Raw genomic sequence first — 72,089 nt, forward strand, 5'->3', positions numbered from 1 at the left:
AAAATAAAATCAGCTTATATACATATTGTGATCCCTCGTTTCTACGTATTATAACAATCAAATGTTTTTTTTTTTTTTACTATTTTACGAACTGCGTGTTCCAAAACTTGTCCTAAACATCTTAAATAATATTGTGAAAGAAACTTGACTAAGTTTCCCCATTTCTATGTAATTGTTGTTGAGCAAAATCAATTCTAATATATGTGGCTTCGTGTATTCTGTGGTATGGCTGCTGCTTAAGCGACTCTCCAAACGACCATAACGCCCCTTCTAAGTCTCCCACAAGATGCTGGCATATGCCAAGAATCTGCCAGGAGATGTCTCTAGTGTCAAGAGGAATATATCTCCCATTATCATAGATCAGAAGTGTCCTAAGGTCCGTCATTGACTGTAGATACTGAGATCTATTACCTAATCTATGGTAAGATAACACAGACAACATTTCTACAATAACAAAAGGTGATAATTCCATGACTAGCTTTCCATTCTGTTGACACACACGTCGTTCTAATTCCAGTTCTTCAATGTAAGGAAAACCGTTCTCAAGAGAAAAACGTACGAGGTCTATCCATGCTAATTTCATCTTTCTCGATAAAGAAAAGTTGCAGACAATCTCATTAAATATTTTTCTATTAACAATGTCCGAAAACAAGACATACGGCTGCGATAGTCTTTGCTTAGTAAGATAAATGATATGCAGTGTCTTCTCATATCTCCCTGTTCTACAGTAATATAAGGCCAGGTATACTAAATGAGACACATGACCCAACCTTCCTGCCAGTTTCAGCACGTTACAAATCATTCTATCTAAGACGTACACATTTTTATGTGAGTAGCATGAACTATCGCTTGCCGATGCGAAGACTAGCCTGACGAGACATTCAGCCATACAGTACTGTAATACTAATAACTGGTATGGCGAAAACGATTTTTGAGATATTATACATGTATCAATGGATTTCAAGTATATACAATAAATCAAAATATGTGGTGCAGGAAGCGATATATTAAATATTTCTTTTACACAACACATATCTATATTTGCAATGGCTTCTTCCTCAACAGAGGATAATAAAAAGGACAGGCTACGAAGAGCTGGTTCGAGGATTAATCTGAGAGTTGGACTGAGCAGTAGACAGGATACCCCCATTCTGTAATAACGGTAGAGTTGTTGCAAAAGAGATCCACGAGCATTCCCAACTACTTTGTTTATGAACATGTTATTCAATGTAATAAAAAAATTCGGAAACACTCCTTGATATACACAATGAATAAGATATTTCAAACACTTCCAGAAGCAATCGAGTAAATTGTTCGGACACCATCTAATGTATCCCAATTGCATTTTTCCAGAATATGGTGGTCTTTATAAAATATGAACACAGTAATGGTTCCCTCCTGTGGTTGATAACTTCCTTCAAAAATATTTTAAGAAGTGCGTAACATAGAAATTGTGTACGATTCATTGTATACACCAATTGTTGTTCAGCTAGAGAAAAGGATATCCTCCATTCTAATTCGTTAGAAGTCGATTCAATTTTACTTCCAGTAGGCATACAATGAAAACCATTTCTTAGAATTTTTTCTAACACAGATACAAGCGGCCAGGTGTATTCTTGACATCTGTCAATCCAGCTTCTTGATGATATAGGCCAACTTGTAGTGGCAAAACAGAAAACATAATCAAATTCAATCGGACCGAGGAAACCGCTTGCACAAGGACCGTGGATGGAGAGATTTTCATATCGGAAAAATTTGTACATGCCATTTGAAAAATGATGATAATTTCTTTCTCTCCACAAAGAACTAGATATATAGAGACCGTCATTAAAGGGTAAAAGACATTGTTCTGTGAAATTTTGTGAGGATACCGAAAGGTGCAAAAGGCGTAATCTTACAAATCCTGGAGGCGTGTCAGAATCTTCCATGAGTATAATATCATGTTTTGATGTATTGTAAAACTGAGCTTGAGAGATGCCAACTATTAGTTTATCATGACAAAACCAAAACATTAGATCCAAATCAGATGATCGTAGCCTAAATCCCTCGCCATAACTTCCACTTTTCATCTGTACATATCCTATCTGCCTATAATATGGTTTCATCACCATTTCTACCATGTCCTGCACGTCCCTTCTAATTGCCACCTCTGATGGTGACCCTATCCTTTGACACAGGCCGGCATATAGGATCTCTGATACACGAGGGAGATGGTCCATTCTGTACAAAAAATTATGGTAAATCGATGTCCTTTAATCTTTCAAAATATTTATCATTATACATAATTAAATTATTAGCTTGAGAAGCGTATCATTAAGAATGCTTACCAAACAGTAATGCTGATCTGTTATTCATATTATATATAATAGCGAGCGCAACGAGCTCAATAGACTAACTAGTAAGAACAGAGGAATTTTCGAATGAAATCTGAGCATACCTTCGCATACGTCTGTCAAATTTCATGTGCAACATTCCCAGAATTCTTTTGCTCCCATGGTTCAATGCGAATTTATTTCAAAACATACAAAAGACCGGGAATTATTGTTCTTTACCAAGAACCGTTTACTTTACTGTATTTGCACCAACCTTAAAAGTAACAAAAATATTTTCATCTACTCTACAACGTATTTCATTAAATATTGCACAAGACCTCTAGTTTCGTTTAACTAGACGCTCGATTATCTCTGTAAATGTCGATGTCATATGACGTCACAGTCTAGACTTTGTCTCGTGCGGTTTGACGTTTGAAGAGGCGGATCAACGATTCAACTGTAAGATGTGAATAGGACTGCCCTCGCCCCAAAGGTAACATCGTGAAACATATTATTATTTAGAGTGCTGTAATGTTTTGATTATATTGTCAGATTGCAGTGATATCTTTAAAATGATTTTTAAGAAATATAATGCAGAAAATTTCATATATGTGTATGGATATATGTACGTGTATATACAGTAATATTTCAAGTAAAAATGTAAAAAAAAATCTATATCTAGTTAACTAGTAATAACTTACCTGATAAATGCCGCAATGTTAATGGCGGTCTTTACAACAGGAACATTTTCTGTTTCTATTAACGTTCATAAAACACGTGCTATGCAGGTCAAATTCCAATTCTTCCTGTCTTACTAATATTAGAAACATAAGAATCACGGGAAAAAGCAACCAAGAGTCCATCAGCACTTCTGATAAATGTTCATTTCCTCATTCTGGTTTATTTCCTCATTCATTTTGATTAATCTTAAGCATCTTAAATTCGTTAGCGATTTCAGGGACTTGCCAAAATCGAATGTTTTAAGCGCCATAACTACTAGTATATGACTAGTATATGATTGATATGATCAGTAAAAAATTGAGAGAAACTGTTGTTGCCAAGTAAAATTAAACCTTCAACATAGCAAAATTGATAACTATTATGGTAAATAAGCTTCCTCTCTAAAATTATTGTTGTAGTATACCCTTATGCTTTGGCACAGAAAAATGTGTTTTGTAGTAATAACTTAGGCGTAGAATTTTTTTTTTGAAATACGTGAAAGTGTCACAAAAACATTTTCTGTCTAAAGTATATGCATAAACTCTATATTGTTTAAGGTTGTTACCATCTACCATTATATACTACATTTGTTTATATTACCATGTCACATAACCTATTATTTGATGTTTGTTACATTTACTTATAATGCTATAAGATGTATGTCTTGGGCAATAAAGATATTATTATTATATTATTATTAATCTCTTCTTTGCTAGGGAACAGTTTAACAAAAGATTCTCTCAGTTCTCTCATAACATTTACAAAAAATTTTGACATATATTTTCGAAACAAAATGTAACAGTCTGTATTCGACTCTCTCGAGTAGAATAAAAATATAAAGATGTAACACGTGATTTTACATAAGAAAAAAAAGTGACGATCAAAGTCTATAATATAAAGATTTGTTACATCCTAACAGTCAGCCTACAAGTTTTGAAGGATGTATAGAATGTGTTTAAGTCGTTTACATTACTTTAAAATGAAGCGTTAATCACAAGAAAAAAATAATGATAGTACTATTGATTATAATTCCCTTTTTAACTTAATTTCTGCAAAACAATTTTCAAGAGCCAAAAGAGATTTTAAGAGATTTTATGACATGATGAACCGAATTATGAAATGAAATAAAAGAAAGTGTTAAAGATATTTATTTGAAACAAAGATAATATTATTTACCGTTTCATGTAGACTCATACACAAAGTGTACGAATGAAGTGTAAAAAAGATTTGTTTACCGTATCCGCAAATTTATTTTAAACAATATTCCAAAAGCCTATAATATATATATATATATATATATATATATATATATATATATATATATATATATATATATATATATATATATATATATATATATATATATATATATATTGGCATTTCTTAGGGTACATTTAAAGTACCTGCCTTAGAATCATTCTAAGAACTTAATGAATACACTTTCTACACAATATAAAGAAAAAACATACAAACACGGCACAACTTCGCTAAAAAAAAATCCCACGTGACTCAAGGTTAAATGCAAAACTACTAGTAAGTTGATTTTCAAATATGTGACTCATAATATTATATTTAAATTTCGTATATTTTTCCTTATTAAATTCATAAGAAATCCACGACATTTAAATTTCTATAACACACGCGAAACCTTGTCACCGCGCGTTAGAATACTAAGTAGGAACTACATGCATTTTCTATAACTAGGAACAACAAAATGTACAATGTTTTGACTCAATTTAATTAAAAACTATAACCCTGTTAAATTAACGTAAAAATACTACAAATGTGCGTTTAAAATCAATTTGTCACTTTTTTCCTCGCAATGTTTATTTGCGTTATTTAACTTTGCAACGTCATCTGACGTCACAAGCGGCTCTTACGTCTATTAACCACGTCAGCTTTGAAGGGCGCTAAATTCACAATAAAGATTAACCGTTACGAAATAAGCAATTATGAAGAAGGAAAATTAGAGAATGTAAATATAAGCATTAAATTCATATTTTTGGCTGTCTTCGGTTCTATAACACATCTGGCTGTGCGGACAAATTTATCATACCGCGCTAACGCGCGGTATTCGATTTGTCGGGACGGCCAGGTGTGTTATAGGACCTAAGACAGCCAAAAATATGAACCCAATGCTTAAAAGGTGACACAGAAAAAAAGGACAAACATTGTGACGTATATAAGGTTTAGGCTTGGCATAAACTAATTTTTCGATAAGTGATAGAAAATCCGTTGGCACTTAAAACTCACCTTATTTTCTTACGTACAAAAGTAAAGAATTCTAAAAATATAAATCAAAATGCGTGACATTCAAGGTACCCTTTTTTCACTGATGAAAATTGCAATTAGGCGGGACAAGGATTTTTTAAATTTTAAAATTTATCCCCCCCCCAAAAAAATGAAAATCTAAATGCTATACTACAAATTTGTCCAATTCCATGTCACTATTTAAACATATACAATGATTCCAACGGACAAGTGTTATTCAATATCGTCCCTGTTTGCAAGGAACTCATTATTAAACTAGTAACTGTATTTTAGAAAAAATTAATCCTTACAAAAAAGGAAAAAATGAAGGGTAAACCATATGCTCTACTAAATCCACATCATTACTTCTTAAAAATATATTAACTGTTGTTAAAGAGAGACTTCAGCCATGATGTTCTACAACATATTCTTAAAGAAGCGTAAGTCAGATGTGAATACTCAATCAAACTCCAGAGAACCTTTGGATTTTTTTTTTAAATCGCCGAATTTGTCCACTCCAAAGCATCGAAACGTGCGACTTTTCAAAAAGATCTTAAACGAACATTGCTCAAATTTAATTGTTCGACAGTTTAATGATCAAATAATGATCTAACAATTAGTATGAAAAATGTCAGTTAGCATTTGCCTCAATAATTCATATCAACGAATAATACTGTACAGGTTTATACATGATTATATAACGTTTCATTATCTCGATTAACTTCATGCAGCAAATTGTACTCCCCATCTGGATCGACATCCAGCACATGCGCATGGTCATATGTTTCATTATCATCGTGACAAGTCATTTTTGGCGCACCATATTCATTCTCTATTTCGACGGTATGGGCGTAGGTGTCATCGTTGATCACCTTTTGGGACTCATATTGGCTTCCTGTCGCGTGACTGTAAAGGTCATCCGTTTTTGACGTCATACTATTGTTAACCTGATGGAGGTGATCGTAATCTTCCTCGGGTTCTTTTCGAAAGTAATCATTTCCTACGGATAAGTCATACATTCCGTTCGCAGTATCTTCTTCATTCTGCTCAGAATAATTGTTTTCTTTTCCTTGATGTTTCTTCTGCTTAATTTCTTCTATTGCTTTTGAATTGTTCTCTGTCCCGTGTTTGCTTTGGATAAAAACCTTTTCGCTGTCGTTCAGATAAGTTGCGTTACCTGTAGTGATTGATGGAGTATCACGCTGATTTTGATGTTTGTTCGACTTCTTCCTAAACGCATCAAAATAGGTAGATATGAAAAAATATGATTTTTCATATTTTTCTTTCAATAATATTACAAATATATTCAAAATGTAATTCTTTATTAAAACTGATGATTTTGTCTTCTGTTACCGTTTTTATAGATGCATGGTTAGTTTTAAATGTACAGATATTTAAACAATAAAATGCTTTCTTTGTTTGTTGTTACTGGAATAAACGGAAGCAGCTGTTGCAGAAAAAATACATAACCCGCGAAAGCGGGTTATGTAAATTTTGTCTGCAATAGCTGCGACCGTTCATTCCAGTAATAACAAACAAAGAAAGACATTTTATTGCTTATATTTATATCTGTTTAAATTATCATTTTAAGTAGGATTAAAAATATTAATTATTGTGTTAATGATGCGAACGTCTTTGTAAGTTTCATTGATGGAACGGCCACTGATCAAGAAATCTGTACAGGTGATATGCCTAATGTAGTTCATGCAGTGATGAACGCAATGGGTTTTCTTAAGAAATAAAGAAGAAATATTCAGTGGATGTAAATATACATGTATATGTATACCATTTATAGCAAAACAGGAAAATAAGGATGCCAAGAAAAATAAGTAAAGCACAGGCGACAAGAACTCCAACAAGTGTATCTACAAATAAAATAAATTAATGAGCATGTATATGAGCAAATAATTTGCATTCAACATTTGTTGATACTTACACTTGTTGATGGACTGCCAAATCTTTTTTTTTTATAATTATCTAGGATAATAGCTCTGTTTCAGTATTGAATCACCCGCTTCCTCCGAATTATTTTTGCCGCCCCGCTTTTTCGAAAGCGATGGTACATCAAATATTATTCGTTTGTCAGTCTGTAGCTCTGTCAGTCTGTCACAAAAACTTTAACCTTGGTCATATGTATTGAATGAGAAAAGATAGGACTTTTAGATTACGTCTGTTTATTACCTTTGACAAGACATTTTTAATGCATCATGATTTTTTACCCCCTTGACATTGACCTTGGAATTTTAACTACTTTTTCGAAATTCAAACATTACTTGAAATTGACCAAAACTTTTGAATGAAAAGAGATACATACACTAAACATGTGTATTTCCTATGACAAGACCTTTCTAAATACACTTGGATTTTGACCCCGTAACTATGAAGTTTTATACACTTTTCAAAATCTTTAAACTTTTGGTTGAGGAGATTAAGGGTTTGACCTTTTACATGTACATATATATTACCTGTTAAAAGACCTTTCTAAATACATAATGAATTTTGACCATTAAACTTGACATTGACCTTTGACCTACGTATCAAAATTGTTTTTCCTTATAACTTTTCATAAAGAAGAGATAGGACTTTTTTTTATTTCAGATATGCATTACCTGTGAAAAGATATTTAAGAGCAAGCTATTATTTCTTACCCCTTTATCTCCATATTTGACTTAATTTAAAAAAAATCAACATTGGTAATAACCTTTGAATGACATGTGATAAAGCGTTCATATTTGTCACAATATACATAAATAGTACCATCTTACCTTTTTTGCGTCAGAAAGTGTAACTTATAGAAAGAGAGAATAAGTGAGTCAGACTGGAATTGGTCAATACAATCAAGATATTTTATCATAGTTTCGAAAAAAATCATAATAAGACATCTTTCAAATTTGATAAGGAAATTTCATAAAATTACTGTGAAATCTTAGCATAAGAAATGTGTCTGTTTTTGTGTATGGGCTTGATTCTTGTACTAAAAACTTGTTATAATTCTTGCATAAGAGATCTCATCGTCAGTCATCACCTCAAACACACTTGAAAATAGACACATTCCCTAAAAAAAGATTTTAACTTGCCACTGGTGGAATCTATGTGTACAGGATTAGGCTTAGACACCGAATTATGCTCGTTCATTACCACACAAAAAACCTTCGGTCTACTAATATCTGGAATAAATAGAAATCTATATTTAAGTAGGCTTATCATTAATATGTTGTACATTTTTTTTAAAACTTGTGATTATAATTCAATCTGTGTATTTTAATATTTATTACAAAATGGCCTTTCTCTAATTCTATAAGGATGATGTAAGAAAATATATTAAGGTTTCGTCAAAGGTCAACATGACTAAAATTTATTTTTACAATAGCTCCAAAACTGTGTGTGGTATAAAGTCAAAACGTTTACAGTTTATAAATATATCATTGATTAATAGATAGAAAGTATCGCTTGCGTGATAACAAATATTTCTAAAAAGATATTTAAAAAAAAAAACTGTATCAGAAAATGTGCATATTTAAAGAAAAATGCACCTGCTTGATTATGTCTTTTTTGTGAAAACCATCATTGCAGAAATGAAATAATATATGGTTATCATTGAAGGGCAAGTTGGACGTGAATGGTCTCTAAAAGGCTGTTTTTAAACGCATGGCATGTGTAAGACAAGGCCCCTATAAAATATGCCATTTGCGACAAAATAAACAGGGAAAACAACTTTCCAGAGGTTATCCAAGTCCAACTTACACTTCATTGATAAACATATTTTGTTTCTGCAATAAAGGTTTTCACCAAGAGCGCGGAATTAATTAGGTGTATTATTTGAAAATATATGCATTTTTAAGAATAACTTTAACAATATTTTTTCCAAGTATTTTTTTATCAAGTGATACTTTCTATCTATTAATCAATTATATATTTATAAACTGTAAAAATTTGAACTTTATACTGTACCCAACATAGTTTTGGGGCTATTGTAAAAATAAATTTTTGGACATGTTGACCTTTGACGAAACCTTAAGATTTATCTTTAACTATTAAGATCTTTCAGATACTTACTAGTTTTCCTTTCACAAACAAAGGGTCTAGTTGAATTTGGTTTAAAGGACACCCAAACAAATGCATAATTTACACTGAGATTCTTGTAAACCTTCACTTTGGTTGGATGTTTCTTCAACACTTAAATGAAGATAAAAATTAAAACATCTTTTAAATATATTCGATCAGTGCATACTATTAGTTCAAGATATATTACTGTAGTCAGCGGCGACTCACACAAATTGTTCCGACGAAAATAGTTCCATCATGATAAGTAGATACAACATAATTGTTCATGATAAGAATAATGCTGTGTATGTCATACGTAAAAGAAACCAAAATTAATGTTAATTTTTCCTCCAAAGATCACTTTTCCCCCTAAATGTAAATAAAAAATGTTAATATTCCTACGCTCGCTCCCTCCTCAGCTTTTTTAAAAATATATTCGATCAGTGCTTAATATCAGTTCAAGATATATTACTGTAGTCAGCGGCGACTCACACAAATCGTTCCGACGAAAATAGTTCCATTATGATAAGTAGATACAACATCATTGTTATGATAAGAATAATGCTGTGTATATCATACGTAAAAAAACCATCATTAATATAATTTTTTTCTTCAAAGATCACTTTTCCCCCAAAATGCAAATAAAAAATATTAATATTCCTACGCTTGCTCCTACCTCAGCTTTTTAGACGGTGGCGATATATAGCTACAGGCTATTGCTGCTGGTCTGGGCTATGAGTGTAAACACACGGGGACCCTAGCGGCGATTTTTGCAGAGTCAAAATAATTAAAGTAGACTTATTTCGATGTTTGAAAATAAAATGTACATAGTTAACAAATACTACGTATGAGAAATACCATCATCGCAAACCACGGCCAAAATGTACGATCTTCTCCCATTCTGGAGAGAGCTCCATACGCATATATACAGACTCCAACCGTGACTTGAGACGACGGAAAATAGAGACAGAAAAATATTTTGTATTCTGTTTTTCTCTTTATACGAGGGTTGTCATGTACAAAGCGTTTTTCTCGAAAAATAGTGGGCGCTGCAAGATTAAATTTTTAGCAAGTATTTATTTATTCTATTTAATTGTATCTTTGATAAAATATAGACAAAATTTTAATACTTTATTAACATGGTTTAATGTACTTACGTGCGATAAAAAAAACCGGTTTAAAAATAATACACGAGTATTGTTTCGAAATAAAAGTATTAGAAAGACTTTGGTAAACATTATCCTATTTTTTATTCACTATCTACTGTGTCGTCTTTTGGAAAATTTAAGGACATTTGCTTAATTATCGGCAGTTTATCAAGCATCCGAAATGGGAAATTGGTAAACCCAACACACACAAAAAAAAAAACCGGCGACGTTGGATGACGATACTACGCACTGGAAAGCAATTAAGTTTTTTCCTCTTTAGTGTACTAGAGAAATGGGATTTTCTAGGCGAAATCGTTTTAATCAAATCCATGGTTAGAACAAACAGCTACAGGAGCAGCGGAAGGCGCTGTCAATGTTGAAAGCTAATATATATAAAATTATTTAGTTGAAAGAGAGTAAAAATATTGTCCATAACTTTATACAATGTAGTACTAATAAATCTTCACAAGGTCCCTTTTGTGCGCAACATTGGTTTCTGGTTGTTATTTGAAGGATTAAGGGAAACTCAACTATGTGCATTGATGAAATTCCTCAATTTTAATGGGAATTATCCGACTTGTTTTTAGCAAAGAGGAAACTTGACGCTGCTTTAGACACTTTGATTTTGTAACATGTTTGATAACAGAGAATATCTGGGTCATTCTTCGATTGATATCTTTTCATCGATGAATTGATTATACTATATCAACAATATTAATTGTATTAATTTCATGTTAATTGTTCGTTAATTATCATATAGTTTCCTCTTAGAGAGAGAAAAAAAAAATCATTCTGTGTGTGTACTCGTAATATCAAATGATTTTCAATCCCTGGCCTGATTCTGCTCGTGTGTAGACTGTGTAGGAAGCGTAGTTATAAAATGTGTAGCAAACACCGAACCGGGTCGGAGATTTCTAAACTGAAACCGGGATTGTATTGAAGTTCAGCATATTATGTTATATAGAATTTGAATTATGTAAGTAAGTTCCGTGACGAATACATTAGTATATTTAATTTTAAAAAAAAACGGTTTCAGTTTAGAATTCCCTTTCATGCAGCTGTTGTGAAGAAAAAGGTACTTCAAAACAAAGCAGCATACCGGAATTCCTTCCATAAAATACATGTCAAGATTGGATTTACCGCCTCAATCAGTCAATGATATGAAGAATACAATCGGGTTCGGCGTTCAAGAAAATTATAGATTTGAAAACCAATCCGGAAATAATTTTCCCGGAATCCAAGACTGGGTTATGTTATAGACTCTACCCTTTGTGTTGCAGATGCAAATGTTAAATCAAAATTTACTGAGTAGTTCAGCAGGGATTGTATAATTTTTATTAATCAGAATTCGTATTCATATGATCTAAAAAAAAAGTTTTGTCTGCCATCGTAACTTCTCGGAAAAAAAACAAAACGTGTTTCTACGAGGTCGCTAGATGCGTTTGACACTTCCATCGCACGTATGTAGACCAAGGCTAACTGGTCTTGCGGACACAGGTATATGTGTACTGTTTGTTATGAGACTGGGTGACCGTAATGCTACGGACCGGACTCACGAAAGGAGTATATATGATAAGAGCCAATTTTGGCCCGCTAAAAATCAACATTTCAGAATGACATTCAGATATGTTTAATTGATATTTATTTTGTAGAAGAGATTATATTAGAAATATTTCCAATATATTTGTCACATTTATATGCACTCACTAGCTGTAAATGACATTATAAATAATGCTATTTTTGTTATCTAGCAAAGAAGCCAAAAATATGCCTTTTCCTTGATGTTTTTTCTTATGGGAAACATAGAGCGCAGTGTAGAACATACATAATTTTTCTGTCACTAATAAGTTTTGGATAGATACATTTTTGGTAAAAAATATAAAGCTTGTTCTAGGCTGCGCTCTATATTTTCTGGAAGAACAAAATATGCTAAAATGGCGGGAAAAACGTGGTTTTTATGATGTCATATTTATAAAAAAAAAAAAAAAAAAAACCGGCATTTTGATCAAAATGAAAATGACCATTAAAGGTCGCATATAAAGCTGTACAAATTAAAGCTATATATAAAGTAAAATTAAAATATTCATTTTAAGGGGGGACCTATGTCCGAAAAGTCTTTGTGTGAAATTTTCAAAACTTTGACATTTCCTTCCTGGCCACTTGCTATTAATTTTTAGGTATTAAAAACAATACCTCTATATGCTCATTTTTACACAGGATCACGTGCAAAAACAGTGTGAAATGCTAAAAATAGATTATTTTCAGACATTATTGTTCTACTCCAAATATGCGCTAAAAAGAACCAAAAATGTCAAATCACATTCGAAATCAACAGGTATTTAATTTATATGACTTAAATCTTTAAAATGAAGGCAATTTCATTGCAATTCATTGCGCATGAAAAATTATAAATGAGCACAATGTAAGTATCACCCCGTTTTTCTTGTCGTATTTTTTACAATTCCGACATGCATAACAGGTAATATTTTAAAAAAAGTCTTTGTGTGAAAATGTTGTAATTCATATTTTTTAAAAGAAATGACCCCTCTCTTTATTTTAACAAAGAAAAAATATACCTTTATGATAAAATAAACGAGAAATATGACGTTTTCTTTTATTTTCGTACTCTTTTGTCATTAATATTGACCTTTCTGCACTAAAAAAAAGGTAAGTAAGCACTGACAAACATCTGAATATAAAACTATTTTGCAAAAAACGAGTATTTTGTTTTGATTAGAAATAATTTAAACAAATAAACTCTTTTCTTCTTCATTCTAATCATCCCCCCCCCCCCAATTTCCCCGTCAACAACCAACACCTAATAGAACCTAGGAATGACTTTATACAATAAAATCTACATATACTATAAATCAATAAGTAAATACAGGTACAAGTACATTTCTGATTTTTTTGTTAGTTTTATCAAGGAAATACAATAAATGGTAAACATGAAATTAAACAAATTTCCCTGATTTTAGGCGCTTTCTTTGCTGAATTTTATCTTATATTTTTTGGCGCTTTTATGTCAGTATATCATGGAGATATTTCTTTACCACTGAAATTGCTATGAATTATCAACCAAAAGAGAATTCTAATATTAACAAACTCCATAAATCAAATAAAACTGTTATAAACATAAATGATAAAAAAAATTCTTGTTGTAAACTGTGTACGTTTTTGATTTTATAACAATGTTATGCCTATAATCACAGTTGCAAAAGTCTGCGGAAAAAAAAACAAACGTCGCTATTGTGACGTCACATAACGCTGCTTTGACGTAGAACGACATAGGTCCCCCCTTACGGGGCCAATTAATTGAGACACTTACCATATATTGCTCTTTACACCAGTTCCATAACTCGACACTAAGATAGTGCAGTTTATTTTATTTTTGTTATAAAAGTCATTAAACACTGTTAAACATATTTAAATCTAAAAGTCGAATATCTTTGGATATGGGGTAACCCATATCCATTCTTATTTAAACATGTTTGATAACAGAGAATATCTAGGTCATTCTTCGGTTGATATTTTTTCACTGATGTATTGATTATACTATATCAACAACTGTAATAAATATAAAATCATGTTAATTGTTCGTTAATTATCATATAGTTTCCTCTTAGAGAAAAAAAATCATTCTGTGTGTGCAGTATATTAAATGACGGAATTTTCAATCCCTGAGCAGATTCCTACACGTGTGTAGACAAACTTACACATAGGGCGAGTACCTATAAAATGTGTAACAAAACCCGAACTGGCCGGGGATTTCTAAACTGACAATCGTTTAATTTTTATTAATCAGAATTTGTATTCATGTGATCTAATTATGAAAAAAAGTTCTGTCTGCCATCGTAAATTCTCTGTTCGCGGGAGTCCGTTTGACAACTCCATCGCACGTGTGTATAGACCAAGGCCAACTGGTCTTGCGGACATAGGTATGTGTACTGTTTGTTAGCATGGTTAGGAGAGTGGGTGACCGTAACGTTATGGACTCACGAAATTTACACAAGTTCTATAACAAGAATAGATATGGGTTACCCCATATCCAAAGATATTCGACTGTTAGATTTAATATGTTTAACAGTGTTTATAATGACGTTAATAAAAAAAAACTGCACTGTCTAATTATGGAACTGTTGTAAATATCGTGATTCCATAGCATTACGGTCACCCAGTCTCCTAACAAACAGTACACATAGGCCTACATGTACCTGTAGCCTTGGTCTACACACGTGCAATGGAGCTGTCACACGCATCCAGCGAGCTCGGAGAAACACGTTTTGTTTTGCCGAGAAGTTACGGTGTCAGACAAAACTTTTCTTTTCTTAATTAGATCATATAAATACGAATTCTGATTAATAAAAATTATACAATCCCTGTTGAACTTTATATAGTTTGTTCTAACATTTGCATCTGCAACAACTTGTGTTTAAAATGGCCGGGTTGGGAAAATCAGGACCGGGTCGGAAAATTCTAAACTGAAAACATGGAAAACCTTTTTTGTTTTGAAAATAACTGAAATATACTAATATATTTGTCGCAGAAATTACTTACATTATTCAAGTTCTATATATAATGGTATGCTGAACTTCAACACGAACCCGAATCTCCAACCCATGCAGTTCTCGTTTTGCCACACATACCCTACAGTTTACAAAGGGCTTGGTGTAAAATGCGGAGGATGGAGTCTCCACAAAACTCCAAAATGGAGGGTCAGAGAGTGCAAGGGGTGGAGCCTCTTGTGTCAATTTTTATACATTTGCCCGTTTTATCTTTCAATCATTTTAGAAGCTGGATACAACTGGGTTCCTTGTAGAGCTCTCCATCAGTGATAAAAAGTGTCTGTCAGAATTAATTACTGAGTCTAGATACTGGTATGTCCCAAAAATTTTATTGCAGATAATTATGTCATGCATAACATATCGCAGATCACTTTGTCTGCAAATTACCAACAATTAAAAAGTATATTTCATAATTGCTGTAAAAACTACAAAAGCTTTTGTATGTGTAAACCACAAAAAGAAGATACAATTAAATTACAACTGAAAATGAAATTTAGCACAAAAAAAGGTAACATGACTTTCAATTATATCAACAACAAATGAGGGGACAATTTTTTGTCATCTTTCCCTAGAAGTTTAGGTAATCTAGCCCTTAGCAATTTTATCATTTGGCCCTTCAGATATTTGATACCTATACTAATAAAATCTGTCAAGACCTCATGGGTTACTGCGAGATAGCAGTGTGAATCAGACAGTTTCCAGTGCACTTGGCATCTGTGATATCGCAAAACAAAATTTAAATCACAAGCACGGGCTGCATGCCCCTCATTTGTTTCTCATATCTGTAGGTCATTTCGATTCTCATTTTGTTGTCTCTTAATCATGATGCTTGTTTCTCATTCTTTTTAGAGCAAAAAAATAAAATAAAATAAAAACAGTTAATGGCCAGAGTTCTCTAATAAAACAATCAGTTCATTTACTGAATCTATTATTTAATTATTTTTAATTTTTCTAAAATGGTATAATATTTCTGAGTGAATAATGACATCACGGCACATTTCCAATTTCGGACAGTGTCTTCAAAAACAATATCCGATTTCAGATGGTAATAGGTGTTTTGTAATGAGGCCGATATTCCTTGACACCTTTATATACATATCAGTCAATTTATATATATCTGTATATAATATCACCAAAAGATAATAATTTTGATGCCATTCTGTTTCAGTCAGTCTCTGTTATCGTTAAAAATTAAATGATAAGCAAAGCTGTTCCCCTCGATGAAATGTGGTGTTCATTATTTTTTTTTATTACCGTTTCCTGTTTCTTTGTTTCTCATTTTGTATTTTAAAGACTTTATAAACAAATGTCATCAGATACTGTCAAATGGTCATCACAAAATCAGATTGGGAGATATAACTGAGTTTCATTCACTCAACTTCAATGAAATTATTTTTTTTTAATTGTTTCGGTAATGTAACACTCTAACACTTTCTCACGGAGTATCAGAAAATGAGATGACAGATCTAATAAGCATGTGCTAAATTTACGACAAGCACTATGCTCCACCTCCTTCATCATCTAACACAAGAGGCTCCACCCCTTGCACTCTCTGACCCTCCATTTTGGAGTTTTGTGGAGACTCCATCCTCCGCATTTTACACCAAGCCGTTTACAAAGTGTACACACGAGCAGGCTAGGGATTGAAAATTCCGTCATTTAATAATACACACACACAGCTGCTAGAATGATTAATTTTTTCTTTAAGAACAAATTGTATGATAATTAACGGACTATAAACATGTACTTAATACAATTGTTGATATAGTATTATCAATTCATTGGTGAAAAGATATGAATCGAAGAATGACCTAATTATTCTCTGTTATCAAACACGTAAAAAAAAAAGGCTGAGGAGGGAGCGAGCGTAGGAATATTGATATTTTTTATTTGCATTTCGGGGGGAAAGTGACTTTCTAATGATATTTTGACGTTATTTTTGATTTCTTTAACGTATGACATACACAACTTTACTCTTATCATGAACAATAATGTTGTATCTACTTATCATGATGGAATTATTTTGGTCGGACCAATATGTGTGAGCTGCCGCTGAATACAGTTATATATCTTGCAAAGATAGTATGCATTGATCGAATATATAGACTAGACAGTGCAGTTTTATTTTTATAAACTCATTAAACACCGTTAAACATATTGAATCTAAAAGTCGAATATCTTTGGATATGGGGTAACCCATATCTATTCTTGTTATTCCTGGAAACGTTTTTTTCTATTTAGGTCATTAATCCTCTGTTCTCAGGTAACATTTTGCTTGAATGCTATTGATTTGCATTTACACACATATCATTATTACTTTCTTGACAACAGAATATAATATTATTGTACTTAATAAATTCCAAAAATATATATTTATTAACAATCAGCAATAAACCTCAAGTCTAATTTGCAAAAGAATATGTTGAAAAACTCAAGTTTTTTTTTAACTACAAAAAGAAAAATTTTACTTGGAGAAAGGTATTACTATTTGAAAGCGATATTTCTGTATGAATCCAACTTTTTCGATTTTTTTGATTTGTCGTTTGATTTTTCATTTGTTCAAGAAATAAAGTCCGCGTTTTCATGTATGTTGCAGGATAACCTCAGAGGTCAAAAATGTTGTTTGAAAGATACAAGCCAAGGCGTTAGCCGAGGGTTTTACATTTCAAACAACATTTCGAGACCGAGGAGGTTATTCTGCATCATTCAGGACATCAAGGATTTAATTTTTATTCAACTAGGATCTCTAAAATACGGCTTGTCGTACAATAACAAATCCGTTTTCTATTTTTTTTTGATTTATCACTAAGATCACGGGGTTAAAACATGGTGTAGGGATGTCCGTGGAATTGCCTCGCTTAGCTTTAAAAACCTACATTCTTCAGCTACTTTAAACAATTTACACAGTGTTTCGACTGTAAAAGACGACACATCTATGAGTCTAAATACCAGTAAGTATTTCATTTTAGAGTAAAATATTTATTTCAGCTGTACATGTTTGATACATGTTTCAGATCTGATAATATCTGATGACTTACGTGATTTATTGGAAATTAAATTTCTTTGATCTCGGCAATAATCATGGTAGAATAAAAGAAATAATAACACCTACAGGATTTATATTGCTCAATATAAAAATCACTTGAGCTGAAAAATATCGTAATAAAATGATTTCCCAATTTTCGTCATCGTTGAGTAACATTAGGATAATATTTCACCATTCTGACTCACTTACGAATCTCACTCTCAACAAAAGTGGCAATGAACTCACTATTTGTAGCCGTCCCTCTCATATGTGGCCTAACAATTCCTGTCCATCTCACCGATTCAGATGAGAGACAGGGAAGATATGGTAATTGTTGATGATTGATCGCATAACTGCTCAGCTTTTCTTTGCATCTCTCATTTTGATTCATCCAATTCAACTTTAAATCTACACGTAAATGAGATTGTTAATTAGAAGGTACACTCTTCATAAAAATAGATGATGTACTTGTTTCTTAATTTCTGAACTTAACTAAGATTGATATATGTACATGTAAATATTGTAATTTGTGAGCTTTATCGAAATATTTCCAAACGATATTTTTCCATGCATTAAACATTCTTCCTGTCTAAAGCATTTCTAACAAGATGTCTTTGTGAAACACTATGTGCCGGGCGGCAATATAATTCTAAAAAGCTATTTTTAGCATGTAGGTCACAGTCAAGGTCACAAGGTCATTGACGTTGGTGTCATTTGAACGAATTGAAATAGTGAAGTATGCATACCAAATATGAAGTCTCTACCTTTCATCGTTCAAAAGTTATGGCGAAGGTTAAAGTTTGCAGACAAACAAACAAACAAACAGAGAGACAGGCAGGACAAAAACAATATACGCCTAGGATCTATCGATCCGGGCGCTTAAAAATAGATAATTTATTGCTATATTGCTACTGAATACATGTATACTATAGCAAATTTCTTATTCGTAAAAAGATATTGTCAGAATATCGTGCATAATGATTTGAAAACTCGGTGATACAAGCTTTATAAAAGCTATAAAAAGATCATATGCTTGTGTATTTATTTAAAATCTGCAATCTTGTTGTTTCTCAAGAGAAAGATTTTTCCCATTAATATGGTACATTTACTTTTGCACTTGAGCAAATGTGTATGAGTATTATTGCTTAATAATTGTGCAACTTGTACCTATAATTTTATGAGAATATTTTTATATAACATTTGTCCTGAATATTTTTATATAAAAGTTGGCTTAAGCTTTGTCATTATATAAACCCTTTTATGGCGTTAGCAATAATCGTTTGAAAAATAAGCAAGGTTTTAAACTTGATTTTGGCAATGATTGCCAGGAATGTTTTGAGAAAAACACAATGCATCCTGATATTTCTAGGTGCACGTTTGATCAGGTTTGTGTTCAAATTCTTATTCTTGATGTTATGCTTCGGTGATAATGATGTGGCAAGTAAATTGACAATTTGTGTAAATAAGTTTTGGAAATCTATTTCATTTATTGCGATCCAAGCCTTTTCACTTTGAATTAAATGTGGCAGGTCTTTCGGACGTAACCTTAAATACCTATCCCCGTGTCACGACAGGCGTTGGCACGAAGAGGATCCCTTATTTCTCAAATGCCCTGAATGCCATGCAAAGTTCTAAATTTAAAGTCCATCACCAGTAAAATCTAAGTCCTTCTGTGGAATTAGTTAAGGCTTTCGAGCTATGATTTTAAGATTATCTTAAAACTAGCTTGTCGGTACGATATAAAGCGGTGAACTATAAGTAAAAGATATTGCAGAGTCCAACAGATCCGTTTCATATTTGGATATTTTACAAGATAAAGATATTAATAGTTTTCTAACAAGAAAATAAGCTTATGATAAACATAATTACCAGAACTATTCAATCGTCAACTTCCTTTACTCAGAAAAATACCTTTTATAATATTTTGCAGAAATGTACTTTTGTCACCTGCAAAAGGGATGCATATATCTCAGTTGATTCGATAAGCAAGATCATGCTCTATGTCTAATTTTTTTCAAAAAATAGGTAGATTATTGACAAACATGTTGATGAATAAAAAAAATTCAGAAACCTCGTTAAAGTCTTCATTTCGTATGTTCTATCTTCGATCGATGACCTTATTAGCAAATACAATCACTTATTAAGTCAAATGCTAATTGAAGTTTTTAATAATAATTGTTAGGCCATTGTTTAGACAATGAATTGTTGACAGATTTAAATTTTCCCATTATTTCCCAATCATGACAAGAAAATATGACGAGTGGGACCTGTAGGTAGGCGATGCTCACTCCTCCATGGCACGCGATCCCACCTCTGATGTTTTAGAGGTTCGCGTTTTTTTTTTACGTGTGTGCTCTTATTCTGATTTGTATTGTTTGGATTGACTTTTCAGCGTGAATGCTGTTCGTAACCTCTTATATTTCATACATTACGTGAAGATATGTTTCGAAGAAAAAGATCGTCACGAAAGACAACTGCAGAATAGAAATTTTTTTAAGTTCCTTTTACCTAGTGAATACTAAAATAAATAACTTATTTATTAAAGTCTCGTAGAAGATTTATCCCCCTTGACAAACAATTGAATTTGTAAATACATGTATATTAATGATGATCTTACTCTGTTTCGAAAGTATATTGTATAAAATACTATGAATACCTGGTTGATTAATTTTTATCCGGATATCATCAATGGCAATATCTCCGAGAGTACCTTCTTTTCTATTTGCCGATATATATAACTAATAATAAAAATAAATGAGTATAAAGTTTAAATAAATTAAAGCTTACTAATGAAAAAGGTGTAAATAACGTACAATATTAAATAAGGAAAGGTCGAGCTAAAGTTCGTTTCTAATTCATTGTTTGAAATTAAAAGGTTTCGAAAAATGTCCAACTCTAATAACATACAATGTACAACTAACTTAATCTTCTGTTGTTCTATTAAATACAATGCAGACAATTCAACCTCTTAATTTGTTACATACACAAGACAAATATGTTTACGAAATATATAACTGTACATTGTACGTATTGATTTTTCTTAAGAACAAAATTGTTCTCTTTAAATAAATGCATCTGTATTTTTTTATTCTACTAATTAGAAAGAACTTTTATTACACTCTATAAAAATACAACATTGAAGGAATATACCTTCCATCTTCCTTCTATTTTTCTTGTATCATTCAGTAGTCTCCAATCTTTTCCTTGATTCTCCTTTTCTCTAAAAATTCGTTCATTCCTTCCGTTCTTTAGGTAAACTTTTAGTGTGTTAATGTCTGTACCATACATATTGTACTCCATACTGAAAGTTATATTGATGTCTGAAAATATGAATGAAAATAAAAGTTTCTTATTGTTCGCTGTTATTTCATATAAAGTACAGAAATAAGACACTATGAATCAAAAGACGTACTCAAAAAGTTAGCTGATCAATATATATCTTTTCTTTTTAGTATACAAATACAGTTGCTTTGCTTTTAAATGTCAAGGTAAATAAAATTGTGGGGCATACATTTCCTGTCTTGTACATCCTCCGACTGTCTGTCTATCTATCTATTTGTCTGTGTGCAAAAACTTAAACCTTGTCTATAGTTTTTAAAGTTCCAAAATATTGAATTTACAAAAATGTGTAGATTTGCAGAATTTCCTGCTAAATATCCTTTCATCACAATAAATAGTCCCTCATAAATTTTGTTTCTTTTAAATATGATTTTTTTTATCGCTGTTTTAATTGAAAATCGAACAATTGTTGAATTTATTTAAATTAATAGGTTAAGACTGAACTTTTCTAAAAAGCTGATTAAGATATTGATTCAATTATTAAATAATGAACAATTTACAGGTGCTTGAGAAATCTGAATCAAGTCAAAGTCTGTGTACTTGAGAACAAGATGAAAATGTGAAAAACTTATAATAAGGACAGCTAGGCAACATATATCTGTTTATCAAAACAGTTAATCCGAGTTCATCTACATAAGAAGGGCTAAAATGTAGGCTCCGTTGTGGGATGAAACGTATGTCTGGCAAACAGAAAATTTAATGTACGATTGATTGACTGATTTCACTTTGCTTAACGCCGAATCGGCAAACATCTCAGCCATGTTTCGGTAGGTATATTATTTTTAAATGATCAGTCTTTGGAATTTTGTGGTTTCAAAAATCCATGGTGGTCCCATGGAAAAAAAATGAAATTAAAAAATTGATAAAATTTTTCTTATTTATTTAAAGCCGTTGATTAAAGATATCTTTAATCCCTCTACATTGAAATAATAAATAAATATCGTTTCCGTCTATTGAGGTCTGCATATTACCAGGGTTTTGCCAAAATTATTGCAGCCCGGAGGACCGGGCTGCTCTATACATATAAGTTAAAGTGTTGGTATATGGGGATTAAGGTGGGAGAAGTTATTCAGAATTAAAGGTTTTCTAAACATCAAAAAGATTGTAATTCAGAATGTTCTTTCCTTTTATAAATTACGAAATATACAATATATTTACTTTCAAAAAATGAATCTGTAAAAAATATATATGTTTTTCATATTTAATATATAGAGTTGCTTATCATTTACTATCGAAAAAACGACAGGTCCCTCTTTTTAGAACATCGAATTTTACTTATCGCATAAAAACGTACTTTACACATTTCGTGTTTTATATTCTTAAAGTTAAATACATTTTTGAAAATAGGTGATGCGTGTTTCTGGTTTCAATTTATATTTTATGCAGCCAACATTTACTTGAGGAATTGACAAAGTTTAAAAGGGGAATCATTTTTGTTCAATCTTTATCTGGTTCTTAGACTCGACTATCGTCTCCATAATTTAGATGCATGCCTTTTTCACACATATCGAAGCAGTTTGATGATCAAGACTCATTTTTATTGTTCGCGTTATTTATTTCCCGGGCGACAATTGATGGTTACATCAATGTTTTCTTGTAAATAATTACATTCATGTTTATTTCATTCGCTGTTAGTTTCCAGTTTTCCTTTATAGTCAAATGAAAATATTACCAATAATTTAACGGTATTATTTTTTTAATGCAAAAATTAAGAAAAATATACCTTTTAAGTCAAATTTGGAAATAAGTACGCCTTTGTGATTACTTTGACTTGTTTTGCTTGTATCAATGTGGCTGAAATAATTTCCTTCTATACTGCTGCTTGGTCCCGTTTCTCTGCCAGGAGTTATTTGACCATTCTGTCCAAAAGAAATTTTAATGTTACTTTGATTGGAATAAGTGTAGTTAAAATGTATCAGTAATAAATATCAATTACATTTATTTTATTGATTCTGTTTGCTAATCTGGAGTAAAGATGTTCACGGTAAAACAATTATCATTTTTTCAAAAAGTATAACTATTATGATTTATACATTTACATATTACCTTATTATAAGTATAATTAAAATTCAGACGTGAGTGATAATTTTAAACAATCATTTTTTGAACATTATCCTTGGGAAAGTTGCAAGTTCATTAACTGCTAGTATAAAACTCTTAATACCCTTGTAATCTTCCAATTGAAATTGTCACGGTTGCTTTGATCAAAACAAGTATCTTTGTTTCCTTCAAAACCACATTTTAAATTCCCCAACATGTATAGAACTGTTGAAAATGTGTTTCCTAAAACAATAATATAGGTTTAAAATATGTAAAAATGGGTCCTTATTTGTCTTATAATATACATGACGATGTCACAGTATAATTCGACGCTGTGGAATTGTAAATTATTAAGGTATTCATATCATATTTATTTAATGATAAATTAACTAAATTTAATTTAATGTAAAATACAAACAAACACCCTGTTCAGGACCCTAGTTTTTCCTATGACTCATTGAGAATATGAATCCTTCGATTGTTATTCTAGATTTAGAATATTGGTGACAATATTTATTTTTGAAAACCGTCCATTATCTGCGTTAAATGGCATGTACATGATAATAATTCCCTATAGTTAATTACTTTTATTTGTATTCTTTATATATTGAAAAGTTAGACCCCCATCCCTAAGGCAGCATGGCTTACATAAATAAAAATAAGTCAAACACATGGAAATTCAAACTATTCATCCTTTACAAAATGGGATGAAGCTCTGTAAATTGTAATTCAATTTGCCAAGACGAATATTGCGTTTGTATTGGTTTTGTTTATTTTTATAGCACCGATTATAATAGAAGAAATACCGACCAATGCAACTCGGATTTTCTGCAAGAAATATTTCTATATGCATCGGTATTCTTCAGGTTTATCAACTTATGGAGATAAATATTATTTTACTGTATTTTAATCTCTTTTTCTTTCTTTCTTTTTTTTTTTTTTTTGTTTATTTTTCTTTTTTTTCTGGTTGTTTGTTGACGTGTTCAATAAATTATTTATATAATGTTAGGATAAATTCATAGAATATTTATTTTCAACAATTTTTTTCTTTAAAATAGTGAGAATATCATAGTGAATAATAGATGTCTGAATTTTTTATTTGGTCATAAAAGGGGAATTTCAAAGTTTAAATACGCAAAATCATTAATAAATCTTTGTGCTTTTCCTAATTTCTAATGGTTTGCTAGCAAATTAAAATACTTCTCCTGAGGATAATGACTAAACGCTCGCACCGCATTTTCCTTTTGTAAGTGTAATGTCATCCAAAGCAATGTTTGTTTCTTTGGTACCTCGAATATAATCAAAGAAAATCTGAAAAGAATGAGTACCAAAATTTTTTTCAAAGTTAATAAGTCGACATCAAAAACAAAATTTAGAAAATGGGGAAAAAATTGAAAACAATTAAAAAGGGTTAATTCTAGAATTAACAGACATAATCTCAGTACAAATCAGCATTATCTAGATTTTTAAAATATATTTTGAAAAATGGAAAATTTTTAAAAATTAAAATCTTTTTTTAAAAAAATTACATAATGTCAAACATGGTAAATAAATCTACTATATCTTTTCGCTGAACTCGGATATCATTCTCGAAATACTTCCATTCACTATATTGACCGGCGGAAATTGTTTGATTATACAAAACATCATCACAGTTCTTGATGTAAAATTCTAAAAATCCACCACTACTTATATTCTGAAGGTAAATCCAGAACCGTAGACACCAATCGCTGGCTTTAAAGTCTGTAAGCAGAATGTAGATGTAGGTCTTAAAACAGAGCTGAAGAAAATTGATGACAGAGAAAATTATATACTTTACGGGTTTTTTTTTTCGGATTGGGGTTATTGCTGTAAACCAATTTTTATTCGCGTGCGAAAAATTTTGGCGGGTTTAGCGAGAGCCTCGTAATTGCGAATATTTCTTGCCGCGAAGAACCGGACTTTAATGTTTATGTGCCTCATAACAACAGATCCAAAATAGGCTTAATCGCGAAAAAAATTAATCGTCGCGAACTACATTCATCCCGGTAAATCGCGAAATAAAGTCGCCAATAAAAGTTGATTTACAGTATTCTGTCACATTTACTCTGTACGTATGCTTTTATTTGCATAAGACTTAGTTATCCTGTAGGGGACCTTTTTTATCTATCCTTTATTCCTCAGTTGTTAGAGGCTATTTAACGGACACAGTTGAGTAAATCAGTCTCTTTCCTTGCCGTGTTACGTTAGAACATGCACGGTTCATTTATGCTTAATAAAAAAAATTGTGAATTCCATATATATAGTCAGATAAATTTGAGTTCAGTCTTATAAAAGTTAGCTTAAAATACAATACCTTTGATACAGACACTCAGTTTCTGAGGTAAGTACAAGTTTTATTTATTCATTAATTCAGTTTTTGTTAATTTTAAGGTCCTGGATAACTTTGTTCAAATGGCATGCTTTTGATTGTGTTAAATATTCTGTAAATGTTGCAATTTTCACACTGTAAAAAGATACAACCTTTTATTCAAATTAAATTACAGGTAAATTACAGTATTTTACTCTTAAAAACGTAAGAAAGGATTATATTTGCTTACAGAATCACTGATCATGAGTTGACCAAAGAAATGATTACTTTAAATGATTCTGGTTATTCTTGTTTCATCAACTTGTTTTCCATTTGTCATTTTGTAAATTTTGAATTTACCGGGTGGCAGTAATTACAACATGACAACGTTGTCATGTTGTAAATTTTGTATTTACTGCCACCCGGGAAATTCAAAATTTACAACATGACACTTTCCTCACGATAAGTAAAAATAGAAAGCAAAATATCTAGTTTTTTTTCTTTAATAATATTTTGAAATTCCATCAAATGGTATTATACTTGCATATTATATCTTGAGATTTTGTTTGTAGGTTAAGACAGAGGTTATTGTTATTATGACTGTGTACGTGTAAGATTGAAAACTTTTCCGATGAGAAATAGGAATTAGGAAATATGCTTCCTAAAAGACTAGTTATTTCATACTTTCTTATGAAGCTCCATTGGCGGGTGTGACCGATTGATAGGGAATACCTTCTTTACCTTATATATACTTCCTTATAGATTAAAAAAAAATCTAATGAATCATATCCACGAGATAAAGGGGGTAAATATCAAATGAGATTGATCACATTTATTTATGTTCGGATGTACTGGACTAAGAAACAACTACTCCAACACATACCGGGAAAGTCTATATTTGACCTCAGAGATGCTCGACTTCTCTTCTGATAATCACCACTGCTGTCATTAACAAATGCAAAATATGATCCTTGATAAGCTTCCTGTTGTCCAATTGTTGTTTTGTCCTGAAAAAAAAAAACAGATTATGATTTGTGCTATATTTCATTAGAATACTTGGTGGATTTTTCTTCTAAATATTTGTGCTGTTGTCTGTAAAAGCAATTTTCTGAAAAGTAAAAGCATATTAGTGATAAAATGTTTATTCGTAAAAATCAAGTATTTAGAATACATATTTAACAACCTACTAAAATGTAAATTTTAGAACAAGAGGTTTACAATAGAGTATCACCATACATACGCTAATTGTCCAATCGAAGTTATCGTTTTTCACTTGAGAGAGAAAACAGGGATCTCCACTTTCAAATGTGCAAGAGAAAAAAGTACCTGGAAGAATATAAAAGAAATAAATTTGAGTAGGAAACTTTTAATTTTATTTAGTGAAATTTATTGATTTTTAGTATATATTTTACTTACTACAAGCTGCTTCTTTGACTTCTTCAGAGCTACAGTCCACGTCTTTGTAGAAATATTCGTTAGTTACAGGCAAACACTGATACGAGAGACAGGAGGTATTCAAGTCTGGGTTAATTTGATGTTGTCTCTTATTAAAGAAATCTTCTCCAACTGTAATGCCAAAATTATGATATTTCATTTCAAAAAAATATTCTTAAGAATAAAAACAATTGACTTTTCATTCAAATAGTGTATGTGCAAAGAATATAAAATATTCAAAATAACCAATGTACATTTTATCCAGGAAAAGGACTTTACCGACAGAGTACACATTCATAGAATCTTTTCCTCCACAGTCAAATTTATCCTCGCATGTAATATTGCATGCTTTGGCATCCTCGCTTTCCATAAAACTGAAATTGTCGTCTAAACAAGCACACCACGTATTCTATAATCCAGAGAGACGTTAAACTATGCTTTTAACTTTTAATAAGCAACATTCTGCAAATTAAGATAAAAATTTTTGTTAAACGTTTTATGACAGCACTGTATTTATACTTACCATGATAGCAAATGCAGATGAATTGGAGCACATATCTTGACAATCCAGTATAGAGGGTTTCATTAAACTTGAAAAGTTAAGTCTTTTTGTATTTCTGAAGCAACCTTTGAACAATTGTAAAATAAGAAAAGGTTTCAGTGAAAAATAAAGAAATAGCAAAATTTTGAAAAATATATTTAGATAGTCCCTTATATTTTAATAGATTAATTGCCCATCATTGCTCTATAACTGAATTTTGACAGATTTGATAAGCGTTGTGATTTTATGCAATAATGGTTCAAATCAAATAATAATTTAAATATTTAAAGTCAAATGTATTGTTCCAAATTAAGCAGTACGATGCTATATGTCTCACCCATTATGGATAAATATGGTGCATATAGAAAGGAACTTGTCCATAATTCTGTACTGCTTTGGTTACATGTCTCTATAGACGTAATACCTTCCTTACTGAGAGCTGACAATACCGAATTATTCTGTTCACAAAAGTCAAGTGCATCACTCCATGTCATTTCCTTTTCAACATAGATATACTCCTTTTCTAAAGACGCTAAATAACGACAAAATATGTAATTTTCTTCAATAGATATTTACAAACGAAAAAAAAGAAACAAATTGTGCTTTTCAAATAGTTTAATCAAAGACCATAACAATTTCATGAGAAAATATTTCATTTTTAAACTTCTTCATCAGTAAGATCCAAAATAGTGGGGTTTTTGTTGCACTTTGGACAATACAGTTTACATGTAATACATTGAAGAGTCAATACTTTAGAATCTTTCCAGTGAAATTAGAGTACCGGAACCTTGTTTCCATCTTTTGGGCGGTTGCTGAATAACAAGGTCTCATTTTAAGGCTTTCATGAAAAGAACCATCATTTTCTATAAGTGAGATGGAAAGGAGTGGGCGTGAATTTCCCAGCTTCAAATCAGAATAAAGTATCACTAGCTTCATACCATGACAAATATGGGGAAGATACAACCATCGAACCAGCATACATGTAGAATTAAGTTAAGCTTATACAGGAAGTAAATGATAAAGTAAATGTTTTCAGGAAGTATACAAATATACTGATAAAATAATTCTGTGTTGTTATCTTCTTTTATCTAATTATCTTAACATTTATCTTATAAATTCAAACATTGAAAGTTAATGTTTTATCCATAAAATAGCTAAAATCAATGTGATGTTGGTTAAAGTTATGAAGCCCTACACTCATCCAAACTTATCATAAGGCTTCCCGGATCTTAATCATGTTGAAAAAAACTATTCAAAAATCCCTTTTCGTTTTCGGAATTGTTACGTAGAAGGAAATATGAAGTCAAGTAATCATATGGGAAATATATAAGAGAGAATGAAGATTTCGTCTGCTCTTCAGATAGTATACTGTCATTGCTAGTAGTTCTGAATTGACTAAATAGAATGAAACACAAATGAACACTTACCGGTTGTAGTTTGAAATGGAGGTATAAAAATCAAAATAAATATCCATATGCCCGACTCCATGGTCTACATCTACATATAAACGCTGTGTTATGGTCTATCAAAGAGGTTAACAAATGCAGCACAATGATGTTCTATTATTCATCACTGGTTAATGGTTATACAATTCAAACAGTTGACTTTTGTGTAGATAAAATAAATCTTGATCTTCCAGGAAGTAAAAAATGAGATTTATACAGTACATTTTCCGGTTTGGTATTATTTGAAGGAAATAACTGCTGTAATAAAAAAAAAGCATAGGCAAATAGGACATTACGATCAGACAATTCACCTTTGCCTTGCTTTTGTGTAAAAAGAAAATTGTCCGTCTTTTTTTAAATGAAAAAAGACCCCCCATCCCACCCCAACAGTATTCCATAACTGACCTCAAGGCGTTTTACTGAACGTTAACACCAATTCAAATGCATCAATATAACTAACGTAGCCTTGTACATGTAGTTTATGATTATATAAAAGCAATTTGCTCGACATGAATTTCTTCTCTTACATGTACTAACGACTATCTTAACAACAAGGTCCATAAAATCCAACAGCATAGGAGCATTTGAATGGAATGCTAAATAAAAAGCACATTCAAATATTTGTACTTATCTTCAACTTATTGCAGCCTGGAGGACCGGGCTGCACTATACATATAAGTTTAAGTGTTTGTATATGGAGATTGAGGTGGGAGAAGTTATTCAAAATTAAAGGTTTTCTAAACATTAAAAAGAATGTCAATCAGAATGTTCTTTCTCGTTATAAATTACGAGATACATTATATATTTACTTCCATAAAGGGAATTTGTAAAAATATAAATGTTTTTGATATTTAATGTATAAAGTTGCTTCTCATTTACTATCGAAAAAATGACAGGTCCCTTTTTTTAGAACATCGAATTTTACTAATCGCATAAAAACGTACTGTACACAGTGCTTCATATTCTTAAAGTGAAATACATTTTTGAAAATAGATGATGCATGAGTCTAGTTTCAATTTATATTTTATGCAGCCAACATTTACTTGAGGAATTGATTAAATTTAACAAGGGTATGATATCGTTTTTCTTCGATTTTCATCCGACTGCAAGTTTTCAAAATATTCTCGACTATCGTCTTCATCATTTAGACGCATGCCTTTTTCACACATATTGAAGCGGTTTGATAATCAAGACTCATTTCCATTGTTTACTTTATTTATTTCCCGGGCGACAATTGATGGTTACATCAATGTTTTCTTGTTGTATCTATTTTCAATTAAATCAATTTTACTTACCGTTTATTTTGATAGGTTCAATTGTTGTGAAGATGTATAATTGATTTGAAGATAGTACAAATGCCATAAGTTGAAGATATGTTTAACTTATCAATAGATAGTTGCAACTGAATAGAACATATCTTTAATTATAAAGATACTGACAATAACTAACCAATAAAAGTACTTTGTACAGTTCTCCCTCGTTCAAGTCGCTGTCAGGGGGAGTTTTCATTTTTTTCAATAACAGAAAAACAATTGAACCTAGGTACAATTGAATTAAATCTACCTTTAAATCTTTTGTGGATATGTTTCAATTGTATCCATCTTTAAATCAGTCGCACCTACCTTTAATTCAATTGTTGCTTTTTTAATTCAAAATTTTAAATGTTCCTATCTTAAATTCAATTATACCTAATCTTCAAAAGAATTGAAGATAGGTACAATTCAACTGAACCTTACCTCAGTTGAATTGAAGAAAGAAAGAAGCAAATTATTTGAACCTAAGTTTAAAAATTTAGAGATTGGTATAATTATTTACGTCTATCTTTAATTCATTAAGACCTATCTTTAATTCAAGTGTACACCTATAATGTCTATCTTTAATTCATTTGAAGATAGTTTTAATTTTTTAAAAGATAGGTACAGTTATTTGAAGTTAGGTTCAAATATTTGAATATAAGTTAATTTGGCATTCCATACATATGCAAATCACTGTGATTTATGTGGTCTTTCTGCTTTTAGAAATATTTCTTCTTAATAATTTCCTTGTAAAACTTGGATTTCATATTGAAACACAACCATAACAGTCGGGGGTCGTGTGTATTGTGTATTGTTCAAACCCAAGCAGCCTTCCCTTATTGTGGTTTCCAACTATATACCACTAATTATGTCTTTTTATTTCTATGTTAGAAATATTTTAAGACTTTGATTAATGTCTTTCTTCCTATTTCATTCTTTCCCTGGGACAATAATTTGCAAACAAGAATATCTGCAATCTCGTTTAATGTCATCATTTTGTCAGTTCAGTAGTCGATACAATGACATTGTCAGCAAATACAATTTATTATTGAGTCTAATGCTGACTTACGTTTTTCATATTAATTGTTAGGCAATTATTCACGCACTGAATTGACGACGGATGTTCCCGTTATTTCACGATCATGACAAGGAGCACACGGCGGGTATGACCAGTCGGCAGAGAACCTCACTCCTCGATTGCACCTGATCCAAATCTGATGTTCTGGAGGTCAATTTTTGCTCCGCTTCTATTTTATATTGTGTTATGGGCTTCTGAGCTTGAAAACTGTTAAGTTTTTTCCCCATATATTTCATTCTAAACTATTTGATGTTTGCATTATAAATACAGTCAATACCTTCCTAATCTTTAAAAGAATTTTTATTGGTTTTTCTCTCAGAAAAAAAAAACAAATGTATCATGAATATTGAACAAACTTGACTCTTCTCTACCTGAGCATGCTTCCATACTGATATTATTAATCATGACCCAATTTTCTCTGAAGAAATATTGAATATTACCTTAAATTTTTTTCTCCTATTTACTTTGATTTATTGTGATCTAGCCTTACCCAGGTAGGGCTATGATTTGAATTACTCAGTGACTTGTATCTATACTACCTGAGCATGGCTGCATATACATTAAAATGAATGCTCGTAGTTCTGCTTGAGAAGAATTCTTTTCACCGAATTTTTCCCCGTGACACCAAAGAGTTTGCCACATTTGTTTTATATTTGGATGTTTTACTGTCTGAAGACGTTAATGACAAACTTACAACTAAACTTTGAAATAAACAGGACGATTTCAACTTTTTAAGGTTACTTTCCCTTATTTATACAGAAATATTCAATGCAGTGTCATCTGTACACTGTAGATACAAGATGAATATGCTCCTATATGTCACATTTGGGACTGGGACGAGGTGCGAAGTATCAAATCTCAGTCCTGTTTCTGTCATATAGGACCGTCTTCGTCTTAATGATAAGTGAAAATTTTCGAGTGGTGGTCAGTTTCCTACAGAGGGCACATACATGTTGAGAATCTGACCCCGAATTTTTTTCTTTTAAACCAAACTTAAACAGCTGAAATTAAAAAAAAATAATAATAATAAGGGGAAACACATTTCTTTCACCCATATCAACATACATTTACTTATTTGGCCCTGTTTCTGAAAAATCAAAACCGCTCATTTTAGGTTGCAAATCCAGTATTTATCACTTGGAATGTTGGTGACCACGTATCTGTAAATAGTGACGTAATTTCCCATCTAGTCAATGCATTATGACGTCATAAAATGTGTCATTTTCCTCATATCATGTAAATTCCTTTGAAAATGACCTAACGTTGAAGCATTTTTTCAATATTTTACATAGAGCACAACCTCTGATCTAAAATATGCAAAGACAAAATGAAAGCTCTGTTTCTGAAGATCAAAAAACATGTTTTATTTTTTGGATCGTGGGCTGTGCTCATCTTTTAATTCTTTACTGAATGTAGTCAAATACGCATGTTTTCTGCAAATTTCAAGAACATTGCAATTTCTCAAACCTGTTTTCCAATATCTGGATTCTCAAAACGAAATTTTATTATGGAAAATGATAGCACCAAGTGTCTACTTTATTTTGATATATATGAAATGGGAAAGATGGTGATAGTTAATTAATTGATATATATACGTACAGGGCCATTTTATGCATAAGATGACTCTTGCTCTTTGCCATCATTTTACATACGTTTAACATCTTTTATACATTTATTTGATTAATTACCTATCAAATAACTAAAATAAGCTTACAGTGACTGTAAGATGGATCTTATTAGTTATCCAGGTTCGATCAAGGGTGTACGGGGATTTACCCCGGGTTTTATTCCATACACCCTGAGGCCGAAAGCCGAAGGGTGTATGGAATACAACCCGGGGTAAATCCCCGTACACCCTTGATTGGACCTGGATAACGAATTTATTTCCTTTGTATCCATAAAAATGCTTTGTTAACATCAAAGTGTGTCTCAATCTATCATTCTAATGCAATAGTTTTGTAAAACACTTTTTGATTGGCTAATGCACTGATGTTTGAAGCAGTAAAACGAGCATTAACGAGCGTGAAAGCTTTTTCACTGTGACGTCATAATAGAGCGACGCAAAAACACAATGCTCCGTGACGTATTTCTTGTAACAAAATTCATCAAAAAAAGACGTAAACAACCAACAAAATGCATGGATTGCATTAGAATGGGAATAACTAATCTTCTAATTTGGTATTTGCGACCGTTAATGCTGATTTAACGGTCGCAAACATCCGTTTTACCGGCTCCGCTTACGCGTCGCCGGTAAAACTCAGTTTGCGACCGTTAAATCAGCATTAACGGTCGCAAATACCAAATTAGAAGATAGTTATTCCCTAAATTAGATAACTACGTACTACAATGCATCGTGATGTCACGTTATTTGGTTTTTATCATAGAGAATGTATGCATTGTGACGTCACGTTTTATTTACACCCGGCTCAAGTCGGGTGCACGGATATTCACACCCGACTTTGTAACCAATCAAAGCTCGTGTTACAAGCTAGATAGGAAATAATAGGGTGTACACCAATAGCGTATTTAAGAGTTATTTAAGGAATGTTTTTAAGTTTTGTGTGAGTTATTGGTGTGTGAATTACACAGACTTGTCACGTAGGCATATTTCATGAAGCGCGCTAGCGCTTCATGAAAAATATGCCTACGTGCAAGTCTGTGTGATTCTCACACCAATAATTCACACTAAACTTAAAAACATTCCTTATATTTACATTTTACATGTCTGGAAGCATCGAAAATATACTCAATATTTGAATTCCTCGCTGCCCTATTGCTATACCTTTACTAACGTCGCTGTAGCCCTATTGTGACGTCACGGTAACGCACGTTTCTCCGTGTATATTTCTACGCGTGAATATATACACGAAAATGATTTTCAAATCAATTTCACAGTTGGCTTAGTAGAAAAACACAGCGAATGTAAATATTACAATATGGACAAATAACTATGAATAAATAGGGACTTATCCAAGTTCTTTTTAGCAAAGTCGAAATTTGACGCTGCTTTGAACAAATTGGACGTTATCACCCGCGCGACGTAAGACGATACAACCCATAGCATAAAAATCTCATGATTTGTAGTTTTAAGCCTATAATCATTGGAAATTTGCAATTGATGAAAAATGTACTAAAGAGTAGTGAAAATTTTAGATCGCAATGATGATTATTTTTCACTTGTCCACGATTTTACCGGACGATTTTACCATCGTATGTAAAACTTATAAGACACCTATTCCATTTTAACCTCTGGATAAACAGGGAATTCGAAATGCGTAGTCAATTAAACAGTATTAAACAGTAAGTGAATGGCTTAAAAAGAGTCAACGTCAAAACTCGAGCTAACGCTATTCTCTCTGCGAATTCCTTGTACCGATCATACAACTTTTGAAACGGAATTCTAAACGAGATTGTAGATACCCTTATATCATAAAATAGTAATTATTGCAAATAATTTCATTTATGTGACATGTTCTTGTTTTATTATGTTATTATAAAACAGTGTCTGTATTGGACATAGTTTTATACTAAGTAGCTATTCGGTTCCTTTTTTGAACTAATTTTACCCTTTTCCACGTGATCATTATTGATCCGTTTACCAAACGAGAAAGCATGGTTTATTGAACTGCTGAATTTTTCGAATTTATACCATATTTCCCAAAGAAAATCCTACAACTTTTGTTGTGATGCCATTTTGAAGATTTCGGACGATGTGATCTGCTTGTTATTTGCAGAAAAACGTCTGTAAAGTGAGTTTTTGTTGCGAAATCGGCCTTGTAAAGTTTACATGCGGGCATTAAGCATGCTGAGGAAGTCGCAATTCAGGACGACCAAAATACTTTACATGCGATTCTTACATGGATATTCTATTACTACGAGTCGTCTGGGGAATAATATGGTCAACTGAAGTAAATTTGGTAAACGATCGATAAACAGTGTCAGTGTATCTACAGTGGTGTAAATAATGTCGGGCTCGAGATCCCGAAAACTCTTACATGAACTATGTCAGCTGTAAACATAGACCCTTCGCTGTAGGTCTCTGCTGTAAACAATAATATACAATTACATTATAGACCTGACAGTGTATAGACTTTTTCCCGGGAGGTTTTTGCAACTGGCCGTCAGTGATTCACCTACATCGTTAATCCTAACACCGTGATCAGGCCTGGAGATTTTATCAATCACACCGGTAACTTCATTCCTTTAGGAACTTTTGCCTATTTACGGTGATTTGCAATTTGCTGAGCTTAGAAAATGTGCATCTATGTGATAACATCATTTTTATTAACTGTCCATCCAAAATATCACAAGACAGTTTGCTTCTTACATTCACCTTGGCCGGGGAATAAGAACCTGTTTGTTACAGTGGAAACCTTTCACTTCTTCAAGGACTTGAATGTCAGAATCATCTACACAAACCAGATATTGATGAGTGAATATAAACAGCTCAGCAGTGACGAGTGTTACCTTTTTACAAGTTATGAGATCTCCATTGATGCTGATATAGTATTCACTTGACACTCCTGCATTCCCAGTATAAAATAGGCCAGTATAGTATAGTACTTCTGATGAAGTCATGTGTTATCCATTAAAATTAAGTTAATTAGCTCATAATTAAAGGCTAAAGTTTTTTGGTTCCTTATATAATTTTGCAATATTTTTACGAATACAGGTATTATACTTGTAAACAAATTCTGCTTTTCCTTTTAAGAGTTTGAACAATGAATGATCTTACTCAAGTTTACTCAAGTTGTTCATGGAGCCAAAAATGTTGTTTGGAGTTAGTTGCCTATATGATGTTGGTAAAATATTGTCATTATATGGGTACACAAATCGTGTATGATTCAAATTTTCAATTGTTGAATCAAGATATGGTGTACGTGGGACCACATACACATTTATCACATAAACTGTGCAGGTCATAGGCACAGCTTGTATATAGGTAGAATGATTTACATGATTTAATGCTGATATAGTATTGTTGCTAAGGGTGCACACCATAGTTTCAGGTGACCTTTTACTGAGAATTAGTGTAGAAGTGAGGTCCACATACACTACTTATGTTTACCATGCAAACCCACCACTGATTTACACGTTATGCTGTATTTTATGATTGTGAAGGACCATATTCACATTCATTTCACTGACACATCTGGTTGACTCTTGTAGGAACATATACGCATATTTTGTGGACATGTGCAGAACAATATGCATATGTATTTTGTTGACTTGGACAAGACCATGTGCATATGTATTACCTTTTGACTCATGAAAGATTATATGCACATGCATTTTGTTGATCTGGGCAGAATTATATTCACATGTATTTTGTCGACTCATGCAGAACCATACATAATTATGCCAAATTGACATACATTTTGTTTTGTTGACTTGTACGCAACTATATGCACATGTATTTTGTTGACTTAGTTACTTGTGCAGGACCATATGCATATGTATTTTGTTGACTTAGTCACTTGTGCAGGACAATATATGCACATGCAAGTTGTTGACTCATGCAGGTCCCTATGCACACATTTTTTGATGACTTGTGTAGGACCATATACACATGAATTTTGTTGAACTTTGCAGGGAAAAATGTGCAGGATCAGATGCACTTGTGTTTGTTGACTTGTGTAGGACCATATGCACATGTATTTTATTGGATTGTGCAGGACCATATGCAGATTAATGCACTTGTGTTTGTTGATTTGTGTAGGACCATATACACATGTATTTTATTGGATTGTGCAGGACCATATGCACAATAATGCACTTGTGTTTGTTGATTTGTGCAAGACCTGCATGGTAGTATATTATGACATGCAAATTTTGAAGTGCTTTTTTGGTAATATAATGTTATAATGAGAATAATTTATGCTGCATATATGTAGACATATTCTCATGTTGGAATTTACATAACCTGTTATTCCCTGTTGATTTATTGCAGCTGTGCAATACCCAAAGTAAAATAATTATGTCATTCTCTAAGAATTTATCTTGCATGTTCTGATTGTTCAGTTGTATAGGACATGGCTTAAAATATTGATTTAGATCAGAACACTTGATTTAAAAAATGAATATCATATACTGGATAGTAGTTTACACTTTTATTTTTCCAGAGTTACCTATCCCACCAAATTAGAAACAGACACTATCCACACTGGGTAACACTTGCAGAAGCTATATAGGCCATGTGGAAACAACAGTCAGAAATCAGATATGCATGCACAGACAACACAACAGTGGACAAACAAGTGCCCATTACCAAGGACATTGCCTCAACATAGCAAAGTATTGTGGCAACAGCCACTTTAAGTTTGGGTGGTGTATTGGTTCATGTTTCTGGGGACTGCTCTGTCAACAAGTCCATTGAGTAAGATAATATCATGATCAAATGGTTTTTCACTTAATTCAATAGTTTCTGTAAAAAAAAAAATATGTATCCTAATTTTGAAATAATGATTTTTATATACTTCATGTCTTTTTTCAGTACATGAAGCAAACTTTAGTTAATTCTTCTGAAACAGGGGTTAGAGATATGCAGCAGGGCCCAAAATTTTAAATTCCAATCACTTTAACTCAATTGACGGATGCATTTAAAAAAAAAAAAAAAAAAAATTTAATCTAAAAACTAACCTCATTCAGGATAAAGAGATTCATTTGAATATTTCAAAGCTTTGATCAAGATCTAGTAAACTGAAAGTCATGTCAGAGGGATATTTACAAGTTTTATGTCAGATGGTACTAAACTACCTAAAATAAAACTTTCTAGAAATCAAAGAAGACTTAGGGTGATCATAGGATCATTAATATATATATTTTTAGATGGAAAAAGAAAGAAAATGGTAAAATCACAGGTCCTTTAAAAGATACACATTTTGTTGAAATCATATCTCCTATAATAGTTGTTCTACAAAATATGAAACAAAGGGTGAACACAGTTCATGAATCATCTCTATAATCAATCTCTGCAGAGCTCAGTAGTCATCGAGCGGGACCATACGTTTGACAAATGCAAATTACCGTAGCATAATGTTATCCTAATGAGGATTTACTGTCATGCAGGATAAAATACATGCTTATTAACCCTGCAATTTCTATTGATGATGCTTTTAAACTTATGCATTCGATTGTTGTATGTAATGTTGTTTCACTATACATGGGACCATACATGTTGAGAAAGTTGCATCACTTGGTATATGGAATATCTCAGTTAACACAGGACCATATGTGTTAAGTTGTTGCATCATGTTGTATATGGAATATTTCTCTAAACACGGGACCATACGTGTTTAGAAAGTAGATGTTTTGTACATGAAATGTTTTACTAAACACAGGACCATATACATGTTTAGTAGGTTACATCATGTTGTAATAGATATTGGCTAAACACAGGACCATATGTATTTGAATAGTTAGATCATCTTGTACATGGAATGTTTCACTAACACGGGACCATACGTGTTTAGTGGGTCACATGTTGTAAATGGAAGATTTTCTAAACACGGGACCATACGTGTTTAGTGGGTCACATGTTGTAAATGGAAGATGTTCTAAACACGGGACCATACGTGTTTAGTGGGTCACATGTTGTAAATGGAAGATTTTCTAAACACGGGACCATACGTGTTTAGTGGGTCACATGTTGTAAATGGAAGATTTTCTAAACACGGGACCATACGTGTTTAGTGGGTCACATGTTGTAAATGGAAGATTTTCTAAACACGGGACCATACGTGTTTAGTGGGTCACATGTTGTAAATGGAAGATTTTCTAAACACGGGACCATACGTGTTTAGTGGGTCACATGTTGTAAATGGAAGATTTTCTAAACACGGGACCATACGTGTTTAGTGGGTCACTGTTGTAAATGGAAGATTTTCTAAACACGGGACCATACGTGTTTAGTGGGTCACATGTTGTAAATGGAAGATTTTCTAAACACGGGACCATATGTGTTTAGTGGGTCACATGTTGTAAATGGTAGATTTTCTAAACACGGGACCATACGTGTTAAGGAATTTATACCACTTTGTATATGCTATATGTCACTGAGCACGGGGCCATACGTGTTGAGGCAGTTTCATTACTTTAAATATACACAGTATTTATTAATTTATTTGAAATGTCTCTTGCTGACATCAGTTACCAATAGTATGTCAGAGCATTATACCATATGTATGACATTATCTGTATTGTCAGATTCCGCCAAGCCAAGCCAGAAGTTGTCTGTTGGTTCCTTATACCTATCCTCACAAATTCAAACCCTCAGTTTGGTAATCTGTTTTTCCTCTCGAGTGGTCAGAAATTGTCTGCAGTTAAGAGGAACATTTTTATAAGTTTGACATCTCGGTTGACTGGTCAGAAGTTGTCTGCAGTCATGTGACACATTTTATGCAGCATGGTGTATGTTTGACACCTTTGTTGACTGCTTCAGAAGTTAACTGTCTGCAGTCACGAGGCATATTTTTATGTCTAGGCAGCATGGTGTATGTTTAGCAACTTTGTTGACTGAACAAAAGTTACCTGCAGTTAAGAGGCACTTAAAGGCTGCATGGTGTTTGTTTGATACCTTTGTTGACTGGTTAGAAGTTGTCTGCAGTAAAGAGGCACATTTTGATGCAGGATGGTGTAAGTTTAACAACTCTGTTGACTGCAGCATGGTGTATGTTTGATACCTTTGTTGACTGGTCAGAAGTTGTCTGCAGTCAAGAGGCATATTTGATGCAGAATGGTGTAAGTTTAACAACTTTGTTGACTGCAGCATGGTGTATGTTTGATACCTTTGTTGACTGGTCAGAAGTTGTCTGCAGTCAAGAGGCACATTTTGATGCAGAATGATGTAAGTTTAACAACTTTGTTGACTGGTCAGAAGTTGTCTGCAGTTTACAAGGTCAGTGTCCATGATTATAAATTCCCATTTTCCTGTATGGTTAATATTTACTACAGACAGGTGTTTTGTACACTTTTTAAAATTATTTGATGTTTTGCCCTTTGTAATATTTTCACTCAGTCTTATTGGATGTTTCTTTTTCTTGTTCACAATAACTATTGTATTGTCTTTTGAACTGAGTATATGTCAATTTAAAAAAAAAGAAGATGTTTAAATGCTTTTGTATTAATCATCCTGTTGAGGAATTTTGCGTCTCCTGCCAAGACGCCTTTGGGTGGGTGGATCCAATCTCTGATTGGATTGTGGCTGTTTGTTATTTTGTTTTCCCACCTTTTTTTATGACAGGCAGCAGTTTAGAGCATTTTGTATATGTCTTCCAAACTTATGATGTTTATAAGGGGGTCAACTTAAAATGCATGTATATTGTACCTTGTGAAAGATTACAGGGTTGGAATTATTATTCTAGTCTGGTTAACCCCCCTTTTGCCTATGTACATCATGTTACAATGTCATTATGGTGCTGGGGGTCAGATTGTGTAATATTTTGACTAAGATGTGTAATACTCTATATTTGAGTCCTCCTTTTTCTGACCCCCAATTTGTTAAATGTGTTTTACTTTTCCGTCATTTACTTTAATAAATGACATATTTCACTTCAGCATGATGTTATTTGTTTTTGCCTGTTTATCAAAAAACAAGCTCAGTCGTTTGGCAGGAGAACTAAGGAACATAAAATAGTAATTATTGCAAATAATTTCATTTATGTGACATGTTCTTGTTTTATTATGTTATTATAAAACAGTGTCTGTATTGGACATAGTTTTATACTAAGTAGCTATTCGGTTCCTTTTTTGAACTAATTTTACCCTTTTCCACGTGATCATTATTGATCCGTTTACCAAACGAGAAAGCATGGTTTATTGAACTGCTGAATTTTTCGAACCCACCATCCACCCCTTCTGCCACCAATGCTTGTAATTTCTTTCAGGTTGATATTTTTGTTGTTATGTTTTACCAATCCTTTTTGATAGTGTTTGAATGGGTTTAAAAGAGATTTATAGTACTTATTTCTACCGCAGGTTCTTACTGAACAAGTAAACTTTTTGTACATTGTAATAAATGGCAAATCCATGTATTAGGTTACTGAGAATGAGTCCGACATTTATTTTGTGTACCTCGCAATTTTGCTTATGTCTGCAGGTTTCCATATGATTTTTCAGCATAAAGCAGTGTGGCTTTTTATATATGGTTTTTCCTCGGCGGTGAGAGAAACATAGTTGTGTTCAATTGAATGCCTGCGCGATCGTATTGTTATTGGCTGTTTGTTATTTTGTTTTCCCACCTTTTTTTGATGACAGGCAGCAGTTTAGAGCATTTTGTATATGTCTTCCAAACTTATGATGTTTATAAGGGGGTCAACTTAAAATGCATGCATATTGTACCTTGTGAAAGATTACAGGGTTGGAATTATTATTCTAGTCTGGTTGACCCCCCTTTTGCCTATGTACATCATGTTACAATGTCATTATGGTGCTGGGGGTCAGATTGTGTAATATTTTGACTAAGATGTGTAATACTCTATATTTGAGTCCTCCTTTTTCTGACCCCCAATTTGTTAAATGTGTTTTACTTTTCCGTCATTTACTTTAATAAATGACATATTTCACTTCAGCATGATGTTATTTGTTTTTGCCTGTTTATCAAAAAACAAGCTCAGTCGTTTGGCAGGAGAACTAAGGAACATAAAAACATTCTCCTGTCTTCCTCTTTTCAGACCATATATGCATACAATAGTTCTTTAATGTTTTTGTTTTATACACACCTTGCAATTGTGATAGAAAAAGATATACAGACAGACAAATATGTACTTTGTGAAGTGATACGACTGTCAAAAACGTACCTTGTGATAAACAATGATGCAAACTTAGTTAATAAGTACGCCCCAAGTGATTAGCAGTGTTAAACACAGCTAAGTATTATAATTAACAATAATAATTACTTTAGATTATCGTATCAACATTCAAATTCAGATTGATAAGAACAAGCAATTTCATAGACCCATATTCAGCCAATTTCACACTTTGTAAAACTTACTCGGCGATTTCGATGCAAAACTATTATTAAATATAAAGACGATGATAAATATCAATATGAAATACATTTTCAAAGCTAAAAGTTGTAATGATATGTAATTCATCGACAACGATTTTGCTTGGATTACAAGATTGTGTAAGTTGACTTATTAAGATGCAACGAATATTTATTTTTGTTTGTTTATTTTAATTTTTGTTCAACCAGTATTATAAAAATACTGACTCTGACTCTGCTAAATTTTGTTAACTGCAATCATTATCAACGGTATTGAGTACTGGACGATCGTATCCCAGCAGGCACACAACATTGAATAAACTTTGAATCAACGTTGTTTTTCTATGTTGATTCAACATTGATTTTATGTTAGATTTTGAAAATTTGTATCAACGTTGAAGTCTTAACATTGAATCAACATTGATAATCAACGTTGATTATATGTTGAAAAACAGTTGATTCAACATTTATTCAATTATTTATTTTGGAAAGGGGGGTGTCATATTGTAATAATATACATACATGTACTTAAAATTTCAACTGTTTTCTTGCACGGTTGCTAAGATGCCTTCATAATTGTTGAAGGGATAGCGACCCTCTCATAAAACAGATAACTGTCAAAGTACGAAATAGTAATACTACATGTACTCATAGTTTTCTTATTCAGTTTCCTGAGAGCTCTGAGTAGTCAATTAGATGATATCAAACATATGATGGAAACATTACTTTCTATTTCTTTTGCAAATTTCTTTGTAATTTTTTAATTATATTTAACAATAAAACATTTAGATCCAACATCAAATGCCTTATAAACTGAATAAGTTGTATCTTTTTATGAACCATTTTAAAAATGGTTTAATATATCAAGTACTTAATACAGTATTTTTATAAGAATGATTTTTTTTCACATGAAGAATTATTTAGAAGAAAGATAACTCCTCATCAGAGATATATTTTTTTCTTACAACCACATCCAACATTGTGATTTTCTGACTTAAGAAACATCGCTCCATGATGTTTTCTAACATGTCATTTAAATAGGTATAATAGTAAGTATTATTTTCATATGCACCTCATATATTATTTTTAATGTGGTAATAAATCGTTACTCTTTCTATTCTCTGTGTTCAATTACTTCATTTCATGATCTACATTTAAAAAACATTTCTGAAAAAATAAGCAGCGCTTTATACTTCAAACTATTTCCCATGTGGTTCTTATGTTATTGTTGTTAATGAAAATCAATATTACAAATTTAAAACTTTCTAAGGTGAAATTTATAGCAGAGGATCGGGACCCCTTAAATGAAAACATACGGTATATCACTAAATGAAAAAAAATATATTGTACACAGTAAGTGTTAAATTTCCTATCAATAGTTAATTGTGTTACAATAATTTTCACCAAAATACATTTTATAAATTAATCATGTTACAAAACCCGAGCATTTACAAACGTTTTGTATTTTCACATGTGGTCCAGAACATGAAACCATTCCAAGGTAAGATGCAAATCTGCAAACCAGAAATGCATTTCGACAAATGTTGTCTCTTCAATGATATTAGTACTCTGACATGCCGAAATGTTTTCTTAAAAGAGTATTTTTTTTTTATTAAATCTTGGTGTTGAGTCCTGAGGGTTGTGTTATGCTGTCTTTTTGAATATTGATGTCCTACTGTGTATGCTCTTAATTGGTACTTTGGCAGATTCGTACTGAATTCATAATTATCATTGAAGGTGTAAAATTCCTATACTTACCGTCCTTGTAAGTTATAATAGTTAGTAATGATATACGGTAGTGCGACTTTGTTAAGTCCGACCTCGTTATGGTCCGACAGTGTTATAGTCCGACACTATCATAGTTGAAATTATTTATCAGCGAAAAATAGGATTGGCCCACTCAGCGAAGATCCGACGTTGAATCAATGTTGGCAATTCAACTCAATTTGAATTCAATGTTGATTCAACGTTAAATTTTCGATGTTGAAAAGTCAACGTTGAATCAATATTGTATCTAAATTTATCAACGTCTAAACCCAACTTCAACTAATATTCAACGTTTAAACAACGTTGTGTGCCTGCTGGGATGTATCATTCAAATTCTGATTACAGCGTTGAGCTCCATATTCACCCTCCAACCTCATGGCGTGGTCGTAAGTATCATGAGATAAATTTTCTTTTTGACCATACTGATTGTCTAACATGTGGTTATAAAGATCATCTTTCGTTGACGTCATAATATTGTTAATTTTGTGACGTTGTGATGCTTCATATTCATTTTCCGAGCCTACGGGATAGTCATACGTATCATTGGATAATTCTTTTTCTTGTACACCGTATTGATTGTCTAACATGTGACTATAGACTCCATCTGGTGACGTCCTAGTATTCTTTTCGTCGTGGAGATGGTCGTAGTCTTCTTCCAAAAGTTTGGGACTCATTGTGTTTTTACCAGTAGACAATGTTTCTTGATGCCGACTCGTGTTTGCTAAAGTTGATAATTCTACAGAGGAAATGTTTCCATTTTTCTCGCTATTTTTCTTCCTATAAAAGTACATATTCTATTATGAAACTCTAAAAATTCATTTGATAATATATTTTCCAATTGAAATGGAATCCTCTGTTAGACTGCATGAATATGTACTCGCTTACCGTTTATAAAGAATAGCTATCCCAACAATGACTGCAATAATGAGGAATAGAGAAGCAATGAGGACAGGTATCATAAATGTTTCTGGAATGGTAAGGGGAAAATCAATTTTGTTTGTTAATGTTTTTGCAATATCCTGTATATCAAATTTTGGATATATAATATCTGTTACCGATAGATTCCTCAGTTAGAGAATTGTTGAAATTGAGATTTCCTTTCTTCATATTCGGTTTGCATTTTTGGGTTGAATTCAATCTTTCTGTAAGAGTAAAAACATGATTGAAATAGAAAAAAAACAATCACATATTCTTCATATGAGTGATAAATTGTAATTTTTTTTGTTTTCAAAGTAATTGCCGGTCATGATCAACGTTTTTGTCTATTTTACGAGATGCTTATTTTTAAATCGAGAAATATAATCTTTCCCAAATGGCAAGATATTTTGATTTCCTATGACATACGAGTATATTAGTAAAACTATTTTTTTAAAAGATAAAATCTATGATAAAAATACCTTTTATATGTAGATATTGTATATCATTTTATGTCCCATTAGAGAATTTTTCACTCATATAGAGACTTCACCATATACCCGTGAAGGGCTTCAAATTTTGACCTTTACTCGGCACTCAGGGCCATTGAGCAGTGAGGGATTTTTATCGTGCCAACGACCGCTGTGGCACGGGCCTCTGATTTAAGATCTCATCTGAAGGACCCGCATTTTCAGTTCAAAGTCTCGAGAGCATGGCGAAGGAACAATTGCTACCCATTTTTTTTATCGACTTAGGTCAGTCGCCGAGATTCGAACTTTAGTCCTTCCGATCTCGGAGCGGGCGCTCTACTCACTGAGCTACCGTGAAGGGTTCGATATATAGAGAAAGGAGGAGGAATAATTACGAACATTACAAAATCAATAATTTGATCGTGTTTTGATCATGTTCTTGTGTATCGAATCGATTAGGAGTCATATGCACAACCAACATACGCTGTTGATATTGAATACACAAGAGATGTTGACAGTTGATAAATCATTCCCTTTCGCCATATTCTTTAGTTTTTAGTTTCCCATTTAATATTCAAATCAAATTATATGATACATCCAGTTATGAATCATATGGCAAACTCTGTGGGGTTTTTTATTTCGAGCTCACTGGATAAATCGAATCAACATAAAATAAAAGATAATAGTGTTATTGAAAAAAAGAAAATATCAAGTAAAAGGTCATGCACAGTAAGAGTTTCCTTTTTCTCCTGTAAAAGGTTTTCTTCGTAGAAAAAAAAAACAGGTCGACTTAAAAAAGGAACACCATTTAAAAAAAAACAGAAAACAAAAAAACCACATTCCAAAATAAAATGTTTATGAAAGACCTTGGTACCAGAAACTATAAAAATGTTGTCAGGAAGAACCCCTTAATCATTCTGATTCAATCTATTATGTTTTTGTAAAATTTTTAGCAAAGATCATTGTTACTTTATTCAAATAGATGTATAATTTTCAAAATTTTTATCAATGATGCAGGAATTAAATAATTTGCGTGCTATAATTTGCTTTTTTTTTCTAAAGAAAAAAATCCAAGTTTAATTTCAATTTCATACTAAATCAAAGTACCAAACAATACCAAATACGAAAGTGTCAAAGTAATGAAATATCATTAAAGTAATTTTTTTTTTTAAGAAAACAATTCAATGTTCTAGAAAGGTCACGAAAAAATATCAGAAAGAGTCTTTGGCAGTGGTGATCTAAAACAATATAAGAAATATTATTGTATGATGTATCGTATAAGTAGAATTTTTAGCGATGATTTATTTTTGGCATTATTAGCGAGGATCCCGATTCCGCTAAAACTGAATATCGCTAAAAGTTAATTGCGTTTGATTTATAATAGCTTCTTTAATCGCTAAAATAACATCTCGCTAAATATAAATTACAGTTTTTAAGGACAACTCACTAAATTTGCGTCTCGCTAAAATTTCCACTTATACGGTATATATTTTTTTAATTCTCATATTTGTTTTTATTTACCTATTATATTTATTTACGAAATATGTCCAGGTATTTAAATCAAGATAGATTGTTATTTCTGGACCTAACGTTAAACTATGATAATGATATCAATACATTATATGTTAATACACAAACCTGATTCGCAAGCAAATGGTCTTGAATTATTTAGTTCTAAATCTTCCCAAACCGTAGTAGTAATGTTGTTTGCTCTTCTCAGTAGCCCTACCAACGTAGGATTTCTTCCACGATCTGATATATGATAAGTCACGGAGAAAGAATATTTTGTTCATATTTTCCACCATACAGTTTTCCTTTTTGTATACTTTCTCAAATATATATGTGTCATACAATAAGGGTAATGTTTTCCTTTTTGTTTACTGATGATCCATATACCGTATAGCGAGTTTTCTTGGCGGGTGTAAAATCTGGCGTTTTACCTGCTCAAAGGTATGTCATTAATTTTGGCGTAATTTATTTCAGCAGACACAGAGTTTCAGCTCTTTGCAGATAAACACTTAGAAAAGAACTTACTATTTTAGCGGGCTACCATCAAAACGCCAAAATTAGCCAAAATGAGCATCCCGCTAAAATAACCCGCTATAAGGTATTTCAAAGAAAATAGGTTAAGAAATTTTTATTTTTTTAATTAATTAGGTTTATTTTGCAATAGCTGCAAAATTTACTCCAATACTTACACACAAAGACAGACATTGTATTGGTTATATCTATATATTTAAAATTAATTATCTATAGTAGAATCACATAAATAAAATATTTCATCATTGGTTATCTAGTATACGTCACAGTGGAGAACCACTGACGAAGATATTTGTAAATGGGATATGCTTAATACTGTTTATCAACTGATAAATGGCAATGGTTTTCTCAAGAAAGTAAGGAGAATCTATTGAGTGGTTGTAAATATTGTGTGTTTAAAGTGTGCTGTTAAAACATGGTTTAAAGTATATGTATTAAGTCAATCATTAAACTTATTGTTCCATGTAGAATTGTTAGAGCACATTTAAGAGTAAATCTAATTTTCTATACATTTTACATACCGTCTTTGCCTGAATACATTTTCCTTGCTTTGAATACACCTATCCATTGCTCTGGACTGTCTAGCCAACAGGTGCTGTTTTCTATCTGATGTATGGCTACAGGGTATGTGTCCATTATTCTTCTACATTTCTGACTGGCACTCTTCCAGTTCCTAATTGAATCTTCATTTACAAAGGGTATATATTCAAAATTTTCTTTTAGAGCTGTTTTATTATTAGAAAATATATGTTTTGCTTTAACGCGCCATTTGATTGGATAAAAAAATTGTCTACGTCGTATAACATGCGTTGCCTAGGTCACAATGACTTATGGCAAAAACGTATCAATCAGCTGCAGCTTGACATGAAAGAGTTTTTGAAAGAAAATTCGAAATAATTTCAATACTTAAGGGAGCCGAGTGGGGTTTTATTTTTTGAAAATTACAATAGAGAAACTCTTTAATTTTATGCCATATGTAACTGACATTGACTTCAGTGTACATGCGAAGTTTAAGGTAAATCTACCGTCCAGGTATTTTTAAAGGATCGCCTCAAAATACTGGCACATTTACTTTAGGATTATATAGACAAGGGGCCCATGTGCCTTATAGGTCACCGAAGCATCATGCAAACACTTTCCAACAATTGAATTTGGTTAATGTTTTAAACCAGAGGCCTTGACACTCACAATTATGAAAGAGGCACCATAGCTGATCATAACTATACATTAAGCATGTTTAGTTTGGTTACTAAATACCTATTTACAGGGTAGGGGAACAAAAAAAAAAGAATTTCTACTAATCAGTAATAATCAGCAATAATCAGCAGTGTCCCACCCCACAGGAACCCCTGAGCCTTAATTGGTCCACACATTTCACAATTTAGTAAAAGGCATCCTTGTTCATCATAAATGTTTGATTAATATGAAAGTAAATTTCAAAGCATTAATTCATTTTCAGTATATAATTAGAGACATTACCAATCCTCTATGGCACTCCTGATCCTGGGGCATGGAAATACATAATTCTGGAAGAATGGCCCTTGCTCATCATAATTATGTATGTAGTTAGTTTGTTTAATACCCAGGAGCAGAGAGAAAGATTTATGCATGTTCACTAAATAATCAATAGAGCCCCGTCATAACACTAGATCTCCTGACCCTAGGGCAATGAAAATCAGAATTTCACAATTTTAGGAGAGGCACTCTTCCACATCATAACTATACATAAATTAAAGTTTGTTTGTTTGAGACCTAGGAGCAGAGAGGAAGATTTTCAACGAAAATATAGGCCCGTCTTTGCTCTAGAACCTCTAATTCGGGACCATGAATTTCACAATTTTGGTAGAGGACTCCATGCTGATTACATTACGCCAACAGTTTGACTGCTTGATGTCCAAAAAAGAAAAGTTTTAAATATTGCATTAATTTTGGTGGTTTTGGCCCCACCCCCAGGTCCCACGGGTGCAGGGACCATGAAATTCATTGTTTTTTGTTTCACTGTTCCCATAGATGCTTTATGCAAAAATTGGTTGGAATTGGTTGAGTGGTTGCAGAGAAAAAGCTAAAAATGTTCAAATGTTAACACAGGACGCACGACGACGGACAAAACGGCTAGCAATAGGTCACCTGATCTGAGTGACTCAGGTGACCTAAAAAGTGTCTTTTTGCACTTTAGTCTTTAAAGCAAATTGAACAGATACTACAATAGACTTTCGTTCAATTTATAATATATGAATATATGATGAGTAATGCTATATTGTACATTTTATTAAAGAGACACAAAAAATCACGGTCTTCTCTCCGGAGGGGCATCTCAATTGTAAAAATTAATAAAAATTTCCCTGTTTTTATGGAGTATTACAAAATATGACATATGGTTGAGAAAATATCAAATTCGTATGTTTTAAACTTCAAAAGCTTATACATGTATTTTATACTTTCATAACAATTTAATGACCCCTCTTTTAAGAGCTTCAGTTTATCATAACATCAAGAGCACAGTTTCCGACATCAATCTACCAATCAGTTAAAAATATCGTTTAAAAAATCAGTTAAATTAAATTGAAATGAGATTTTTCAACGTGTAATTTCTTCATTCTTTTAAATTTTATCAATTATTAATTTTATGAATGTGAGAAAAGCTTCTTTAAAACGCTTAAATACGCTTCTTTTTACTATGATGCGGATGTAGTGTGCATTGGAAACCCCAGTCGGTTCCTTCAATAATGGAAAATTAAATTATAAGGAATGAATTGAATAGCTACTAGTATAACTTGGGTAGCTATAAAATGCATTCCTTAAATAATCAAATGTACAATAAACACTTACGGTTGTAAATTATCCTGAACTGTATATCGTCGATAGCAATATATCCTTCAGCTGCTTCCCCGCGTGTTGCTTCTATATAAACCTGGTGAATTAAAAAAAACAGATGACATAATCAGACAGAGCGTAGAATAAAATGAATTAAAATTAATTTGATGATTTTCTGTCCACGTGCAGGGGATCAGAAGAAACACATAAGGCCCATGGGCCTTATAGGTCACCTGAGCATCTTGCAACAAATTTCACATGATTGAATTTGGTTCATGTTTTAAACTAGATGCTATGGCAATTACAATTTTGAAAGAGGCACGATTGCTTATCATAACTATACACTTAGCAATTGCTTAGTTTGGTAACTTAATACCCATAGGCAAGGTAGGTGAACAAAAAATGCCTTAAAACTAATCAGTAATAATCAGCTATAATCAGAATTGCCCCTACCACACATGAACCCCTGGTCCATAATTGCACAATTTTTGAAAAGTCACACTTGCTCATCAAAAATGTTTGATAGATACCAAGGTGCAGATTTCATTTTCAGTATATAAGTAGAGCCCCTCTGTGGTATCCCTGACCCAGGGGCCTTGAAACTCACAATTCTGGAAGAAGATCTCTTGCACATCATAACTATATAAGTAGTCCATCTGCTTATTACCGAGGAGCAGAGAAGATTTTCAAAGATGTAACGTATTTTCCCTATATATTCATTATAGAGCCTCACCCTAACACCAGAACACCTGATCCTGGGGCCATGAAATTCACAATTTTGGTAGAGGCACTCTTGCTCATCATAAATATGTAGTTAGTAAGTTTATTTAATACCCAGGAACAGAGAGGAAGATTTTCAAAGAACTTATGCATTTTCACTACATAATCATTATAGAGCCCCGTCCTAAAACCATGGCCAGTACCCCTAACCCTGGGGCCATAAAATTCATTATTTTGGTAGAGGCACTCTTGCTCATCAGAACTATGAAGTTAGCCATTTTAATTAATATCCAGAAGCAAAGAAGAAGATTTTCAAAAACTTAATGCATTTTCACTACATGTATATATAATCAATAGAGCCCCGCCCTAACACCAGAACTCCTGATCTTGGGTCCATAAAATTCATAATTGTGGTAGAGGCACTCTTGCTCAGCATAACTATGTAGTTAGTTATTTAAATCAATACCCAGAAGTAAAGAAGAAGATTTTCAAAAAATTAATGCATTTCACTATATATAATCAATAGAGCCCAACCCTAACACCAGAACCCCTGATCCTGGGGCCATAAAATTCACAATTTTGATAGAGGCATTCTTGCTCATCATAACTTTGTAGATAGTTTTTTTAATAAATACATAGGAGCAGAGAAGAAAATTTTCAAAGAATAAATGCATTTTCACTACATAATCAATAGAGCCCGGCCCTAACACCAGAACCCCTGACCCTGGGGCCATAAAATTCACAATTTTGGTAGAGGAACCTTTGCTCATCATAACTATGTAGTTAGTTAGTTCCTTTAATACCCAGGAGCAGAGATGAAGATTTTCAAAGAATTGATGCATTTTCACAATATAATCAATAGAGCCCCCCATCTAACACCAGTACACCTGACCCTTAGCCTATAAAATTAACAATTTTGGTAGGGGACTCAGTGCTTATTATACAGTAAACGTATTACATTTGGCGGTGTATTCTTTTTAGCGCTTTTGGTGGAAAGATACTTCCGCTAATTCAAGTGTATCGCTAAATGTCTTAAACATTGATACATGAATACGAACATCAAGAAATGCGTTAAATCAAATCTACGCTAACCTTGTTTTAAAATCATTTTCCGCTAAGTATTGTACACGCTAAATATAATACATTTACAGTATTCATGCCAACAGTTTGACTGCTTGATGTCAAGAAGTAAAGAAGAATATCATTAAAGATTTCATTAATTATAGTGATTTTGGCCCCACCCCTCAGGCCCAAGGGGGGCGAGGACCATCAAATTCAAAATTTTCGTTCTCCTTTACCCATAGATGCTGTATACCAAATTTGGTTGAAATTGGTTCTGGGTTTTAAAGAAGAAGATGAAAATGTTCAAATGTTAACACACGACAGACGACGCACGACGACGGACGAAAACCGATAGCAGTAGGTCATCTGAGTGACCCAGGTGACCTAAAAATGATAATGTATTTGTCTATTTTTATTAAATTATCAATTTATCTTTAAACATTTTTTTTATGTTTCGTTGATATTTGCTAAAGCTGACGTCTGATTTAACGGTTGTCCATAATTCTTATAAACTGCAGTTAGATAATTCACATTCAAAAATTTTGTTAGGCACTCCATATTTGTAATATACAATTTACATAAAAACATTTTGTTAGACACTCTAAATTCTGTAGTAATTAAGACTTACTTTTATTTTTCAATTAAATTCTAACAAACACTAATTGCTGTAAAGGATATATCTCACATATACATGTATTATACACATGTAACTCTAAAAATGTTCTAGATCCTTAAATACAAGTAAATATAAATTAAAAGAATTTTTTTCTGTAAAACCTTTGATTTTGTTGTTACTTCTGTGATGTTTGTATAATTTTTCCATGAATTGCCTTGATCGCCACTTAAATCAAGTAATGTAATCTCTGTTTTATTGTCGTTTTTTAGGTACAACCTTAGACGTCCTACGTTTCCACCATACATGTTATACTGCATGCTTATGTTAATAGAGACACCTGAAAAATGAAAGAAAATAATCACAATACATATCCTTGAAAAAGGCTTTTGGCTTTTCTTGTTATACACTGTATATTTGTGAAAAAGAAAATCTTTCTAATGAAATATTTCACAAATTCTCAAAAAAAGCGGTTTAAGAAATAATTACTAGTATTCCGAGTTGAACTCAGTGCAGTAGGTATCAGTTACAATGTACTATACAACTAAGAAAACATGATCCTCAAATTAATCATATTTTATTCTCATTTCTGTAAGATATCGTAAACTTCATCAAAAACTGAAAAAATGAAAGATATTATGATGATACATTATTAACCATGAGGAGCTATACGAAATTCTCATCCCTGTGGATGAAGGATATGGAGATAACGAAGAGTACTCAAAGTCCATAAAACAATACAAAATAAGAGCAGAGCAAACATGGACTTCCGAAACATCAGAGGTGGGATCAGGTGCCATGGAGGAGTAAGCATCCCCTGCTGACCGGTCAGGAAATAACGGAAGGTAGAATGTGAAGGGGAAATAATCTCGTAATTTTATCTAACCACTGTGAAACATAATCTAGTCACTGAGAAATATGTATTGATCAATGGAAACATATGAATTCATTAAGAAGTAATATAGGACCCCATTAAAATAATCTAAAACAGATAACGAAGCAAGTATAATAAAAATTGAACTAAATAACCCTGTCAGTGAAAATCATAACCCAATCACTGAAAAACATGATTCAGTTCGTAAAAAAATAATAAACCAGCCCCTAAATATATTTTCACTGTTCATCTTAATCCAGCCATAGTAAAATAGTAAAACAACATACATGTAACCTATCATTAAGAAACAAATTTCAGTCTACAAAAAATCATCTTAATTAAGAGAGAATAAACCAGTCACCAAACATTACAGCGCAAACACTGTAAAACATGACCAAGTCTCTAAACCTATTAACTAAGCAACTTAATTAACGCAGTCACAGGGGAACATAACTTGGTCACTGTACAACATAAACAATATATCGTAGTCACTAAAACATCATAACCCCCTCACGAAAGACCATGAACTAGGTCATTTACAAAAGTCACATTAGGAAAGAATACTAATATTCCATAAATTGGACAAAACATTTTATAATCTGTCTTATTAAAAAAGTGCAATTTGTCACATCACATACCATTTAGTTCAAACTTTGAAATTAACACAGCTCTCTTTCCAGTTTCTTTATCCGATGCTTTTATATACATATAGTACTTCCCCTCAGTGCTTCTTACAGGTCCAGTATTTCCTGACCTTTTTTTTCCTGCCTGCTCAAAATTAAACTTAATTTGTTCATGTTAAAATAATAATAAACTAGATGTAATCTCATTGCGACTAATAAGAGGTCTTCGAAAATGTATAATTTTGTTTAATTAATAAATTAAAACTCTAGTTTTTTGTAATTTTTCAAAGCAAGAAAGTAGAAAAATTATACTTTTTAACATCCGCCCCTGGTAGCGATTGGAAGTACTGTAGATCACTTTTAATTTATTATTATTTTGCGACACCTTATTTTCGCAACTTCACAATTTGGTATTTATTACCGAGACACAATTTTCGCGAGCTGTGGTTTCTGTTGTATAGAAGAGTAATATAAAAAAAAAATATATGGGAAAAATTATTAGCAGAAAGACTCGCGTAATTACGCGAAAATAAAGTTCTCTTGAAGAAAAATTGATTAACAGTATTGAAGACGCAGGAAAAGGTCATGGTAATTCTGCATATTATAAGGTCATGTTCATCATTTACAGGTTTCCAGTTCATATGAAATTGATAACACATAATTCCTAAAATTTTCATCTAAAAACAAAAATTTTTTTTGAAAGAAAATCTTTCACAAATTTCTTGGGTAATAAGAAACAGTAGAATCATAATAAGGTCTTTTGTGAAGACGCAAGACCATTGAAATAAAGAATTATTCACCAGTCAATTTTAGGTGTACGGTTATGTTGTAACAGAAAATCGGGTAGAGCTGTGTAAGGAATTAACTTAGGCCAAAAATTTAACATTTTTTAGTTTTTCTGTGTTTAAGGCCCTCTTAAAAGTTTTTTATTGTTTTTTCTCCCAGATCAACCACTGAAATAAAAATTCCTTAACTGAAATAAGATCACGTCAATTTATGATATTTACATAAATTAATAAATAATGGTAATAATAACCACTTTGTACGATATTTTTTACATAAAGTCGATCTTTTCAAAATATATTTTGGAGCATATACTTGAATTTTCCAGTCAAAGTCATTAGATTCATCCTGAACAAAACAGGTATCTCTATTTCCTTCAAAAGTACATTGCATATTCCCTTTCATGTATAGCAGTTTAGTGAGTAGTCCATCTGTAAAAAAAAATGTACACATTATACAATAAAAAGAGAGATGGAGAAAGAGGAGAAAATGATGGAGAGTAGATAGCCGACGTAAAATAGTTGACCGAAATCAAAATAATTAATTTATCTTCCAAAACTTAATACACAAACTAGGGCAAAGATTTAGAATTATGTGTTAGACATCCTGAGTACACAATCCTGCAGAAATTTAAAAAAAAGCATCTTACTGCAATTCCCCTGTATCATCGTCACATCATCTATAGCTATAGTGGAATTCTTTTTCATCTCTTTTTTTTGGGTCTCAAAGAAAATCTGTTTGTAATAAAAATTTTTACAATGGAAAAATTTCAAAAGACCGAGAAAAAAAAACTCTAAAATGGCATAAAAACTCGATTGTCCGATGCTCACGATGTTTACGAAAAAGTATCTTCATTGCTTGTTGTGTTGGTTTGATCGTTCTTTATTGCCGTGCTTAAGGGAATATTTTACTATTGTTTGGACTCAGGAGTGGTCAATGTCTACTATGACTTAGGAACTAGGTCAAAATTGTCTCAATTAACTAAAGGGTAGGTATCCACTTCCCGGAGAAGAAGTATAGAACCTACGGCGTAGAGATAAAACGCCCATACTCAACGAATTTAGAATAAAACAAGACTATTGTTCTAACCACTGCAAAATGTAATTACACGAATTGTTTTTCTTAAAAATTATGCAAAGAATTAAACAAAAGCACCAATTTTGCTGCGAAAAGATGTTTTCAATAAATCTTGCATTTGAAGTTAGACCTTTTGCTTGACACTTCATAGTATGTACTTATCTGATTTGTGGAAAAAATTCTGTATAGTTTTATTCATATTACATTGAATTAACATACTTTAAAATGTAGTAGAGTACATACTGTAAAGTCTTCATCCATTCTTATGTCAAATTCATGATATCTCCATTCTTCTTCTGTTTGAGCTAATGTAAACTGATCGCTGAGAGACATTTTGGCAATCTTGCGGATAACAACTTTTAATGCAACTGCTATGGAATTATCACTTATGATGAAGTATCGGAAACGTAAACACCAATTATAATCTAAAAGAAATTCAAAAATATCCTATAGTGTTCCAGATATTATACATTTCTATTCCAAATGAGAGATCAATTAATTCCATACCTGAAGTAAAAATGGAAGAAATGAGACGGGTCTCTTGATTTAAGGTAAAACCACTGTCTTCTATGTATGCAAAATATGCTCCATCATAGGCTTTATCTGGGCGACTATTTTTGATACTCTGATAAAAAAAGGTTAAGTTTAATTAATTTGTATAGACAATATCAACCGTTTTAAGTAAGGCATGTGAGCAGCATACAAGTCACATACTGTCAAATCATTTACTTTCGAGGGGTCACATTTTTGTGCTTTAAAGAAAAAATATGAGGTCGATATATTTTAAGATTAATAATTATATGTTTTTAATTTTGTGGACAATTCGTTAGTCTCTTTATACAATGAAAACATCAATAATTACACCCAAGCATTCTAAACAATGGAGAATACACAATGAATGTTCTGAATAAACTTTAAACGTACTACATTTGGCGGTTTTTCTAAATAGGCGATTTTGGCGGAAGAAGATCGCTAAGTATCTTGTATTTTACACGTTTAAATCTAGCATTATCAGATAGTGCTTAGTCAAATTTATGCTAACTTGCTAAAAAATTAATTTGGCCAAAAGTAATACATTTACAGTACCTTCCAAAAATTGACATGCAGGCTTTTGATATCCCTGAATTGCTTTTAATAAACACTCAGTAAATATACTAAACTGTTTTCACAATCCAGTCAACAGTGTTTCCTTTGTCCTGAATCAGAAAACAAGGTTCCCCAGGCTCAAACGTACAAGAGGAGAAACCAACTAAAAGAAACATTATACCTATATGTCTTATTGTATAATTATATAATCGTTCCTGTGTGTTGCTTATAAAAACATGATTTATCCTACCGCATGAAACTTCAGAGACGTTGGCGTTGAAGCAATTCCTTTCCCTGAATAGGTTACGATTGTTTACACACTGATGGGTTAGGCAAGACATTTTCTGTGATTTTAATGGCTCATTTATTTGAACTGGTTCGTCCTCCGCTGCAATGCAAATTTAAAAGCTGGAAACATCAAGTTTATTAATCAATATGTCTTTTATTTCCAAAAAACTTAAGTTAGTTTTAATATTTTCTAGTAAGTTTAACAAATACTTGCTCATGAGATAGGTTGATTTTTACCCTCAAAAGGGAAAACATGAAGCTTTAATCAAGTAAAAAATTGAATAAATTCTACATAAACATAAATTGATATTATTTTCTATTATAAGATATGCTATAGAGACACAAATTTTCGTTTGAAAGACGAACTTCTTAATAGAAAGAAACACAGTGTATGGAAATAAATTTGCATTTTTTCATTGAATTAGTTTATCCCATGAACATTTTTAAAATGAAAATTCTAAAACCGTATTACACACCTGCGGAATACAACTTATCATATTCAAAAGAAGAAATGGTTACTGCTTAAATTGTTACAAAGGAGTAAGTGTGACTGGAGGAAGGGAGACAGTAAAAGCAAGAAATTGAATCATAACTTAATTTAGAGAGTCCTGAAGCCTGTTCAACAGAGCGAACGTTCGCAAGCGCTCGGTAAAATGCCTTATACCTCCAACAGAAATGTTTGCAAGCGCTCGCTCTGTTGAACAGGCCTCTGCTTTTAAAAGTTTGGCATTTATCACAATGTATATTTCATAGACATTAAAACTAATTCTTTTTAATCAGTTATACAGAAACAAATAATAAAAGAAATCAGAACCTCAAAACACATATTTGTAATTTACAGAAGTTGAAGAGTATTTACATTTTCAGTATACAGTCTTGGAAGGATTGTGATAGCGTTGCACAATATATTTATAAGAAAACATCCAACTGTTTATATAAAATACAAACCGACATCGTATATGTTCCAGTTATCAATGCCTCCACAAAATGTTTCTTCATCACAGAATATATTACACATACTTGCACGTTTCTGTTTTCCAAATATTTCATTTCTTTCTAAGCATAGGCATTTGTTTAACTGAAGTTGTATATAGAAATGATTTTTTAACCAGTTCATCATTTCAAAACTTTTATCCACCAATTTCATTAGAGAGAAGATTCACAGAAATAAATGTTCTTTGGAATACTTAGTGATTTACACTGAACTGATTGCTTTTTATCTATATCTATGTGTGTTTTCCTCATGCTTACCTTTATTGCAAATCTAGAATAATTACTGCACAGAAATTGGCACTCGTATATGGAAAGACTACTTAAATTATGGAAAGTCTTGTTGTCTGGTATGTAAAAGCATCCTAACAATAGAGCAAATTTGAATGACAGTTCAAAACATAATTAAAACGATAAATGTTTAAATTAAATAAAGTCTCATATTTTATATTCTTTTCTCTTCTGGCAATGCCCTTAAAATAATGTAGAATGCACTTAGGTATATCTAAGAAAAATCAATGTCCTTTTTCTTAAATGTCTTGACATAACATCTAATTAAACATTATTTTTTATGTTCTAGATATCTAAAGAAAAATTTGCAGTACCATCAAGTCGTAAATCTGAATTTGCTGGGTGGAGGTAAATCCAAATTTATCACATATTCCTTTGCTTATTGAAAGATGGAACCCTCAAAATCTTTTAGCTCTTTCGTCGAAAATAAGTGAATAAAAATGTAGCAATCATGATGAATCATATCACTGTATCATTTGTGTCTTTTGAACACCATAATATGAAATATAATTTCACACACTAATAACTAAATGGAACCAGGCAAGCGAGCCCTTAATGTGTTTTGCATACAAAGACTTAGCCTTACATTCTTATTGCTTATGCTTAAACCTGAAACTCAGACCTTCTAATCTTTATAGGGAAATACAAATATACAAATGAAAATAAAGAAACAATAATTTTATAATTTAAGTTAAAATATAAACCTTTTTGAATTATAAAAAAAATATCATACCAACAACAGTCAAATATGGTGTAGAGGAAATGAAGGTATTCGTCCACATATCTTGAAAATCACCACTTAAACATGATTGCTGAAAGGCTCCAACATTCGTTTGATCTAATGTCGACAAACGTGCTCCAAACTCCTCTTTGCAGAAGTTTCTAGCTTCAATCCAGCTCATATTCTTGTCAACATATACGTATTCTATTTCTGAAACTTCAATAATCTTATTTAGGTTATAATATTTTGAGATGTATACATTGAATGAACGTATACATTTTTATTGTCATTGTAACTTCATTTCACACTTTTTTACACTATGACTTAGCGGTGTCTTCTGTTTAGTCAGAGTATAACGAATTTAAAGAAAGGGACAAATATGTTTTGAAGTATATTTATAAAAGGAAAAATTAACTGTCTGTTGTTTGTCTTTATGGTGCGAGCAATTGATTGATCATCATAAAACAAAAAATCAAGAGAGTTTTCCTTATATTTTAAGTTTTATGTGACCTTTGAATCAATGAATGAAGCTTTATAAAATGATGAGAAATATCAGCATGGTGTATTATTAAGCAACGCATGTAGCAAGAAAGCATGCAGTTTTGTGTCGTGCTGAGCAAATCACTTTATGAGGTTATAAAGCTATTGTTTTTTTTGTAGTTTTATCAGACAAAGACATTAAGAAATGTAAATATAATAATTTTATAATAACAGGGTTTTTTCTATTGAGAAATTAAACAGTTTTCACATATTATTGGAAAATGGAACTTTGTATCATTTGTTACATAAAGATAAGGTTTTCAGGAATTAAACATTACTTTGTGAGAGGAAACAAGGAAAGATCTTCTACCTAGTTACAAAAAAATAACCTGTAAATAATTTTCTCCCTGACTTTTACTTTCTGTATACCAACAATGAAGACCCATTAATTTTCTTATGACCCCTATAGTTAACTTTAAGAGTGTATATTTTTTTATTTTTCTATACGAAAATATAAAATCTATTGGTGCTTTGATAATCATTTTATTTGACTGACAAACAACATAATGAAAAAATTTGTCGTTTCTGACTTGTTTTGTTTATTTAGAAAAAAAAAGGTGTTTTCAAGTTTTGATTGTTCAAATCTGTTATTATGATATTTGATTTTCCTCCATCAAAGGAACTGTTTATGCCCCCATAAAAGTATATAGTTTTTGCCCTGTTCGTCCGTCTGTCTGTCTGTCTGTCTGCTTGTCCGCAAAAACTTCAACCTTGGCCATAACTTTTAACTGAGTTGTACTATGGATTTTATATTTCACGGTTGTATTTCTTGTAACAAGTCCTTTCTATCTGTACAACCAAACTTGACCTCCTGACCTTGACCTTTGAGTTTGACACACTTTTACCCAAAAATACTAAACTTTTACTTTGGCCATAACTTATGAACAGTTGGTGATAAGACTTTCATACATACATTGTATATATATATATATATATATATTCTTTGTGACCTTTCATTGGATACCAACGACTTTGACTTTTCAACCTTGACCTTGAAGATTGACCTACTTTTTATAAAACTTTATCTTTGGCATTTACTTTTGAACGGTAAGGGCTAGGGCTTTAATACTTCACATAAGTAATCCTTGTGACAAGACCTTTCATTGGACATCAACAACTACTCGACAACTGACACTTCGTTCTTGTCCTTGGAGTTTGATTTACTTTTAAAAAATTAACCTTGGCAATAACTTTTCAACGGTTAGGGCTTGGGCTTTCATACTTCTTATATGTAATCTTTGTGACAAGGCCTTTCTGTAGAAACCAGCAACTTTGACCTTTGACCTTGACCCCTGAGTTTGATATATCTTCAAAGTACATTAACCTTGGCTATAAATTTTGAACGGTAAGGACTAGGGCTTTCAAACTTCACATATGTTATCCTTGTGACAAGTCCTTTCATAGGATGCCAACAACGTTGACCCTTTGACCTTGACCTCGAGTTTGACCTACTTTCAAAAAAGATTAAATTTTGGCAGTAAGTTTTGAACCGGTAGGTCTAGTGTTGTCATACTTCCAATATGTGATCTTTGTGACAAGGCCTTTCTTTATAAACCAACAACCTTGATCCTTTGACCTTGACCCCAGAGTTTGACATACCTTTCAAAAAGTCAACCTCAGCCGTAACTTTTGAGCAGGTGATACTAGGGTTTTATATTTCACATTTGTATTTCTAGTGAGAAGTTCCCACATTTTGTATCAATGTCATTTGCATTTGAGAAAATTTAACCTTCGCTTTGTTGCCATACGGCGGTATCAGTGTTTCACAAACACTATTAATATCAATGGAAAGAACAGGGTACAGTTTCAATACAAATTAAGCCCTATATTTTTCTAAAATATGAAACTGAAATAAGAAATCAAAATTCATTCTTTCTGAATCATAGGAATTCCGTGCAGTAAGAATACATAAATTGTTTTTCTCATATGACATCCTAAATGCTAATTGTGCCGTCATTAACTTGTGCACTTTCCAGTATTTTCTTAAAAAGTTGCAGAAGACATCAATTTTCAGTGGAATTTTCATTCTGAAAACATACTCTGCCACCGTCGCCTAGAAAGATTTTGAGATATGTGATTTTTCATAGTATTTTACATAATATATCCAAAAATTAAAGTGGGCGACGGTGGCAGACACTATTTTCTAAAGGAAAATTAGCACGGAAAGGACTCATTTTGAGGCTTTTTTTTGCATTAAACTTAGAAATTTACCAAATTAATGACATCATATTTCCAGAAAAGTCCTCCTTAATGCCATATTCTTTAAAGATTTATCATATTCATCTACTCAACTATTGTTCAAGCCAATTTCATAACTTTTCAAGAACGTTAAATATTTATGGCATAATAAAGCTCAAACTGTACCTTCTTCATATTTAAACTACATGTATACTATTAATGCATTCTTATTCATCTTCGTATGCACACAAGAAACCGGGGATAGGTAAATAACGTACCTTCCGAACTTATGATTTCTTCAAAAAGGAATATTATCAACAGTGCACAAAACATGTTTCGATGAATATCTTTTTAGGTTGAAGTACAGAGTCATAAGATTTTGTTGTAAGCACGAATGACTCTTCTCAAGACAAGTACAGATTTAGCACCTCCTCACAACGAGTCGGTTATCCTGTAAGTTTTCCTTTTGTGAACTTTTCCTCATTAAATCCTAATTCTTCTTATTCTTATTTCATCTTCTCCACGCGAAGAGAACACATGGTTAAAAGACAGAATTGTAGTGTATTATTCCCACTTTGACAAGGAAGTTTTGTTTAAAAGTACATAACTGGGGTTGTAATCATTGTATAAAGATAGACCTTGAAGTTTTAAGAATATCCTTCCGTTATAGCGCGATTTTTTTTTCCCGGATCCTGTTTTGATATATTGCTAAATACGTTATTAAATTTTCATATTCAAGAAGCCTTTATGACAGAATCGTTCACATTGAAACACATATTAAGGTCAAGATCTAGTAAATGTTTTTAGACTAACTTCTAAGTGCTAGATCCATTGTGCTGTGATAATCGCTTTCAACTTTCTTTTTCCTGTACTTTACGGCTCTGATAGAATTATGTAGAAAATAAAGTATTTTCATTGAATTCAATCTAAAATTACACGAAAAGTAGTCATGATTCCTATATTGAATTTGACTTTATTTTAAAGAAGACCCCATAAACATACAAATAACCGTTTTCTGAAAGACTGTAGACAATCTGGATACAATTTCTTTGTCTGATATGGAAAAAACCATATAATGACAGTGCTTTTCTTAATTTTTCATTGGAAATGACAGTTTAACATACGATTTTTCATCTTATTTGACCAAGCTAAAGATAAAGCAATTTATTTCTCACAGTTGATAAATCTGTAGGCATCTTTCATTTACTAGATGTTGACCTAAAGATTCCATTAGACGCAAATTTTTGTTTGTAGAAGCCAACTTTGAAGTTATTCTAACCTGAGAGTTAGACTCATGCAAAAAAATGAAGACAAAAAAATTGTAACTTGAAATCCAAAGCAATTGAAGTATGCACGATTTAACAATTAACATACACTGTGCACTGCATGTTTATCCACGAGTATCTAGCTCAAAATAATTTACGGTAAAATTTCGTTATCACAAAAAGTACACATGCATATTCTTATATGGTTAAGGAGAAATATGGAGATAAAGAACAGAACTCAAGCTTTAAAGTCATAAAATATATTCAAATTGGGCGCTGGAAACATGTGGTTATCATATGACATAGAAGAATAAGCATCACCTTTAAACCGGTCTCTCCAGGTATGTGTTCCTTGGGAAAACGGGAAAATGCGTAGAGAATTCAGTACGTAAAATTGATCTAACAATATGTATGAAAAACGTCAGTCAGCACCCTACTTAATGATAGATTGTAATTGCTGATAAGGTAATTAAATCAAACATATGCAAAGAACTTGTAAAATGTTGATTTCAAATGAGATTGTGATATCATTGTTTCATCAAATTTCGTATCAATATCTTATATTGTTTTAGAAATTTTTCATGTGTAGCGGATGCTCTTGCGTTTTTTTTAATAAACTGGGAGACATAAAACTCGTCCTAAAAGTGATAAGGGCGTATTGCTACACATGTAAAACTAAGGGAAATTGACGGTACAGAAGTTACTACAATTATTACAGTTCTGTTGTTTAAGAAATAAAGTCCGCGTTTTCGTGAATGTTGCAGGATAACCTCCGAGGTCGAAAAATGTTGTTTGAAAGATAAAAGCCGGGTTGTTAGCCGAGACTTTTATATTTCAAACAACATTTCGAGACCGAGGAGGTTATCCTGCATCATTCACGACAACAAGGACTTTGTTTCTATTCTACCATGTGTACTAAAATCGCTAAAATACAGCTGATTGTTTCCTCTATAGAGAAACGAATTAGGTCATTGTTCCTCGATTACGCTATTCCATTTAACACCAGAGGGAAAATTTGTTTGCTTACCTGTAAATGGAATGCAGACGATTTGAGCTTTCGTTGTATTAAAAATAGCCTTTTTAAGTTACAAATTTGTTCGTAATATGTATTGATTAGTTTTAATGAATATACAATAACAAAATCATGTTCCTGTTTTACTGCTCTATTGGGACTAAAATCACGTTGTTTAAATGTGTAGGGATGTCCTTGGAATAGCCCCGCTTAGCTATAAAAACATACATTCATCAGCAACTTTATGCAATTTACAGTGTTTAATATACTGCAAAAGACGACATATTGATGTGGTTTAAACAAGTACACTATATTTCATTCTACAGCCAAACATGCATTTGAATTGTTCAGGTTTGATTTTTGTTTTTGATCTGATAATTTTTTGATGACGTTCGTGATTTATTGGAGAATAATGTCTGCGGTATTTCTTTGATCTCGGCAATAATCGTGGTAGAATAGAACATAATTAACGTCAGTTTCTAATGAATTGTTCAAATATGAAATTAAACGGTAAAACTAACATATCGGAAAAAGATTATCAGACTCTGTGATATCTTGAATATTAGGTTCACTGTGATTAAGTCAAAATATAAATGGACTTCAGATTGCATCTTCGATAAACATGTATCTAAATTAATGTCGATTTGAAAACCATAGCAAGACTAGTGTTTTGTCCGTCATCTCATGTTTAAGTTTTTTTTTTTAATAAATCCTGATTAATTTTTTTTCATTTCTATTAATCAGAATGAAAAGTTTTAAAGAAAACAAAATATTATATTACTTAAAAAATCAAATTTTTAGGAACTTAACAAATATGACAATACTTGTTTTAAATTAAAAAACAAGAGGTACTTTGAGTAATGAGCTCACTAAATGATATCCCCGCCTCCCATCATAGCATGGCATGGCTATCATGGCAAAGTCCATGTTTTGCACTGGGAGACCCAAAATAACTGTCAGATCCAAAATTGACATAGTAGGTGTACAATGTCATTATGTAATCAAGAATCTGTGAAAGTGTCATTAAATTTTATTTAATGGTATATGAGGAGTTGCAGATAAGAGATGGATACCCTTCATTATTATAGAAAAAAAATAGCCATGCCCATGCTTTGCTCTGGGAAACCTAAAATATGTGCCCGCTCAAAACGTAAAATAGGAGGTGCACAATGGCACTATGTAAGAAAGATTCTGTAAAAGTTCCATCTAATTTCAATGAGCGATATAAGAGAAGTTCCGGATAAGAGATGAGTACCCCAAAGCGTAACAGACGAACGTACAGACAAACGGACAGAAATTCCTATCACTATATACCCTCCCACTTTTCAAGCGGGGTGTATATAAATGCATCATTATATCAATCTGACGATGTAATATTCGCGTCAGCAGTCGTAAATATCCTCTTCTTCATCAGGTAGATTGATTGATTGTATACTGTTTAACGTCCCTCTCCAGAATATTTCACTGATATGGAGACGTCACCATTGCCGGTGAAGGGCTGCAAATTTAGGCCTATGCTCGGCATTTACGGCCTTTGAGCATGGAGGGATCTTTATCGTGCCACACCTGCTGTGAAACGGGGCCTCGGTTTATGCGGTCTCATCCGAAGGACCGCCCCATTTAGTCGCCTTTTACGACAAGCAAGGGGGTACTGAGGACCTATTCTAACCCGGATCCCCGGGGTTCATCAGGTAGAAGATAAACACATTTCACTATGGCATAGGTCATCCTTTTTTGTCATTTTTTCCAGAGTTTATTCACTCTCTTTTCATGTGTTATTAACTGACCTCTATGCTCCCTTCTGTAAAATTGATTCCCTTAATTTTAGAATGCATCACATCAAGATTGTTTGATTTCGCTGCGTGTGTCATGAAATATTACAAAAGTAAAACAAAACTTACAGACAACACACAACAGACATACATACATGTAAGGTGCACGAACTAAACTCTGCCTGAAAGCTCGCCAGATAAGCTGAACTTTAATAAATGAGATGAAATGGGGACAAAGAGAACATCTTTTAAAATAAAAAAAAATAGAGAGAAGGAATATTAGAGATTTCAATACATTTGTATTTTACATCACATAATGTCTGGAATACAATTGGCATAGTTCAGATTACTGCTTTTTAAAAAAATCACACATATTAAATGTAATTTTTGAATACCGGTACTTAATCTGTACCACATGTCTTTTTTACTACGATATTATACACCGTTTCAGTCTGACATGAGCCTTTATTTGGAAGACTGTAAACGTCATCTGTATCATTGAGTACTGTATGATCATACATATTGTTTACATCCTGATCAATCTGTGCTGCTCCGTACTCGCCCTCGGTTCCCCCTGTATGGTCGTATGTATCTTCACACTGAATTTGTTGTGTACCGTATTGACCGTCAGTCATGTGACTGTAAGTGTCTTCCTGTACTGTCGTTACAACATTGTTATTCCTGTTCAGATGATCGTAGTCCTCTTCCGGTATTTCATCTTTATCGTTAATATTTTTAGTTGACTTTGCCCGTGGACGAAAAGGTTCCTGGTTAACATATATTTCGTTCGAGTCTACTCCTCCTGTTTTTCCACTTTCACTGGGGATTTGTTGTTTGTGAAGAGCTATGGAATTCATACTTGAAGTTTTGTTTTGTATTATAAGGATATCGTCGGAGTTCATATACATAAAGTTTACTTGTTCTTTTGTTGAGGAATTGTGCTGTTTTTCATATTTTGCTTTCATTGCCAATTTCCTGTCAAAAAATACAAAGAATACAATTAATGAAGCTTGTTCTTTTTGTTTAATATAAAATGTAGAAATGCAAAAAAAAAAAGAAAGCGCATTTACCAATTATTTCAAGTGGATGAAATATGCAAAAACATTATCCTGGTCTAATACATTAAAAAACTTTGATCTACTAAAAAATCTATCATTCATTGTAGATTTCTGTGTATTCCCCCATACATGATGATACATGATGAATAAATTCATTCTGGAACTACATCCACTCTCTGAATAGTAGAATCTCTTTAAAAACAAAACAGAAGGTAGGAACATATTTCATAAATAAATGCATGTATATCGAAATAAATGTATTAAGTTGTAAATGTTCACGTTTTTCTTCTGCTTTCTTTGGAAAGTACTGTCCAAAGGAAAACACCACAAGCGTACCAATGAATATTTCTAATTGTGCATTTGTATAGCATTTTTGTATTCTTCACACTCATCGTTGTCCTGTCTCTATGAACTTCATAAACATTATTTTTTTAGTCCTTGAATAATCTATTTTCAGTGAACAACCGTAGACAAGTTGTTTAAAACACTGTAATGAACACGATTTTATATGACAAAATTTGAATCAAACATCAAATCATTCCACATTAACAAACCCCGAGCTTAAGAATGAGAATGCTTGCTTTTTGTCTTTCTGGTACGTGACATAAATATGTCGTGTTGCATCATCTTTTATAAACTGAGGTGTTTATATTTAATAAATATTTGTACTTCACATTGAAATCAGGTTAAGTATTCTCTCACTGTGATTGCATATCTTAAACATAAATTATGTATTCTTTTATCAAAATAATTCTTACCGTTTGCATAAAATAATTATGACCAATATGCAAATTGAGACAACGAAGGCAAACGAAATAACAACTACCAGAATAAGGGCAAGCGCATCTACAAAAATAAAAAAGAACAGTGCTTGATCACATAAAATTTCCCTTCATTCATGTTAGGGAAGCTCTCATAGTATAGTGACTTTATATTATATTTTATATCCATAATTAGAAGTCGTTAAGCTCTAACGTTTATATTTAATATTTATTTCGCACACTGTGTTTTTTCTTATATAGTTTTAATGACTTTTCTTCATGTTGTAAGATCAATCTAAGTAAAAAAAAATCTGCTGTTATATCCAAAGTAAGTTTACATTGATCAATAAAATAAAAGACTATAATTTTTTTAAAGAAGCATAAGATTAATTACGTCATTCATTCATTACAACCACATGCAACAACATTTTGTTCAAGCCTTGTAATAACACTTGGAAAAGGAAATGAATTGATCTCACCATTATTCTTATTTTCGTTCCTGTTGAGATTAGAAAAATCTTCACTAACTTCCGAGAATGCAAGGCACTGGTCAAAGTCCTCGGATGCGTTTAGACCTATTTTAAATGATAAAATGGATTCGCCACACTTTTAATTGCTTTTAATTAATCGAATAACAACAAAATAATCAAATACAATTCAAACTGATTTAGCATTAAGGAGGCTGGAGGGTCAACAAATTAATCCCAAATTAACCACCAGATTTAACTTATTTTTTTTTAGATACGGTATCTTTAGCTGTGAACTATCATTTGACAAAGAAAAAATTCAAAGATTTTAGTTTTAAAATTTGATCAATTTCTATATCTTTATATGGAGCTCTCCTTTTAAAGGAGATTAAAATAGTCTAAAAATGGCTGCCACCCCCGAGCCTCGTTAAATTAAAATTGATGTGGCTTTGAAGAAATAAAAAAAGAATTGACAATTCAAGCCAAGCTTATATTATGACTCGTTTGCGAAAATATATCCCTTAAATATGAACTTGTGATTGAATTTAATGAATGGTTCGATTTTACGGAAGCCCAATAGTGCAAACCAAAAATATATAAAGAAAAACGAAATTATTAAATAAAGACAAAACGAAATTATATAGAGTTCTTGCGAATGTACATGCATAAGAATACACTTAATGAACGCACCTATGGTTTAATATGTTCAAGTTTAAAGGATTTATGATATACTTACGTTTTTCACACACAAATGTTCTAGTTGCATTTTCGCTAAAAGTTTCCCAGACGTAAGAGTACATGCCGAATCTGTGTTCAAAAGTCCTTACAGCATTTGGACTCCCCTTCAAAACTAAAAATTAAAAAAAAAAATTGTTTATTGCTTGTGAATTGGAATTTAATAAGATAAAAAAATACCTGTGGTACAAATACAACTTATTTAAGATTTTTTAGGAATTTAAAAATATAGAGATTTAAAATGACGTAATTCAGACATGAGTGAATAGATATTTTTGATCAGATTTGTTTTATTTCTATATTTCGGAATGAATAACATAGAAGTAGGTGATTCATTCGTGCTTTCTTTCTTTTGAATCATTTGGGTAAAACTAAAATATCGTGGAAAACCAAATTTTGGTTTTTTCCTCTTCGTGTAAATAGGATGGCCTTTATCCTATGACGTAATACCTTTCTGATCTGAACCTTTTCTCTGTGTCCTAACGATACCGGTCCATCGCTCATGGTCATTTGAAATGCAGGCAGCATTTGTCAAAATGTTACTTCGAGAGTAAGATCCCAGATTTCTTATGCATCTTTCATTAAAGTTCATCCACGTTTTATTGAAACCTGCTCATAAATTTGGTGTAATTGATTTCATAATAAGAAAACAAATCAAAAAATAATTTTGAAAAAGGTAAATTTGATGAAAAAGTAGAATTTTTAATATTGAAATCAACACATTGTAATTCATTATATAATGACTTTTTTAGCTGTTTAGGTGACGTACCATTCTGAATAATTTTTATTCTGATATCATCTATAGCTATATCTGCTGTATTACTCGTTGGTACATTTGCTTCTATGCAAAGCTAAAATATATAGGGGAGGAAATTAATTTACAAACAGTCATCATTTTTAGCATAGAAAAGATAATTAAAATCTTAATATAGATTTAAAGAATTTAACAAAACATATTTTTAATTATTAACATTTCGGTTCTCATCACGTGAATACAAACGGTGAAAATCGTATTCTATACCCTTATTGATCTGTTGATTTTCTTTGAATATCTACCTGTATTCCAGTAGTAACGAAAGGTATCGTCCTAATTTCAACTCAAAATATGTACGGGATATAACATGCCATGGCAGCCAAGTATATATTACAAACTCAGTTTAAGTCTTTTTTTATATACAAGACATATCTTTCAAGTAATTAAGATTACTTATTCAGGTAAAGGCATTGCAATGTACATGAACATTAAAAATTATAAATATACATAATTTAAGAGATAATTTATAAAACAAAATTGACTAATAAATCTTTTTTTTATATAATTTAAAAAAATATATATTAAATATACCTAAACCCAAGGATAGCCCATGAAAGCCAGTATGACCCCACTGGGGTCCTTTTATTTGCAATGGGGTCCTTTAACGTCATATACATGTAGAATTTTTTTTATAATAAAAACTGAAATTCCTAAAGGATTACTATTTCAAATATTTTAAAAATGGTCCCAGAAAATGTATGTCCGTAACAAAATCATTTAAACAAGAATCCCTTATTTCAAATATTAGCAGACCTATCTTTATATACATATGCAGCAGGCAGAATTCGTCCAAAATCTACGTGCAAGGGGAAAAAAACACTTGCCGTGGTTTTCAACTAGACATTTCGATATTGTCACCTAACAATGGTTATTTTCATTATTATGTTGATACGATATATCACGGTGAACTTGAAAAAGATACCACAGAGTTTGATACATATGTTTCATATTTGGATATTTTACTTTAAAAAGTTGCTAATGGTAATACAAGCTTTATGATAAACGTGATAGCTTTTAACTTTACAATCGTCAACTTCCCTTACTCATGCAGAAATATACTTTCATCAATTGCATACCAGGTTTATATCTCTCAGTTGATTCTTGATATGCAAGCTTTACCTATAAACAGTTTCTAAAACGAGATAGGTTATTGACGGGCAAGTTGATGAAACAAGACTGTCAGCAGTCTCGTTTGAAGTCATCATTTTGTAAAGTTCTATTTGGGCGATACAATGACCTTGTCAGAAAATACAATGTATCTGTAAGTGAAAGGCCGACTGACGTTTCACATACTTATTGTTAGACCATTATTTACACAATAAATTGTCAACGGCTTTTCCCGTTATTTCCCGATCATGATAAGGTGCACAGGACGGATGTAACCGGGCGGCAGAAGATGCTCACTCCTCCATTAGCACTTAATCTCACCTCTGTTACGAGGTCAGCGTTTGCTCTGCTCCAAATTTGTGGAATCTTGAGCTTGAATACTGTTCGTTATCTCTATATATTTAATTTTTAAAGAAAAGAAATCGTCGATAAAATCTGCATATATATTAACTGTGCTCACATATCCACAATAAATGCTTATTCTACATCATTACTGATGAGAATATTTAAAATATTTTTAACTTAATATTAAGAATGGAAACAACTTTATTACATTTTCAACAGTGAAATACTGTAATTTATCCATTGAATAAAAGTGATATCCTGTCACAGTGTGACAGGATATCAAAATGATATCCTGTCACAGTATGAAAGAATATCAACCGGAACTACTTTTTTTCATTTCTATGAAGGAGTT

The 72,089-nt window shown here is 32.1% G+C and overlaps 4 protein-coding genes across 6 annotated transcripts in view; all 4 read right to left on the reverse strand.

The window, feature by feature from the left end:
- Window positions 1–721: 721 nt before the first annotated feature.
- On the reverse strand, window positions 722–2,602 carry LOC134249065 (uncharacterized). Of its 2 annotated transcripts, none has more exons than XM_062731424.1 (2): window positions 2,438–2,602; window positions 722–2,220 (listed from the first exon to the last, which is right to left on the reverse strand). In XM_062731424.1, exons 1-2 carry the CDS (start codon window positions 2,470–2,472, stop codon window positions 1,326–1,328), a joined length of 930 nt encoding a protein of 309 aa, XP_062587408.1. In that variant the 5' UTR covers window positions 2,473–2,602; the 3' UTR covers window positions 722–1,325. The 2 variants fall into 2 exon arrangements, with proteins under 2 accessions (XP_062587408.1, XP_062587409.1); XM_062731425.1 differs by having other exon boundaries at window positions 2,328–2,442.
- A 3,329-nt stretch (window positions 2,603–5,931) lies between these two features.
- Window positions 5,932–29,420, reverse strand: LOC134249063 (uncharacterized). 2 transcript variants are annotated; one of them, XM_062731422.1, is made up of 18 exons: window positions 29,175–29,420; window positions 28,085–28,270; window positions 27,730–27,833; window positions 27,486–27,615; window positions 27,189–27,338; window positions 27,013–27,098; window positions 26,656–26,779; window positions 25,002–25,186; window positions 24,676–24,754; window positions 23,568–23,686; window positions 23,127–23,262; window positions 21,215–21,384; window positions 20,721–20,802; window positions 18,311–18,472; window positions 9,339–9,458; window positions 8,360–8,449; window positions 7,069–7,147; window positions 5,932–6,512 (listed from the first exon to the last, which is right to left on the reverse strand). In XM_062731422.1, exons 1-18 carry the CDS (start codon window positions 29,233–29,235, stop codon window positions 5,966–5,968), a joined length of 2,610 nt encoding a protein of 869 aa, XP_062587406.1. In that variant the 5' UTR covers window positions 29,236–29,420; the 3' UTR covers window positions 5,932–5,965. The 2 variants fall into 2 exon arrangements, with proteins under 2 accessions (XP_062587406.1, XP_062587405.1); XM_062731421.1 differs by having other exon boundaries at window positions 28,085–28,279; window positions 29,175–29,419.
- A 15,189-nt stretch (window positions 29,421–44,609) lies between these two features.
- LOC134249064 (uncharacterized) lies at window positions 44,610–62,968 on the reverse strand. The gene is made up of 18 exons (XM_062731423.1): window positions 62,680–62,968; window positions 59,696–59,893; window positions 58,933–59,036; window positions 58,630–58,759; window positions 57,644–57,781; window positions 57,468–57,556; window positions 56,815–56,932; window positions 56,551–56,732; window positions 55,880–55,964; window positions 55,546–55,661; window positions 54,463–54,592; window positions 53,115–53,290; window positions 50,571–50,652; window positions 48,263–48,424; window positions 47,340–47,453; window positions 45,372–45,458; window positions 45,202–45,283; window positions 44,610–45,093 (listed from the first exon to the last, which is right to left on the reverse strand). The coding sequence occupies exons 1-18, from the start codon at window positions 62,732–62,734 to the stop codon at window positions 44,610–44,612; spliced, it is 2,532 nt and encodes an 843-aa protein (XP_062587407.1). The 5' UTR covers window positions 62,735–62,968.
- Window positions 62,969–66,826: 3,858 nt separating this feature from the next.
- LOC134249067 (MAM and LDL-receptor class A domain-containing protein 1-like) overlaps window positions 66,827–72,089 on the reverse strand; it is a 15,765-nt gene continuing 10,502 nt past the window's right edge. The window contains exons 10-15 of the mRNA XM_062731427.1: window positions 70,241–70,322; window positions 69,922–70,080; window positions 69,473–69,586; window positions 68,749–68,844; window positions 68,267–68,354; window positions 66,827–67,425 (exon numbers count right to left, since the gene is read on the reverse strand). Of these exons, the coding sequence (XP_062587411.1) occupies window positions 66,852–67,425; window positions 68,267–68,354; window positions 68,749–68,844; window positions 69,473–69,586; window positions 69,922–70,080; window positions 70,241–70,322 (1,113 nt within the window). The 3' untranslated portion in view covers window positions 66,827–66,851. The remainder of the gene's footprint in view (window positions 67,426–68,266; window positions 68,355–68,748; window positions 68,845–69,472; window positions 69,587–69,921; window positions 70,081–70,240; window positions 70,323–72,089) is intronic.

Source organism: Saccostrea cucullata, unplaced genomic scaffold (assembly GCF_032062105.1).
Source record: "Saccostrea cucullata isolate Sc308-1 unplaced genomic scaffold, CSIRO_AGI_Scuc_v1 ctg1784, whole genome shotgun sequence".
In the NCBI taxonomy this organism is placed as follows: domain Eukaryota; kingdom Metazoa; phylum Mollusca; class Bivalvia; order Ostreida; family Ostreidae; genus Saccostrea; species Saccostrea cuccullata.

What these genes read in the sequence shown, in the direction of transcription:
- LOC134249064 (XM_062731423.1), bottom strand. Translation starts at nt 62,734, where the DNA reads ATGTTTTGTGCACTGTTGATAATATTCCTTTTTGAAGAAATCATAAGT. An exon ending in TTGACTGGATTGTGAAAACA is followed by an intron (nt 56,933 to 57,467) that starts GTTTAGTATATT and finishes TTTTTTTATCAG; the next exon opens with AGTATCAAAAATAGTCGCCC. An exon ending in TTCAAAGTTTGAACTAAATG is followed by an intron (nt 53,291 to 54,462) that starts GTATGTGATGTG and finishes TTCATTTTTCAG; the next exon opens with GTGTCTCTATTAACATAAGC.
- LOC134249065 (XM_062731424.1), bottom strand. Translation starts at nt 2,472, where the DNA reads ATGTTGCACATGAAATTTGACAGACGTATGCGAAG. An exon ending in TTTGACAGACGTATGCGAAG is followed by an intron (nt 2,221 to 2,437) that starts GTATGCTCAGAT and finishes TTTTTTGTACAG; the next exon opens with AATGGACCATCTCCCTCGTG.
- LOC134249063 (XM_062731421.1), bottom strand. Translation starts at nt 29,235, where the DNA reads ATGGAGTCGGGCATATGGATATTTATTTTGATTTTTATACCTCCATTT. An exon ending in ACTTACAAAAGGAAAATGCG is followed by an intron (nt 23,687 to 24,675) that starts GTGCGAGCGTTT and finishes TTATTGTTTTAG; the next exon opens with GAAACACATTTTCAACAGTT. An exon ending in TGTTTGTGAAAGGAAAACTA is followed by an intron (nt 8,450 to 9,338) that starts GTAAGTATCTGA and finishes TATTTATTCCAG; the next exon opens with ATATTAGTAGACCGAAGGTT.